Consider the following 72,089-nt stretch of genomic DNA (forward strand, 5'->3'; position numbering starts at 1 on the left):
AAAAAAAAAAGAAAAAAAAGAAAAACATAACAAATGATTTTAACTAACCCCTAACACTATTAAACATCAGCATGTCCTATGGGTATACACTGTCATTTTCCGCCAGAACACATCCCCTCAGCCAGAATGAGTGGCAAAAAAGGCCTGCTGCATGACTGGATTTAATAGGGGAAACTGTGAAAACATGAGTAAAACACAATAAAACAAACAATTAAACTAAAGGTTGGACTCAATAGTGTTCCTGTTACAACTTACTAACAATCTAGTAATCCATGGATATTGACATGCAGCCAGGAATCATGTTTGCAGACATTTATATGTGCCTGATTTTGACACCAGGGAAATACATAGAAGCAAATTTGCCTATGAATGCTTTATATAAATACAATATAGATAGGTCTAAATTCAGGTGATCACTTCATAACATCAATGTTATTATAACTCTCAGGTTCAAAAGAAGATGAAGACAAAGATAAAGATAACAATGTTTAATAGAATAATCCAAATAACCATAAGCCAACAGGGAAGGAGCCGACGAGAAGGAGGAACCTGCTGCAGCTGAAAGGGTGGAGGGACGGAGCGTAATCAGTATGTGGCAGAAGTGGTGTGACGACTGACCATGGGGGAGCCGGTTGGAAGAGAGAACCCAGAAGAGCCACTATACTAAGGGTCTCTGGTGGAGCTGAAGATTGGAGGAGCCAAGACAGAGCCGACAGGTCGACAGGCCGAGATGGACCAAAGGGATCCGAGGCTGGAGGAGGAGACGAAGGATCCTCCTGAATAGGCACTGCTGGTGGTTGCTTGACCTGTGGCTTGATGTCATTGCAGGGATTCCCCAGAGACAGCGCAGGGCTGCAAGCATCTGGCAGCGATGGGACTGGAGGACTGGCTGAGCTCTGTGGTGGTGGCGATGAAACAAGACTTGAGAGGATAACAGTAATCATGACACAGTCCACACGGTTTAGAGCAAAAACTAATTTCCAGTTCTCAAAGTTCTCTTTAGATAATACAGATTTAAATACAGAGTGTGATAGGGTAGGAGTTGACAAGTTCCCATAGAAGTCTATCAGCTGGTTCTCCATCTCAGTTCCCTTGGTCGCTGATGTATCAGGCTCACACCCTTGGTCAGATCCACGCTGGGGCATCACTTCCTGGAGCAATGGCAAGCTCTGTCCACTTATACTCAGGCTCTGGCTTGCTCATCACGGCGGGTGGTGCCGCTCGGTCTGCTCCATCAAATGTGTCTTCTCCACGGTTGATGGTGGTAAAACTTGCTCTGGGTCTGGCTCCTAAGGTTTTGGGAGGTCGATGGGGTGGTTGAATATTGTCTCGATCTGGAACAAGGTCCTCAGGGTCTGATGATGACAAGCCGGAAAAACTCCCTCTGTCATGAACTTTACCTGTTCATCTATTGTTGGTCCAGTATTCTGTAATGCTCAGGTTCAAAGGCAGATGAAGATGAAGATAGCACAATGTTTAATAGAATAATCCAAATAACAAGCCAACATGCGAGACAGAGTGCATACACAAACAATACCAGACACTGAACTGAAAACAAGCAAGAACTTGATTAACTTAACTCTCTGGAGTCGGGAAACGCACTGGCGTTATATATATATATATATATATATATATATATATATATATATATATATATATATATATATATATATATATATATATATATATATATATATATAATAAGCGTATTTGGTGTGCTGTCCAAGGGGATCGAGGGCTCCGAGCATGGACTTTAGCCCAAACCCAAAGTTCTCCCTGTATCCCCAGCTGAGAGTGAGGAGCAGGTTGGCAGAGGGATGCAGAAAACTGTCGAAGTAACTATAACTCTCATCTGTGTATATATACCTCCTCTTAAGCTGATTAGAAAGATTGTTCAAATGTGTTTCTCCTAAACTTTGTTTATAAAACACAATTTGTCATTTGAATTCTGCATTCCCTTGAGATGAAGACATCCAAGAGGAGGACAATTAACTGTATATACTAGTTTAATTAGTGACACTTAGCCTACATTTTAAAACCTTTATGGCAACAATATGGCAACATTTTATTTTGACTATGGCAACATTTTTATAAAAAAATATTTATTTGAATAATGAAACTGTCACGATTCCTGTCAGTTCTTGGACTTCAATTCCCATAATCCTCCCTGCCAGTCACATGCACACATTCCACACCAATCAACAATTGCCACATATAGCTGAAGCACATTATCTGGAGTATTTAAGATTCACTCACACACCACCTCATTGCGAAGTCTTGTTAACCTGTGTTGCAATTCTGAGCGTTACTATATTGTCTGCCAGTTACCGATCCTGTCTGTTTACCGTTTACGATTCTCTGCCGCCTTCCTTTGAAATGTTTATTGTATCCTGACCTGTGAGTGATATCTGCCTGTCCTGACCATTGCCTGGATCCTGACCACGATTCTCCCTGTCCCTTGCTGTTCCTGTTTGTTCCTGTTTGACCCTGCCTGTACGACCACGCTCTTATTTAATAAAGCACTGCAAATGGATCCCTGCCTGAGTCCCGTTCCGTTACAGAAACATTTGTATTTTAAAACCTTTATTTTAATTTGGAAACATGACGCCTCATTCTTCAGTATTTCAGTACAATACAGCCCCAGGTGATCAAAATGAAAGTGCAAGGATTTATCTTAGTACAAAAGTATTGTAATTTCCCTGTTGTGTAAAGTAACTAATAAAAATTGTCATTGATTTTAGAGTGCATTTGTTACAATACTGTCATATGAATAATTATATGGGCCTAAAACATTATTATATTATTAATAATTGTTTGGTATCCTAAAACATTGACTGAGACTCTATATCACAACTAAAAAGATGTTTGAGCCCTCTTTAATGTCCAGGTACAAGTCAATGCACATGCCCCCAGAACCCCCTAGATGAGGAACACCCAACATAGTTTTACAAATTCCAGTGGGAAATAATGTACATTTTATGAACTTTACTCAAGAACACTACAAAAAAGCTCCTTTCATGTCAGTAAAGCTGTTAACAGAAAATTAAAATGTCATTGGACAAAATAGATTTGGGCTAAGCCCTGAAATGTCTGGCTCCGCCCCTGGTAATGACAATAAATATTGAATAAATATTACTACTCTGTACAGAAAATTGACATAAACATATGAGAATCCATCAATATTTCTCCAAATGTGCATGCTTTCAAACATATTAAGAAATTTTAAAAGATTTTAAGAGTCAAAATGTGAAACTTGAGTCTTAGATCTTTTTGATGATGTATAGTTTGTCAACTGCACATTAACATTTAGGCTATATCATATAACAAATATAGTAGCCTATATGAAATGCCATAGAGGTAACATAATTGTTCAGACACTTTGCATCACAGAAATACATTATATTTTAAAGTATATAATAGAATACCATTATTTTAAATTGTAATAATATTTCACAGTATTGCTGTTTTTTCTGTATGTTTGATATACACCATGATCATGAGACATGATCACAGAGGGTTTTTTCACACAGCCTACCTGACTGAAAGGCCTCATTATGCAGGTCATTACAGTTCATTATGCAAATCTTTTGTCTTCTCAGGTGTGAATCACAGCATTATTCATGATGATTCACGCCTCCACGCATACTGTGTTTCTTGACAAAAAGTGTCTTACAAAATTCAAATATCTATATTGTTTTATATGAACAGTAGGCAGGGTCATTTTTACATAATTTTGAAGCAAAAATTTTAGTCTAGTCCACGATACTGCCTGCCTCTGTCGTTCCTGTTTGCCCCTGTCTGACCCAGCCTGTACGACCACTGTGTTTTAAAAAGCATGCAAATGGATCCCAGTCTAAGTGATGATTCATTACAGAAGACTTCGCCAACTCCAGATCCAGCTGCTTTCTCTCACCTGTGTGCCACCATGTCTGCTCAGGCCAGCCAGCTGGCCGCTCACCAGCACCAGCTCAACCGTCTCACAAGCCTCACGGAAGAACTGGTGAAAGCACTCCAGGGCTTGCAGTTCACCGCTCCCGCAGCGTCTCCTCCGCCTGCCGCGGCCGCCATTACGCACACGGTAGGAACGCCACCGCCAACTAATCCCCGCCTCTCACTGCCTGAGAAATTCAACGGCGACCCAGCAAAGTGCAAGGGATTCATTCTCTAGTGTTCCCTCTTCATCAATCAGCAGCCTGCCATGTTCAGTATCGGTAAGATCGCTCTAATTTGTTAGTTTACGGTGAGAGCGCTAGACTGGATTACAGCGGTATGGGGTGATGATGGATCTGCTTTCCCTTCATATGAATACTTCTTACAAAGATTCAGGGAGGTGTTTGATCATCCCAGTGATGGCAAGGGGGCCGGCGACGTCTTTTGGAACTCACTCAAGGACGGAGCACAGCAGCTGAGTATGCTTTGGCTTTCCGTACGCCTGCTGCACAGACCAACTGGGTGAGTGACACGCTCAAAGTTTGTTTCAGAAGAGGACTGTCGCAAGAATTACAAACTGAACTCGCCTGTCGAGATGAGGGGAAAAGTCTGGACCAGTTCATTGAACTCGCCATTCATGTCGATAACCTTATTCGTGCTCGTAAAGCAGGTTCCAAACAGAGCACCCGCGCTCCTCCAGCGACTGACCCTGAGTCCAATGAACACATGCAAATCAACGCTTACCGTCTGTCTGAGGAGGAGAGAGGTCGCCGTCTAGCCCATCGTCTATGTCTGTACTGCTGAGGTTCGGGTCATATGAGGAACAACTGCCCAGTGCGTTCTCGTCCTGAAACCCCACATTCGGTGAGTGATTCTAAACCCCATTACTCTTCAGCTATGTACGTATCTGTGCCCATCAGACTGGTGTTAAATGGCGTCCCTCTGGAGACCTCTGCGTTACTGGATTCCGGGGCTGTGGGAAACTTCATACCCCAAAGCTTTGTTGATCATCAGAAAATCCCATTAATTGAATGTCTCTCTTTTCTCACAGTGGAAGCCATAGATGGACGTCCTCTGGGCTCAGGAAGCATTAACACCATTACAATACCCTTAACCATGCAGATTGGCATTTTTCACACAGAGCGCATTCAATTTCACGTCCTGCCTACGTCCACCTCCTCTATCATTCTGGGGCTGCCGTGGCTCCGCACTCATAACCCACACATCTGCTGGAGAGAGGGTCAAATCATTCACTGGAACAAGCACTGCCTAACCAAGTGTCTGCCTCAATCACCTCCCTTATGTGTCAGAACCATCCAGGCCACTGAACCCACTGTAATCAGCACAGTACCAAGACCTGGCAGTAGCCTTCAGCAAGGTACGGGCATCTCAATTACCACCTCACCGTCCTCATGACTGTGCCATAGATCTAATTCCAGGATCTACACCGCCCAAGTGGCGCATCTTCCCATTATCCCGACCTGAATCGGAGTCTATGAAGAAGCACATCGAGGAGGAACTGGCTAAGGGGTTCATTCGACCATCTACTTCACCTGCATCTGCTGGTTTCTTCTTCGTGGGGAAGAAGGACGGGGGTCTCCGCCCGTGTATCGACTACCGATGATTAAATGAGATCACAGTTAAGATCCGTTACCCACTGCCATTGGTTCCTGCTGCACTGGAACAACTTCGTACAGCCAGGTACTTTACCAAGCTTGATCTCCGCAGTGCATACAACCTTATTCGCATAAGGGAGGGTGACGAGTGGAAAACTGCATTCTCAACGGCTACTGGGCACTACGAATATCTTGTTATGCCCTTCGGGCTGGTCAATAGTCCGTCTGTGTTTCAAGCCTTTATCAACGACGTATTCAGAGACATGTTAAACAAATTTGTAATCGTATACATTGATGATATTCTGATTTACTCAGACAATATGGAGGAACATATCACCCAGGTCAGACAGGTTCTTCAGAGGTAAATCCAGTATCAACTCTACGCCAAGGCGGAGAAATGTGAGTTCCACAAAAGATCCACATCTTTCCTCAGCTACGTCATCAGCCAGGATGATGTTGCCATTGATGAGAAGAAAGTAACATCCATCCTGAACTGGCCACGTCCCAATACACTCAAAGAGCTACAATGATTTCTGGGGTTCGCCAATTTCTACCGCCGGTTCATCCGAAACTTCAGTACCATCGCCTGCCCGCTTACCAGCATGGTGAAGAAGGGGCAGAATCGACTCAAGTGGTCTCCACCTGCTATTAAGGCCTTCCAGGACCTCAAAGAACACTTCACCTCGGCTCCCATTCTCCACCATACAGACCCCTCTCTCCTGTTCGTCGTCGAAGTGGACGCATCTAACACTGGTCTCGGGGCTATACTCTCTCAAAGGCAAGGTAATCCATCTAAACTCTACCCTTGTGCATTTCATTTCAGGAAACTCACATCTGCAGAGCGCAACTACGATGTCGGAGATCGAGAACTACTGGCCATGAAAACTGCCTTCGAGGAGTGGCGCCACACATCCTTTCATTGACCGACCACAAGAGTGGTCTACGAGTCCTGGAGTATCTACGAACTGCCAAAAGACTCAATCCACGTCAAGCCTGCTGGTCCCTGTTCTTCTCTCGATTTCACTTCACTACTCGATTTCACTTCCAACTGACCTGGATCCAAGAACGTCAAAGCAGACGCCCTGTCAAGACAGTTTGAAGGTGAGAACCAAACTCAAAGCTATGATACCGTAATACCTGCCTCTCTTGTTGTTGCACCGATACAGTGGGATATCATGACAGAACTGGAACAGGCAAACGCTGGGAACGAGACACCTCCTGACTGTCCCCCGGAAAGAACCTTTGTGCCCATGGACTTCCGAAACCGTGTTCTGGAGATGGTACACAATTCTCCCTCTTCTGGTCATCCTGGTATTACAACAACCACTCAACTTCTTCAGAATTGATTCTGGTGGCCATCTCTGCCCAAGGATACTATTCACTTCGTCAATGCATGCCAAGTCTGCCAAAGAAATAAACCCTCACATCAACTCCCTGCTGGCTTGCTAAAACCTCTACCACTTCCACAATGCCCCTGGTCCCACATCGCCGTGGACTTCGTCACTGACCTGCCTATCTCGAATGGATACACCACCATACTCACCGTGGTGGACCGGTTTTCCAAGGCGTGCCGCCTCATCTCCCTCGCCAAGCTACCCACGGCCATGCAAACCATCGTACAACTATGCAACTGGGTCTTTCGCATATATGGTCTACCAGAGGATATAGTTCTGTCAAGCACTCCGCATCAATGTCAGCCTCACCTCCGGCTATCATCCACAATCCACCGGTCACACAGAGCGTCTGAACCAAGAACTCACCCGCTTTCTTCGAACCTACTGCAATCAAAACCAAAACGACTGGTCCCGATACCTGCTGTGGGCCGAATACGCCCAGAATTCCCTGCGCAAACCTGCCACCGGAGTTACTCCATTCCAGTGCATTCTTGGATTCCAACCGCCATTATTCCCATGGTCTGGAGAGCCCACCAACGTTACCGCAGTCAACGAATGGATGACCCGTAGTGAGGCGACCTGGGATAGAGCACACACCCACCTTCAACATGCTGTCTGCAGGCAGAAGGATCAAGCAGACCGTCGCCGCCGTCCAGCTCCTCCGTACCAGCCGGGTCAATGGGTCTGGCTATCCACACGGGATCTCCGGTTGAAGCTCCCCTGGCGCAAATTAAGCCCAAGGTACGTTGGCACATACCAAATAACACCTGTTTCTTTTCGTCTCGCTCTGCCTAACCATTTCTGTACTTCTCCTACATTCCAAGTCTCACTGCTCAAGCCTGCCAATGGTCCCAGCGAGGAGGGGGAGGAGAAGTCAGGTGATCAGGCTCCCCCTCCCATTCTAGTGGAAGGTGAGGAGGCTTACCAAGTCCGTGAGCTGCTGGACTCCAGGTGCCGAGGACGTTTACTTCAATATCTGGTTGACTGGGAGGGGTATGGCCCAGAGGAACGAACCTGGGTCAACTCGGATGATATCCTGGACCCCAACTTGGTGGAAGAGTTCCACACCAAGGGGGGGCCTCTGTCACAGAGACGAACTCCGTGGTTCCCTCTTCTGACCGTCGGAGGGAGCCGTCACCAGAATACTAACACACACTACACTTGCACTACATTTCCTTGGATCGATTACATCGCCAGCTGTGACCCATAACCCGGACTATAAAAGGCTGCCAAACATCCCAGTACACCGCAAAGTCTTGTTTTTCCTAGGTGGACATTACTGAGCGTTTATACCCTGTTTGTTTACCTGTTGCTGATCTTGTTTGACTCTGTTTCTCGACCCTCGCTGCCTGCCCTTTGATCCTTGCCTGTTTACGGTTCTGTGAGTGATATCTGCCAGTCCTGACTCTTTGCCTGCCTTCTGACCATGATACTGCCTGCCTCTGTCGTTCCTGTTTGCCCCTGTCTGACCCAGCCTGTACGACCACTCTGTTTTAATAAAGCATGCAAATGGATCCCAGTCTAAGTGATGATTCATCACAATTTCATCCAGTTAAACTGTCCTCCTCCAAAAGCACCTTATTACGACCTATATTTACGTTTTAAAGTATTGCGCCCTCTAGTTGGCATAAAAATAATGACAGTGTCGTGTTAAGTCTGTTGTTATGAAATGACATATGAGCTGTTTTACCAATCAAAATGTATGTTCATTTAAATTCAATGTGTGGACTATTTACACGGTCCCTTACCCACCATTTGTTCTATTTCCATTTAGCAAAACTCATTTTTTTATTAACGACTACACCTACCCCAACCCTAAACCTACCCTTATTGATTTATAGTGCATATACACTTGAAGATTTTATTTGCAAAAACAGTTAACTGCATATTTATTAATTCTCACAAATCATGTTTTTTTATTGTGCATTCCAAGTAATATCAATCAAACTGCAGTTGGGTTGTTTTGATTAAGTAATAATAACAGGTAAATTAAAAAAATAAAGTTAATTGAAAGTATGTTTTTTATATATATATAAAGTTTGTTTTTTAGCAAAAGCAGATAACTCCAACAGTCGTTTTTTGGCAAAAGCAGATAACTCAACATTTTATGTTTCAGAGTTAAACAAAACCCAAGTAATTGCTTTGGAATTGCATTTAAAACACACTCAAACACACGTGTGCACACAAACACACACACACACACACCCATCCACTCACTGTGCGCGCGCACGCAAACACATACACTCACACACGCACGCAAAAGGACAACCAAGGTTTCAGCATGTAAGTCGTGTATGAAGTACAAGGACTTACAGGAGTCGAAATAATAAATCCTCAATCACTTTTAGTCACCTTTGACAAAACTTCCATCAGCTAGCACGTCATTTTGAAGTAAGTAGAAGGCTTGTCACCTGACCTGAATACTGGACAAAACCGTGAATAGTGAATAGTGGACAAAACCAGCTTTTCTGACAAAACGGATTTAGGGTACAGAACGTGCTATATGTGGAGAATAATGCACAGCACTTAGTTCATTTTTTTTTATAAAAGTGGCGTTTATCGTTTTTTGCAAATCAACTCTTCACTTAATGAGCACATGCATTACCTGGGATCAAACCCACGATCACATGAGCACATGATTGCAAAATTTCTTTGGGGAAATCCGTGGTGGAAAAGTATTCGTGGGCTGGAACGTCTTGGTGGGCTGGAGGTGGCTTGTGACCGGCTGGAGCGGGCTCGCGGAGAGCTGGAGCGGGGTCTGGAGTGGGACTCCAGGACATCCTCTTATATTCAATCAATAGTCCTAGTGGCACCAGTGTGGGGCTGATAGGAGCAAGGGCTCAGGCATGGTGGCGGCCATCTTCTTAGGCCATCTGGGCTTCGCGGTGGCCCTACTTTTGGGCGGTTTGGGCTTTGGGTGAGGCAGGACAAAATGGGGAGACCCACTGGGGAGATACGTGGAGGAAACAAGTGGCTGGTGAACTGACCAGGCAGCATGTGTCTCTGAGGGGACTGGACGAGGAAGATACGATTTCTCTTGAACCTCTTAAATTTTGAAATCGGAACCATTTAAAAAGAGAATCAGATTAATAGACTCGACTAAGGAAAAGAAACATGCAGGTTCAATATAACAGATTGTATCCTCATCCAGACCCCTCAGAAAACAGGCGTTAAGTATAGCATCTGGCCAGTTCACCTTGCAAAAAAGCTCAGCAAATTCCTCCATGTACCTCTCCAGCGGGCGACCGTCCTGCCTGAGATTCCAAACCCACCACTGTGGGTTTGTGTCCGCAGATCTTTTGGGGATGGGGGTTTAGGAAAATACCCATTCTCCTTGTAGAAGTCCAGTCGGTTGGGTCTGTTCTTTTGTTACGGTGTAGGTTGTTGCAGAGACGAAGCTTACACGGACTTCCACAAAATAGGGTATTTATTCAACGAAGGAGAAGTAACCAAACATACTAAGCTAACAATAAGAACAGACAAGGAGTGAAGGGAGTGAGTCCATTATGGAGTCCAGGACAAAAGGTAACTGTGACAAAAGGATATAATGCATTAAAATGAAAGTGTCCTGTTGTCAATAGGGGCGCAACTTTAGTAAACGCTTCTATGGGTCGTATTTCAAGGAAGTGACAAACAACCTGGGCATGTTGTTTGGAAGACATGTTGCATCCAGTCCTAAAACTTGTGTAGTTTTTGTCAGTGTTTATTTAATACAGAATATGCAGAATATAAGATGGTAAATATTAAATTGATGAGTTGTCAATACAATATATAACATGAAATATAGGGTATGATTTTACCCCAAAATTCAACATAATGACAAAATGATAACTGCAATACACATTACACATTAGTTTCTGCGAATTGCAGTGATCCATTTGCATCTCTTTTCTTTAGCTTTTGGTCTGTCTGTAAAAATATACCTCAGATTTCTTGTCAAATCTGTTTGTACAGTCAATCGCAAAGCTCTTTCCCGTTTTGAATGTGTTTTGTGTGTTTTTCGCTGCATTCACACTGAAAACCAATGCTGCCACTCAGTCTTTTTGTCACTCAGCGGGCATAGCACAGTCACTCCAGCCAACGGTGATGTCACATGCATACCCTCTATACTGTTTATGCATGATACAGCCCATGAATAACATTTCAAACTGTGCTGTGAAAAGATGAGCTATTTTATAAGCAATCAAACTTTCATTATAAAGAAACCAGAATATCAGAGAATTGGGGGTGAATGTCTTTGACTTGAACCAGCAAGCAACCTCCCAGAAAATCCCCTAGCAACCACTTGCACCTTTGCAACATAGCAATGCTATATGACCACCACTTACATTTCATATCTTTTTTTGCAAATGTATGAATCTAATTTTTGCAAAGTGACTGCATCGAGGTTGGCTCTAATGTTGCAGGCTTAATTTTAACACTCTAAAGCATGTCAGTTTGTTTTATACACAAAGCAATGGTCTGCACTGAGCTTTGGTCTTGAGCTTTCTCAGAATAAATCAATAAATGTAATCTGGAGAGCAATATAAGTGCTAATGTCTACAAACTAAGAGATAAATACACCCACAAATGGCAGAAAAAAACACCCACAAATACTTTAAATGGCAGTAATTGCTTCTATCTATCTATCTATCTATCTATCTATCTATCTATCTATCTATCTATCTATCTATCTATCTATCTATCTATCTATCTATCTATCTATCTATCTATCTATCTATCTATCTATCTATCTATCTATCTATCTATCTAAATAATGAAGAACACACTTACTCAGCAGATTACAGGAAATGAGCCAAGGAAAGGAGTTACAGTAAATATAAACAAAATCTGTCTAACTTGTAAAAATAGGATAGTTTCATCAATGTTTTTCATATGAGCCTCAGCCACGTATTCACTCACACTGACCTGCTGTGATATCTGTAGCCAGAATGTGTGAGAAGTCAAGAGTCTGGCAAATCTGTTTTGACGTCTTGCTCATCTCAAATCCATCTGTTTTGTTGTGTACTATGTGTGTCTGCTGGCATAATGGGTGGACCTGGAGAGCACTCTCTCTCTTTCTCTCTCTCTCTCTCTCTCTCTCTCTCTCTCTCTCTCTCTCTCTCTCTCTCTCTCTCACTCACTCACTCACACACACACTCACACACACACACACACACACACACACACTCACACACACACACACACACACACACACACACGAGCGCATGCGCACATATGCACACAAACACATGCCTAGACAAACAACACTTTCCATAACTTCTCTAAGTAAACTTCAATGTTTGTTTTTATTCAAGGGGTTTTAGTAGATTGTGTGTACTGATGTCTTTACAAGTAGAACATAATACGAAATGGCTGTAATTTTTCTACATCAAAGAGTGAATGCATAGCAGATTGCCAATAACAAGATAAAATGAGGGTTAAGAGAAATGTTTACATTAGCAAATAGATTTTATTTATTTATTTATGGGTTTCACCCACCCTAGCTCATTTCCTCGCACAATTATTCAATCAAAACAAACCCAGATGAGTGGAAACTCACCCAATATTGCAACACTGACTTGGATATAAGAGCATAATTTAACATTGAAAAAGTAATCTTTTTTAAATTTGAATAGGTGGAGAATGGGGAAGGTGAATATATTTTAAATTTTAATTTAATGTGTTCTTGACATTATTTCATCATCCTAAAAAAATTCAACCATCATTCAACCACCACACTTCATGGCATATTAAAGCACTGGGCATGTGGCTCTGTCGCAGATGAGAGATGATCCTACTGATGGTGTCCTGCACCTCTGCCAGGCTTTATTGCCAGTTTCACGCAGACATACACCTCTTGAGTGAGCCACCATCTGGAGTCCACAGAGAGACAATCCAGAATGCAATCTGTAGAGGAAAAGAGAAATAATGGAAAATAAAGAGATACTGAATAAAACTGTACGTCATGCATTAAGATCTCTCAACTGATTATGACAACACTTGCCAAGATACTCAGCAATGCTTCATCGCTCCTTTACTCTGCATGCTCATTTTGCTAAAAAGGAGTTGAGAAGAGAGAAAAGATTTGAATGAAAAATGTGATGTTAAATAAAATGAATGAGGAATACATTTTGACTGTCCACATCTCCAGTCAAGTGCCTTACTGAATCTGGATGATGTTATTACAAAACTCTCTCTTTGTGTGTGTGTGTGTGTGTGTGTACCTGATGTTCCCTGTGTTATGGGGACCAAATGTCCCCACAATGATATAATAGCAGTAAATTTTGACCTATGGTCAAAATTTTTGGTCCACATGAGGAAAACAGCTTATTAATCACACTATATATACTATATGGGCCATTCTACAGAATTGGTTCAAAGTCAGAGTTGGAAATGTCTTGAAAAAAAAAAATAGGTATTTTTCCAAAGATTGTGTATGTATGCAAATTGTATAATATCTAACGTACATATTTCTAGTAATTGTACAGTTTATTTCTCATATTGTATTTTCAGTAAAAGTTTTGGAATATTTTTCCTCTCCCCAAATTTGTCACTACTGAAACACAATGACAAAATTATTTAATAAGAAAGGTTACATTGACCTATTAAGATTTTGTTTACATCTACCTTGTAAATGTATTTTTTGCTATTTTTTTTAAAGGTTTCACAGGTAAATCCATAACAATTACAATTTTAACAATACTTCAAGTGTAATTTATGAGATTTGATGTATTTTGAATCCAATCTTTCTTTGTAAAAAAGGCATACAGGCATTTATCATACTGATTTCAAAGTTAAGGATTCATTAGTTTATATACAATCAACCAAACACTATAATAGCATCTTAGTTGATAATTCAGTACTTTATTTTTGACAAAACATATCCCACATACATTTTCAGTAGTGACAGTTTTGGTAGTGACCACATCACATTACAGAATTTTAGCTCACATACTAAAAAAACTTGCATAATAAAACATACTAAAATTCTAATGATTTTCATAATGTACTAACATTTTGTTTATTTTGCCCAAATAAATGATTATGTGTTCCCTTTTGTCACTACAATATATATATATATATATATATATATATATATATATATATATATATATATATATATATATATATATATATATATATATATATATATATATATATATATATGTATGTATGTATATTTCACTACAAAACAAAACAATTGTTTTGGTTGTGACAATTTTAGATACTTTTGAGCCTAGCTCAAAGATGACAATCATGGTTAGCTAGCACAGTTCTGAATAGTTGTACACAGAAAAAAAAAAAAAAAAAAAAAATTGAATAATAATTTAAAATAATGTTGTTTTGGTTGTGACTGTGACAATTTTAGATACTTTTGAGCCTATAGCTCAAAGATGATAATCAGTACATGGTTACCTAGAACAGTTGTTGTACATACATAAAAACTAAATTTCATGGAATAACACACACACAAAAGTTTTCTTAATTGGTTGTGACATTCCTTAAAGTTAACTTTTTAACATATTTAACTCAAAATGATGGTACCTATCTACTATGAAAGAAAGGCTATGAGAGGGAGGGACACAGGAATATTTCCTGATCATGTAGAAAATGTAGAAGTGTGGTTAATTAATAGGTTAAGTCATAAAATGATCAAAAAGTTCCAAATTAAGTAGTGTTAGATGGACCCTGTGCTGATACTGGTAAAATATTAGCCCTCCAGAAGGCCTCTCAGTGAATCAGATTAGAAACTTACTGTTGTAGCCTATAAATACTGTAGGCCTATATCCTCATTAAGAAAAGGAATTGTAATGAAATAAAATAAAAATAAATAAATAAATGCTGCCATCAGCTATATAGGCTAAGTTGTTAATCTTAATAGCCTATTTCACATATGTAAAAAGATGACACCTGTTTAGAAGGATTCCCAACAGGGAAACATTCTCAGATCATTCTGGCAATGTTCTCAAAGTTTTAAACAAATAGGCTATAATTTATGCCTCGTTTTACTGTGTGCAATTTCACCCTCTAGTTCTCAGCTTATTCAGTCTTGCTGTCAAATATCTGGGGTTATTATATAAGTAGTCAAATGTATGTCGGGAATCCGAATACGGCACAGCAGGTTGACGTAGAAGACTAAAGCGCTCCCTCCGTCTCACTCACTCCCCTCACATAAAAAGCACACGTTTGAGCCTTCTAGCAGATCCGTTCAGAGAGCAGAGCATCTCACACCTGTAGACGAAAGCTGAACAGAAGGAAGCTTTCGTTTTTACTGTCATTCACCCTTGATGGACTTTAGTTATAATTAACGCGTGACGATCCCTGCACAAAAGCTTATGCTATAGTTCTACATTTTTTTCCTGCTCTGAGATCGAGAAGTTCAAATCGTCGGGCGCAACTTTCCAGCCCCTCAGTGAGCGGGCAGCGACACTGAAGCGATGGAGCCGTCCGTCATCCCCGGTGCCGACATGTCAGACCTTTACTCCATTAACCCATTTAATGTTACTTTTCCTGACGATGTTATGGGGTTCGTTCCCGACGGGAGGAACTACACCGAGCCGAACCCTGTAAAGAGCCCCGCGGGAATCATCATCGCCATTTCCATTACTGCTCTTTACTCCGTTATCTGCGTGGTGGGACTTCTGGGAAACATCCTAGTGATGTACGGGGTGGTCAGGTAAGCAAGAAAAATCAAAAGATGTTTCGAATATCTATCTATCTATCTATCTATCTATCTATCTATCTATCTATCTATCTATCTATCTATCTATCTATCTATCTATCTATCTATCTATCTATCTATCTATCTATCTATCTATCTAATCTGTTTGTTTAGATTATCTAAACAATGTGTTTAGATTAGGCTATCATGTTTTGTCTACGAAATAAACCAACTGAACCATATGCCTCAAGGGGAAAAAAAAAATTATAGCCTAAACTTGCAGTAATTAGACATACACTGACCTTTTGTGACATTGACCCATTAGTGACATATGTTGCTACACTATAGATAAGTTGTCAAACATTAAAACAATTACAAAGCACAGAGATATTCATGAAACAGATAATTGCACCACAAAAAAATATATCACACTGTTGTTAGGGTCTGCTTGCATACAATTTTAACATAAAAACCATGTATCAACCTGCCTCGACCTGACATTTAGGAAAAAAGAGAACAGTTTAACCTTTCTTTTAAACCATTTATTAGTTGACTCTTGTCTGGTCATTTGGGTTTATTATGTTCACTTGTGTACATAACAGCTATTATAAAAATATAATAATACAATTTATCATATAAAGACCATCTCACACACACACACACACACACAAAAATAATAATAATTAAAAAAAAAAATAAAAAATAAAAACTGCTAGGGAAAACAAGCAAAACATTGTAAACATGAGATAAAGCCACTGTGACAGCTTGTCCCTGGTCTCTATTTTACGTTGTGTGTTGATTTGGGCATATTACATTAATGTATGAATCAGATATCCTAGGTAAAGAAGCAAATGCACATTGTAAAAATGAATAATTAGAGCCATTTCCTGACCATTTTCAAAAGCACAGTGTGAAAGCACTGGATGCAGGTCATGCATTACGTTACTTATTTGGTTCATGTCTTAGACCAGGGGATTAGCAATCTTAGATATTTGCCATAGGCTTTTTTGTGAACAAATTGTAATGAGTGGGGAGGACGAACTTACCAGGTGTTGATTGGTAGCTCTGTCCCTGATTGTAATCGATATGCATTAATTGGTTGTCTGCAGCTTTCTGCTTATGGGTGATTATGCTATGGTCTTCTTATTTATGAGGTTTCAAGTCCTGAAAGAGAATATGCTCAAAGCTGTGGTACGGTTGAACTCATCAGTAAGAGAGAGCTAGGACAGGAAATGACCTCATTTTGGGATCATCTGATAGAAATAGCATTATGGGGCACAACCACTGTGGATATCTCAAGAGACGGCTCATCTCATATTTTGTGAACCCTTTTCCATTTCATTCCGGAGTGTGGCATTTAGATGTGATACATATCTCTCTGTGAGGTAGCTAATATATGCTCTCTGTGAGTGGAGGCGAAGAGGTGGTGCTCAAATGACATTTCTAACCGCACCCTTTTAAAATAAAATATATCAAACATCGCTGTGGGCCATGATTCACAATTTTAATTGTTTCTCATTCTATTACATAAAGCACAGTTTTTTTTTGTGCAAGGCAGAATATCTTTTTAATGTATCAGCTTTTAGTTGACAACCACAGCGAGAGTCTTCAAGTCGCTGGGTTGTCTGGAAAATGACATTGTGTAAAAAGGAATTGCACCAGCTGTGCGTTTTCAAAATGACATTAATTGGTATTCTCCTGGTACTGGTGCTTCTACAAAGACAGCTTTAATCAACATACTAATTGAGCGCTAATTCTTCTCTGCGTCAAAGTAAAGTAGAGCTTAGCTTTAACACAAGGTGCTTTCACTTTATATAATTGCAAAATTATAAGTTGCACACTGAGAAAGATATATTAGGAGTGCAATGAGAACATAAGCAACAATCATTCATTTGTGTGGTTTATAAAGATTAATTCTGTAACCTACATCTAAATTGTTATTAAGATTAAAGATATTAAGAAAAAACATGTTTTGTGGTATACAAGTCAAATCATTGTTTGATTTCATCAAGACAACTGAATGTGCAAACCTGAATTTAAAAAAAAAAAACCTTTAATTTACACACAGTCAGACAAAAAAAAAAAAAAAATCTCTGGCCTGTTCTGGCTCAACATCATAAATCAGTGCCTCGGGAGGCAGACTTTATTAAAAAAAAATAGAAGTCAGTTTATTGATTACAATTAGGTTAGTCAGTTTATTGATTACAAATTATGGTTCTGGTGGTGCCAGTGACGCTCTTCAGTTAGTGCCCTCCCCAGTTGAGGTTATCCAGACTGGGAATGTCCTCTTTAAAAAGCCCTGTTTTATTTTGCATGATGTTCTCCTCCGCATTTAGTGACCTCTTCTCCTCTTGTCGGCATCACTTTTCATCTACAGCAACATACTTAACACATAACATTTAAAATTGCTCTAATACATGTTTTCTTCTCTACTTTGAGCATAAATAAGTCATCTGGTGATATGTAGAGCAGTCTCATCTTTATCTTTTTGACCTCAAATTTAACTCTGTACAGTAGCTTCTGCACACACATATAACTCTGCAACACTCTTCAGACTAACACTCACAGTACTACTGGGTGAATATAATACGTCATACAAATGTTATAGTTTTTGTATTATAAATAAAATACCTATGTAACAGTTAAATCATTGCCCATATAAGGTTTTTACAGGAAATAATCAATAAAGCATTATAGATAATATATTAGTTAAATACGTCAACCAATGAGTCAGGGTAATTGTATCCTTATGCATATTTTAGGAGTACACAGGGGAATAAACCACACATTAAATCACACACGAGAACTGAACATAACAAGTGAACCGACCAAGGGGGAAAAACAAACAAACAAACAAACAAAAACAGCAATGGATCATCAAGGTAACGACACAAAGTATTAAGAATCAAGTGTATGTAAACTTTTGTATTGGGTCATTTTTATAAATTCAGCTTTTTGTCTTGTGGACTATATGTATACATCTTTTATGTAAAATATCTTATTCAAGACAGTACTAAATAAAAAAAAAATATATATATAATGCATTTTGTAGATCTCTCTTATTTTGTTAAAATAATCAACATTTTGCAGATTCTGCAAGGTGTATGTAAACTTTTGACCATGACTATATATTTATTTTTAGTGGGACTAGATTTGGAGATTTTTTTTAATTATTATTATTATTCCAATTCTGTAAATTCCTCTTCCTCTAATTCCATTTCAACATCTTCTGCGGTGTAGCAAATTCAGTTTACGAGAGCCTTAAATTATTCTCAACCCTGCTTCAAAATGTTCTCAAGATTCTAATGCTTTTTTCTCATACAAGCAGTAGAAAAAAAAAAAAAAAGAAAGAAGAAGAAATAAACAAATAAATCATTTAGCAGTAGTGGTCACCAGCAACTTGGAGTGGTCGAAATGTGCTGAAATTGTGGCTGTAAAAATTCAATCTTCTAAGCATTATTTTATGAGCAAAGCTGAAAGCAGGAAATGATAGATTGTGGGAGTAGGAAGAGAGAAAAATAAAATGTGCTCATTTTGAAATGAACAGAAAAGAAAAATACATCGGAGTACAACCAGGTTATACCCTCATACAGTCTGTCATCAGAAGATGGTGGGCGTAAGTGCTTCAAGGCTGATAATGATGTTGGATCACACAATTGAATTGAAGCTCAAGGCACTTGTCAGTGGTCTGTCTGAGGGTCTTTTCATCACCTGTCATGAGACCTCTGCAAATGAGGAGCACTGCGTCTGATTATTGAGCTGAGGATGGACAAGCAAGCCTGTTTATAATTTTAACACCAACATTATTCTGTCCAGCAAGTGAGTCTGTCTGGTAAAAATATAAGGTTCGAATATAAGGTGGAATGGGTGGCTTTGTGATGGAAATAATCTGTAATTGCCTTGTGTTGTTGTCCCCCCCATAAAGTGGTGGCCATTAACTACATCTACAGCCACAGCATATTTATGCTATGGATTTTTAAAGCCAAATACCATTCTAAGAAGAGGGGAAACATTTACATTATTTTTTTGCTGGAAACCTAATGTTTTTTTTTTTTTTTAAGGAATAGAAATGAAAACCCAACCTTGGCTCACTGAAAAACATGCTTGCGGTGAGGTTTATGCTCACCACAAGCAAGTGCAATTCTGTAACAGGTGAGCTTTCAAGCAAGTTTACTACATCAGAAAAGCTATATAGAACTGGTTATGTGATTCAGACATTAAAAATGTGTTAGTTTGCAAGTCATGCCTGTAATCAAAATGTTCATATCGGCATAGGTACATTGGTTACACTTTACAATAAGGTTCATTAGTTAACATTAGTTAACTACATTAATTAACATGAACTAATAATGAACTGCACTTCTACAGCATTTATTAATCTTTGCACTTCTACAGCATTTATTAATCTTTGTTAATGTTAATTTCAACATTTACTAAAATTAAAACATTATTAAAATCTTGTTAGCATTAGTTAAAGAATTATTTCACTTTCAAATAAAACTTTCCTGATAATTTACTCACCCCCATGTCATGTAAGATGTCCATGTCCTTCTTTCTTCAGTTGAAAAGAAATTAAGGTTTTTGATTAAAACATTCCAGGATTATTCTCCATATAGTGGGCTTCAATGGCCTCCAAATGGTTGAAGGTCAAAATTACAGTTTCAGTGCAGCTTCAAAGGGCTTAAAACGATACCAGACGAGGAATAAGGGTCTTATCTAGCGAAATGACTGGTCATTTTACAGAACGAACGCAGTGCCAGTTAAATTATTTCCGTAAGTAGAATAGGGAAGGCGTAGGACATACAGCGTAAGCTTTTTGAAGAATATGAAAGTGTGGCGGAACCATTTGGAAGGTGATCATTTGTTTATATAAAGCGTATACATTTACATTTTTTCAAAAATGACCAATCGTTTCGCTAAATAAGATCCTTGTTCCTCGTCTGGTATCGTTTAAAGCCCTTTGAAGCTGCACTGAAACTGTAATTTTGACCTTCAACCGTTTGGAAGCCATTGAAGTTCACTATAAGGATAATAATCCTGGAATGTTTTCATTAAAAACCTTAATTTCTAAGAAAGAAAGACATGGACATCTTGGATGACATGGGGTAAGTAAATTATCAGGAAAATGTTATTTGAAAATGAACTAGTCTTTTAATGCGCCATGAACTAACAAACAATGAACAACTGTATTTTCATCAACTATCATTAACGAAGATTAGTAAATGCAATAACAAATGTATTGCTTATGGTTAGTTCATGTTGGTTAATACATTTACTAATGTTTAACTAATGAACCTTATTGTAAAGTGTTACATTTTTGGATTTTTGCATGTAGCAGAGGAACATTTTTCCAAGGCTGTCCAAACCTGTATGCCACTACATTTTTCAGTGGAACACAAAGTTTTTGAAGAATGTACACAATTCTCTTTACTATAATCTTACCTCCACTGAAGCACACAAATTCACTTTAAATATAGACCGATGTGCTGTGCCTGGTTTCAAAAAGGAGGAGCAAGTGCATTTTTAAGAATTTGTTCCTCAAAAAATCAATCACTCAATCATTAAAAAAATGCACATTTGGAACAACCTTGACTGAGATGAGAAAATTAGTAAAATATATCAGAGTAATATATCTCTGTGAGAGCCAGAATATTGTACATCTTTAAGAACAAAGTGTATATTTACACACATTTCATTTTTGTTGTTTGGAAAGGTTGTAGAAATAATCATATGAATGAGGCAAAGATAAATAATGCAAATGCAATCATGTATTTACATACAGTTGAGAGATAGATCATATCTTCATTTCACGTTTTTGTGAGTGTGCATGCTTTTGTCTGACTCACTGCAGCACTCTAGCAGCATGTTTCCCTCTTTAGCGCAGATTGTGTGAGTTCCAGACCAGCCAACCAGGCAGACGGTCCAAACTTATTAAAAAAGATTATATTGCTTGATAATGCTTCTTTTGACATTTTTTGAATGTACAAACGGTGACAATTTAGTGTTATGGTGCTGATTATCAGTGTATAAGCTTGAATTGCATTATTTTCCTCACAGAGCTGTCATATGGCTTCTGAATACATGGAATATAGTGCACAAATAGAATGGGTTACTATTATGAACATTTTATGGTACTTTTGTCACACAGATATATGTAAATGTGTGTGTGTGTGTGTGTGTGTGTGTGTGTGTGTGTGTGTGTGTGTGTGTGTGTGTGCGTGTGCGTGTGTGTGTGTGTGCTGCTCCGATATTCAGGAAACTCCTCTGTTATCATCCCCTGGCAAACACATTAAAAATTAAATAATTACTGTAAGTGATTATTTATTAATGACAGTATTTTGCACTTTAGCCTTGGGCAAAGCGATGAAATCATCCAAAACCAGAATGACATTTGTTATAAAAGTGATTTTTTTGTTCTGTGGTGTATGAGAAAAGTCACTGGAGTGAAGTTTCCTTGTGTTGATTGTGTTGCTCATCTACATCTTCTTGTTTGTCCCCTCTGGTGATAGACCTATTTTTAAACATAACCCCTTCAGACCCTGCACCCATTGGAATGGACATCACATGGTTTTTGGTTTAAACAAATAAGATTTTATGTTTTTATAATATGAGTACTGCCTGGTCACTGCCTGGTCCCTGATCAACCAATCACAAAGTATGACCCATAACTTAATCTGATTGAGCTTCATGCATCACAAAAGATAGGCATGGCTAACCAAATAGACTGGAGAAAAAGGAGATAATCCAATACTTTTTAGAGAGAGTAATTAGTACAGAAATCTAATTACACTGTTGTAATTAGTAACTATTAATTAATTGCTTTTTAAAAGTAACCCAACCCTGTATAGAGGCCATGCATAGGAAGAGTTTTGCATAGCATTGAGATGAAATTTGAAAGATGTGCTCACTGAATGCATTGTAAATCAAAGAAGTGAAACAATGATCCACAGTTTATTATTTCAGACTGTATAAAAAGAAAAATAGTATGATCTTTCTAAAAAAGCATCCTGGTTTAGTCGGAGCTGGGGACTTTCTTGCTATGACACAGTTCTACCTCTAAACCCTTGAAAAAAATTGTGTTAAGCAATGCACATATACAGATTCATATTTAACTAAACACAAACATCTTTCCTATTCTCTCAGGCTTTGTTCTAGTCCTCTGTGATAAGACAGGAGTCTATGTTTCTGCAGTAATTAACTCTATATGCTGACGGATATGTTCACAGGAGAGTCAAACCGAACAAACCTCATGTTGAGCTAATTCTGAACAAAACAAAACAACTTTATGTCATTCATCTTCACAAACTCAGCATGAACACAAACATCAGGAGGCATTTTCATCTGACGCTGCCTGGTTGGGGGTAAAATACAAGCTGAATTATTTGCCAAAGGATGCTAATCCAAAAAGTCCATATTAATCTACATTATTATTTATAAACAAAGCACTGATGTACAATTATAAGCCAGTTTATTTGAGTTACCCAACATGGGCTGAAATAGAGCAACATTTATTGTGCCAGGAAAATGAAAATGAATAAGGTGATTCTACACATATACACAGGACTATGTTAACTCAGATGGTACCTGGATATACTCGATTTTTGGTTAGTGAATAGTGGTGTAGTCAATTTTGTGAAATTTTGGTGAAATTTTGAGGACAAAATAGGTCCATTGTCTATAGCAGGGTTGCCCAATCCTGTTCCTGGAGATCTACCTTCCTGCAAAGTTCAGCTCCAACCCTGATCAAACACAAATGAACCAGCTAATTAAGATCTTTGATGACAGACAGGTGTGGTAGGTTGGATCTGAACTCTGCAGGTAGGTAGATCTGCAAGAACAGGATTGAGCACATGCAGTCTATAGTGTAGAGATGTACAGTATGCAGCACAACTCACACAGAAGTCATTTTCAAACCATGCAGCTTTCTGTTGGTCAACTTGAACACGTTGCAATCTGTGTGGGGAAACTTTTCACCTTGACACAAAATTCCCAATTGCATGGATTCCTATTGAAATGACTATGGTAAATGTGACCACACCTTAAAACACAGCCTTTTTTTTTTTTTTTTTTGAGGTGACACATCGCACGATAAAGTTCTGCAGCTTTTCAGTGAATCCTTCCCAGACTGTGTCCTCAGAACACAGGTCATCCAAATCTCATCATCCCACGGGTCTTTGGAGGAACTGCTCAAGTGAATCTCAGCTGAATATCTGAGATGTCAAGAGATGAATGCTTTCTTGACAGTGGCTTAACATGCTTGACTGCTGGGTTGGCACAGAATGAGGACAATTTCAACTGTTGTTAGGGATTCAAAGTGATGGTTAACAAGAGAAAACAGAATAGAGCACATGCAGTTCAGTTGTATTGAAAAGATACAGTTTTACGTTTTAAAAAATATTGCTACGTAAATATTACGCAAGGTAAAATCTGATATGATGTTGTTTCAGGTATTAAAGAGTCTTAGTGACTATGGAAAAGAACAGGATATCATTATTTGAAGAATAAAGAAAATTAATATGATGAAAATAAAATGTGAGGTGAGCTCAGGGAACCTGGAAAAGGAGGAACTAAATTTAAGGGTATACATTTAATGACAATACCAATTAAACAACAAAGGAACATAAAAACACAAGAAATTAAGGAAACCAAGGAACATGGGAGAAAACCAGAACAGAACTGCTTATCATTTCCGATTCTTATCGATTTCTAGTTTCGATTCCAATATATATATATATATATATATATATATATATATATATATATATATATATATATATATATATATATATATATATAAACACTCAGTAATTAAATAAGAACAAATTAGCAATAGCACAAATACAACTGAAGAAGGAACTTTTGCCTTTAGTTTAACAAAAAATACCACAGCAAAAATAACATCTAGGTTACTAATTCCCTGAAGGAGGAAAGGAGATGTTATGTTGGACTGACGTCGTGGGGTCTTGCCTGGGAGCCCAATCATCTATAAGTGGTAACAAAACGAGCCAATGAACATTGGCCAGTGAGATTTGCATGCCAAGTCACACCTACCCGGACATACGGGTATATATAGGACTGGCGTTACTCACTTCATTCATGCTTTGCTGAGAAGCCAAAACAGAATCCTGGCCATTCAACCATGATTAAAACACTGGGGAAGTATGCAGAGGTGTGCAGGAATGCTACAGAGACCACATCCTGCCCAACACGAGGTAACGTGGAGGTAAACGTATGGATTGACCCGAGGGGCAGTACTACATATGGCAGAAATCTCTGGTAGGTCCTACCTAGCCAGGCAGGAGCACCAATGCAGAGACAGGGCAGACCAGGGCCACCCAGGGAAAGACACAGGTTTACTGTCAGGGAAAACAAGTCTCCTTCAGGTTTCACATTACTCATAATGTGGCACAATTATCAATGCTAATACTTCAATAGAAATGAAGTCATGAATTTTGACAAAATATGATCATAAATGTTAGAATAGTGAAGTCTAAATGTGGATTATAGAACAATATTAGTGAGTAGTATGACAAAATGACTACTTCAATCAGCAGATGGCAGCTAAAGACCAGTCATTGGCTCACTTTCATTTTAAAAGTGTCTGTTTTTTAGTTTAAAGTACATTTTCCATGTTTACTCAATTAAACATGCTTACACACACACACACACACACACACACACACACACACACACACACACACACACACACACACACACACACACACATTTTGGTCCAGATATAGATATTTAAAATAAATTATAGGTGAGAAAATGCTTTTTCCAGGTTTTCCCTATAAAACATCATTTTCAGGTCTCATTGCAATCATAATGTTATATTATTGCAAAAACTAGTACCTAAAATGAACAATGGAAGTGGTAAACCCTGACAGAAATGTGATTTTTAATGTTAATATATTGATTTGTATAAAGTTTAAATGTGATCTCAAATGAAAAAATAAAAACTATTTTAGTGAGGAGAATGAGCCAATGAGTGGCCTACTGCCTGTCCTTATAGACAATCATGGCTCCTTGGACAGTCAGTTGGACTAACGGTTGCGTAGTTATAGCTATTTTCAAGTTTTTTTTTATAGCACCACCAAGTGTCCAATCGCAGCAATTTTTTTTACTGTGACCAAAGATTGAGGTCATACATAGGTGTACCGAGTTTGGTGAAAATATCTTGTTCTGTTCAAGAGTTATAGCCATTTAGTAAAAGTGGCTCTGCCCACTTAGAACATTTTGGCACCCCTTAGCGACTGTGAATCAAAATTTTTACTTTTTTTTATCACTTTTGATATTCAGTCTCCAGAGAACATTTCTGCACTGGTTCTGATCGGGTGAAAAACCTAGGACTAGTTTACAAATTCTTTTTGGACAAAATTCAAAATGGAGGAAAATTGTTCCTGGTGGAAATAAAATTGGAGATATTTTGTTCATCTTGAGCCAAGGATTCCAGTGGCATAAGGCACTTGAGTCTATGACTAACCTTCTAGGAGTTATGAGCAGTTTCACATTTTTGATTGCTGTAGCGCCACCTATTGGCCAATCAGAGTCATACCTTGTCAGTCTCTCCCCAAATTTAGATCTATAATCTTGCCAAGTTTCAAGTCTCTAGGCCTTACGGTTTGGTCTGCAGACTCTGCACGATCAGTTTTACAGCAGAAGAAAAATAAAAATCTAAAAAAAAACAGGTGAGATGCATTATTTCTTGTAAAAAATTGAGTAATAGCCCAACTCCACTTTATGTGTCTGAGACAATGTTGAAGAATAATTGTGAGAAAAGGATAAATAGAATTTACTTAAACATACACATTAATGCAAGCATGCTTAAATTTTAGCAGTCAAATTATTATTATTATTATTATTATTATTATTATATCAACATTTGAAACCCTACAGTGTAATTGGGACATATCAGAATGGCATTAAATTTTTTATGCTGGGTTCTCTAAACAATCATACTTTTTTAACAAGAACTTTTGAGCTGAACTTTAGCATTCACCAAAGACAATTTTTGTCCTTTAGCAGCGGATTTCTACACACATTAGGTATATAAAAAATAAATTAAGATGCATGTCACCATCAACACAAATGAAGTAATGTTTTCTTCCTCTTTCTTTTTTTTTTTTTTTTTCCTCAAGCAAAGCCATCTCATGTCTTTTTCTCAAATATACTCTTCTCCTTCCAGACACCCTCAGTACTGCAATTGCTTTAGATCTCAATGAGCAGTGAGCAGGCTTGTGTTTATAGCTACGGATGAATATATAAAAAAAAAAAAAAAAAAATGGAGAATGCAAGAGCCTATATTGCACTGCCAATTGTTCTGGACAATTGCTCTGGGAATAGGCATGAGATGAAATAGTTTTTTCGCTACAGCTCTCTTTGGACTAAATGTGATTCATAGACATTTACATAGCTGCCAATTACCTGGGAAAAATGAAGATCAAATCGTCTGCCTTGGGGATGACTTACATTTATTTTAAATGAGGTTTTCTTTCTTTCTTTCTTTTTTTCTGAAGCACATTTCAAAGTAATCTTTTGTTCTTGGGCAAAAGGAAGAATTTAATTCAATCTTGATACTGAACTTGTGTGGCCTTGTCAATTAATACACATACACACACACACACACACACATGTGTTTTGCTATCTTATTGAGGACATTTCATAGGCGTAATGGTTTTTATGTTGTACAAACTGTACTTTCTGTCCCCCTACACTACCCCTACCCCTAAACCTACCCATCACAGAAAACATTCTGCATTTATGTTTTTAAAGCTATTTTAAATATGAGGACTCATGAAATGTTTACGTGGTAATACCAGTGTAATACATATGTCATTATACAAATTTTTGTGCTCATAAATCACAAAAACGCACACGCGCACACACACACACACACACACACACACACACACACACACACACACACACACACACACACACACACACACACACACACACACACACACAAGCTCTGCAATTACATCCTTAAATATTATGTATGATAAAAATCTTTTCCTGGGGGCCTTAATCCCCAGCGGTTTTGAAGTTGAGATTCATGTCAACCAGACGTATGACTGGGAGAAATAAATAGAGCTGTAATAAGTGTAGTCCATGAAAATGCTCCTCTCCTTTGGGAAATCACATTGCTCCTGCATTCCACAAAAACACCCCCACCCACAACCTGTGGTCTGTATACTGCAATTCACTTTATGATCTGCGAGATATGAGATCCTCACTTCCATAACTATTATATAATACCAGCTGTGTTCATAATAATAACTATAGCTGTTATGTTATGCCTCATTGATCTGTACCAGGCAAAATGAAGTTTCAACACAAGATAAAACATCTCATTTACTGTGTTTTGAGTTACATGCACTGTTTTTTTCTTTTTTCTTCCTGTTTTATAGAAAAACATAAATTGCATTTTAAAAAACAATATACTGTATCTACACATGTGGTGCTTTCTTTTCCATTGTATAGTTTTATTTATTTTCTTCTATCACTTGATATATGCAACATGCACAGTATGCAGATGGTGATGGTGTGCTGTAAGAGCTTTGACAGTGGTCCAAAAAGCATGAACAATTTACATTTACAGTTAGGCTTTTAGCAGAGCATTCTAATTAATCTTATTAATCAAGACCAATTTATTCTGCTAACTTGAATACATATATACATGTTTGAGCGATTGTTAATAAGTTGCATTTTAGGAGACATTTACATAAATTTGCTCATTTAGAAGATGCTTTTACTTGTTTAAAAGTTAATGTTAAGAATAAGTGCTGTGATGGATAGATGGATTAGATAGAATGACAGTCCTCAGATTTACTTTCTCCTTAGCGGGCTTGGGTTGGGAGTGAGAGGCAACACTCTCCTTCTGTGTCTGCTTGTATGAGGAGGTAGACGCATATGAATGGGGCTGCCCCTTGGCAGCAGCCCAATGGGATTTAGAGCAACGTGGTATGAACCTCTAAAATGCTGCCGTCTGTTTTTTAGCCTCCTGGAATCTCTCGACGGCCGTCGCAACAGCATCACAGAAAAAAACAGGGGGTGACAGCGGGGCATCAAGGAGGAAAGCTTTATCCTTCTCCATGATGCCCGATAGGTTCAACCAGAGATGCCTCTCCATCACCACTAATGCTGCCATGGAGCGGCCGATGGTGCAATCCGTCTCCTTTGTGGCGCGGAGAGAGAGATCTGTGGCCCAACGTAGCTCTTTAATATCGTCGGGCCGCACCCCTCCACCCTCATCTAAATCCTTCAGCAGGTCAGCTTGATACACTTGAAGGATGGCCATGGTATGTAAACAGGCGCCAGCCTGACCTGCTGACACATACGCCTTGCCCACCAGCGAAGATGTAACACGGAATGGCTTGGTTCATGAGCAATGTCGGGGCCTTTAGGGATAACACAGCATCACAGCATGAAAAATACGCTGCCAAGGTCTCTTCAACCTTGGGCATCATCCCATAGACATTCTCTTTGAGCCATATATATGTGCTTTCCTACGAAACAAACAACACCAAATAGGATGTACACAAAGAGAGCGCATGCTGAAGATCAGAAAGCTAAAACAACTGTGTTGCCCGCTTTCTTTATAGCTTACGCATTCTGCCGGCACAAGTCACGGGATGACATTGCACCAATCAGAATTGGACTAGTTGCACATGCCTTCAAGAGATCTTACGCTGAAGGGTAAAGAGTTCCCTCAAAAGGGTACATACAAACTCCACAAAGAAAAGCCTCCAGTCTGGGACTCCAATATATACACAATTATACTTTACATGTTTTTGATGTTTTTTTGTTTTGTTTTTTGTGATTATTGCTTTAGGATTTTTTTTTTTTTTTTTTTTTGCAAGTATACTTCTATATGTAAAGATACAGAAAAAAAAACAAAAAACAAATTGCTGCATTTCTCATTCATTCTTTGTGCAGTAATACAGTCAGTAAAATGAAAAGATCTGATTTTCTCATGCACGTTAGGCTACTGATTTATGTGAAAAATCATTCAAACTTAAAAAATAAAAGTTAATCATAGAAAAAAATTGCATGTTATGTGACTTAACCAAAGCACATCATTGGCTAAACTAAGGTCTTCTCTTACCAACAAAAAAAAAAAAAAAAAAAAATGAGAATGTTCACTTCAAGAGACAGTGGCAAGGAAATTAACACAGAGTATGTTGCCATATGGCCACACCATGCGGTAGAGGGCTATATATATATATATATATATATATATATATACACACACACACACACACACACACACACATACACTGCTTAAAAAACTTAAAGGAACACTTTGAAAACACATCAGATCTCAATGGCGAAATATATCATGCTGGATATCTATACTGATATGGACTAGGTAATGTGTTAGGAACGAAAGGATGCCACATCGTTTGATGGAAATTAAAATTATCAACCTACAGAAGACTGAATTCAAAGACACCCCGAAGAATTCTTCCAGAATCTGGCAGTAAGTTTTGGAAGATCACTTTTAGTCCATATCTGCAAGATGGACATTTCAGGATAAGAGATGAACTAAAAGTGAACTCCCACACCTTACTGCCAGGTTCTGGAAGATAAATTCTTCAAACAGTGGTACAAGAGGATGTTGGTCCTTCAGGAGTCACTCTCAAGCTGTCTGTCTATAAGGCCTATAAAAACCCAGTCTTCATGTATTTTATAGCACTTCAGCTTGTGATTCTTATTAAGAGCGGGTCATTTTTTAGGATTCTTTAGCTAACCTAAGTCTCTGAGATCCTGACACCTTGCACTTCTGGAGACTCCAGGTAGGTTTCAGTACTGGGCAGGGATGGACTGGGAACAAAAATCGGCCCTGGCATTTTGGCCCAGACCGGCCCACCACCACATAAGATCACAAATACCACCCGGCCTCTTCAGTCATTAAATTATATATATGTATACGTTGCAATTAAAGCACAGGGCCTCTTCAGTCATGAAATTATATACATATAATCATGAAATTATATATATATATATATATATATATATATATATATATATATATATATATATATATATATATATATATATAATTTCATGATTATATGTATATAATTTCATGACTGAAGAGGCCCTGTGGCTTTAATTGCAACGTTTTCACAATAATACAACAGATCATCATCATAATATATTAAAAAAAATGATTTTACTTAGCCGGGAAGATGTAAAACAACTAGCTTAAAGGTCAACTGATTCTTGTTAACTAGCTTCTCCTACCTTTTTTAACACTGATGTTATGACTTTCTACACCCGCACACTTAGCCAAACTGCAATCATACGGTGTATAGCCTGCCTACTTCTTTTATTGTTGTAGTGTCATCATCAACAGTTTGTCCACCACTTGTTTTTGGCTCATTTTTATCAAGGCTTACCGCAGGTTCTACCCTCACTCCCTCATCTCTGTCCCTCACTAACACTGTTAATGCCACTGCCGCCGACACCACCACCACTTTCATCAGCCACGGGAGCTGGTGAAGGTCCTGCTACTGCCAAAAAAATGTGTGTCAATTTGACACATTTGGCAGCGTTTTTTTCTCTCACGCAGCTTCTCTGCACCTCCTTTGCGTTTCTTTTCCATGATCACACTGAAACTGCGTGCAGGCAGAAATCCCACATGTGGTGCTGTTCAAAGATATGATTGGGCCAGTCCAGTGTCAATCAAGAAAACAACTAATGGGCCGCTGAGCTACGTGTTTCATGGGCCGCGTCTGTCAGAAGGAAAAAAACCTAGCCTATGTGATATTTTTGACTAAAGTGTTTTGGGCCAGCAGCATAGTGTCATTTGAAAAAAACATTTGGCCGCCGATTTAGGCCTACTTGACCGAGTGATTTTTTTTTATTTATTTTTTTTGCGGTCAGCCCAAAAAGCACGTCGGCCCACTGGGAAACTGCCCGGTATGCCAGATGGCCAGTCCGCCCGTGGTACTGGGAAATGGTGGCGCTGGAGACTAAAGCGTTCCTGATGGTTTCACACTTAATTCTTCACCTTAATTCTTAATTATTTTGCAGTTAACATGTGTCTTTTCTTCTCCAGCTGTTTTTGTATGACCCCGCTGACCCAATGAGCATTTTGGTGTCCATTGGTCATGCTTTAACTTTGCAATTTCTAGTATTGCATTAGTATTGCATCCTTCTCATGAGCATTTAATAATTTTTGACTTATCAGTCTGAGTTAAATCTCTTTTTTGGCTCATTTTGCCTGTTAAAGCAAACCTGCCTAATAATTCTGCACACCTGAATATAAGGCATTTTTCATTTCAGGCCTTCATGAACAATTATATATCACTTATAAATGATTAAATACAATATTAATAGTAGTTATTAAGATTAATGTGGTTTAAAATTGGTAAAATGTGCTTGGAAAAAAATATGATCAGAAAATCAACTTGCCTAATAATTCTGCACACAGTGTAGTACTTTGTATGACCACCATGATTTTTAATGACAGCCCCACATAAGGACACTGACACCACCATGTTTCACTGTAGGCACCATGCATTTCTCTTTGTATTTGTCAACTTTGTGACACCATACAGTCTCATCACTCCAGAGTATAGAGTCCCAGTAGTCTTCATCTTTGTCAGCATGGGCCCTGGCAAACTCTAGGCGGGCTTTTTTTGTGCCTGGGCTTTAATAGAGGCTTCTTTTGTGGATGGCACTCATGCATGCCATTCCTCTGCAGTGTATGCCGTATTGTGTCACGGGAAATAGTCACCCCAGTTTGGCTTTCTACTTCTTTAGATAACTGCAGTAAACTTGCATGCCGATTTTCTTCAACCCTTTTCATCAGAAGACGCTCCTGTCGAGGTGTTAACTTCCGTGGACGACCTGGACATCTCTGTGAGATGGTTGCAGTTCCATCTTTTTAGAATTTTTGTACCACTTTGCTACAGTATTCTGACTGATAAGTAAAGTTTTGCTGATCTTCTTGTAGCTTCACCTTTCTGGTGTAAAGAAATTATTTTATATTCTTGTGACATTTCTCTTCCATGTGGTGCCATTGCTGACAGAATGAAATGGGAAGGAGTTTTAACACCCTTTTATAGTCAACTGTCTGTTGGACACCTGTGTAATGAATAATTAGACTCACCTGTGGTTGAATTCTTGTTAAATTAGACATTTGTAGTCTAAAATTTAGCTTTGCTCCAGAAACTTTCAGTGGGGTGCACTCATTTGCATCACCCTAATTTGAGTAAAACTGAAAATGTTGTTCTCTAAGTTGTATTATTAACCTTACTTTCATGTTATAAGTTAAATAGATGTTATATAAACTTAGTCTTGTCAACATTTTTGTGTTCATTGAGATATTGTTTAAAATGTTACTTTTCAAAGGGCGTGTACTCTTTACCCTGAGCACTGTAGACAGAAAGAATAGGACAACATTAATCAACCCATATGTGTGTTTTAACAAACTGCTCTGTCAATTCTGTCTCTGCAGATACACCAAGCTAAAAACTGCCACCAACATCTACATCTTCAATTTGGCCCTGGCAGATGCACTGGCCACAAGTACACTTCCATTTCAGAGTGCCAAGTATCTAATGAACACCTGGCCCTTTGGTGAGCCTCTATGTAAAGTGGTCATAGCCATTGACTACTATAACATGTTTACCAGTATCTTCACCCTTACTATGATGAGTGTGGACCGTTACATTGCTGTGTGCCACCCTGTGAAAGCACTGGAGTTTCGTACCCCGGTCAAGGCCAAAATCATCAATGTGTGCATCTGGATTCTCTCCTCCGCTGTTGGAGTGCCAATCATGATCATGGCAGTTACCAAAGTGACAAACCAAGGTGAGTATGTATTTATAAAACTCTTGATATAACCACGAAAATCAAAGTTCACTTTCCTTTAGACCTAATTAGAACTGTTTAAATTTATTCCATGGCAGGTGCAACTGTTTGCATGCTGAAGTTCCCTGATCCAGACTGGTACTGGGACACAGTGACAAAGATTTGTGTGTTTATCTTCGCATTTGTGGTACCAGTGCTAGTCATCACAATCTGCTATGGTCTGATGATCCTACGTTTGAGAAGTGTCCGTCTTCTCTCAGGCTCAAAGGAGAAGGACAGAAACATGCGTCGAATCACTCGAATGGTTTTGGTAGTGGTGGCTGCCTTCATTATCTGCTGGACACCCATCCACATCTTCATCATTGTCAAAACACTTGTAGACATCAACCAAAAGAACCCATTTGTGATCGCCAGCTGGCACCTGTGTATCGCACTTGGCTATACCAACAGCAGCCTTAATCCTGTCCTCTACGCTTTCTTGGATGAGAATTTCAAGAGATGTTTTCGAGATTTCTGCCTACCCTTCCGAACCAGAGCTGCCCAGAATAATCTTAACCGAGCAAGAAATGCCACAAGGGAGCCAGTGTCAGTTTGTGCACCTTCGGAGACAGGAAAGAAGCCAGTATGACTAGGCCTGGAAAGGATCCCACGGGGATCCCAGTCCAGAAGAGTTCAGCAGGACCTTCAATCTGAGGTCACCCAAATCTCCACTACTGAATTCTAGGAACAGAAAGGAAGAGTCATTTCCTACACCTCATCTCAAGTTTTGTATATTCAGATTGTAACCAGAGAGACTGAGTTAAGCAACTCTTCTCCCGCACCAGTAAATAAATGCATACACAATGCTGAGCCTCTTCTGAGCCCAAATGTTATTAGACAAGCCATGTCCAAAACAGGGTAATTTACATCAGTATTATCAGACTTTCAGGTTCTGGTGGACCTCCAGGGTCTGAAATCATACTGGTACTGAGAACATAACCCAAATATGAATGAATGACCTGAGTCTGTAAGCAACGGACAAATATATTCTCTACGAGAGAAAATAACTGCTGGCACATCAAGAAATAAAATCTCAAATCCACAGGCTACAAAAGCAAACTGTGGAGATGGGGTCCAATTGAAGGACACCGGCTGAAAAGGAAAAGTATTTTCAACAGTTGATTATATATTTCATTTCTTTTACCTATTGGACTTCCATGGGGAAATAGAAGAAAAAAAAAAAAATATTGGACATAGATGTAAAAACTCTCCTCAAATGTCTGTTAACCCATAGTGATTGAAACTCTGGGGGAATGATGGGAAAAAATGTGTCTTGCCCCAGAATACACTGCTGTCAGATTGGAGTAGAATGGAGAAAGTTTGTGTAATATGACATGCAGGCCAGAGTATATGGTCTGAACCAGATCATAGCGATATGGACAAATACATTATGGAAATAATATTGATGGATTATTGATGGCCATTATTGCTGAAGACCAGCTCGTGATACCAAACTCTACATCAACTTCCCAACTTACTCCTCCACTGTAGACCATAAACACATCTTCAGACAAACTTATTTTCAAAACTTCTCGTTCCTCTTTCATGTACAGTGAAGGTGCATACATGGCAAATTTCTTCAGTTTCTGGGACATTTCCAATAAGGTTTACTTAAAGGAATAGTAAACCCAACTAAAGAAACACTCTAAATTACCATTTAGACTGTTGAAATAAATGATCCATTAAATGTCACATCAAAACTAAGCAAGTTTTGTTCACAAAGCAAGGTTAAATTTACAAGTATTGTTTTTCACTGGAGTTCCCAATATACATTAAGTATATTACTGGCTTATTTTAAATATCAGTGGAACATGATATAGCCCTTGGACTCTACAATCATTTTTAAATGTCTTGATTTTGACCTGTAATGAATGAAATGTGCAATCTGATCAGTGTTATAGCTTATATTCCTTTAGAAGCTGAAAGTGCTTCTTTAATCACTGTGCTTTTACAGTCAAGTCAATAGTGTAGTAAAAGAGAATGTGTATAGATTAGTACATTATATTATTTGGGATATCTTATTGTGGTTCGGCAGTTCAATTTTGTTAAGTTCCATTCAAAATTTCAAGAGATGGTTCCACCATTTGAATTCAACATACCTCATAAATGCTTGGTGAATTTGCATTGCAACACATCCTAGTAATTTAGTCAACTAAACTAAATTTGATCTTAACCAAAAATATCACTAGATGACTCACAACTCAAGAGTAAGTGTTTTTGATGCCTTTCCTCTAGATATTTTCTAGTTGTACTAGCTCATTGAGTCACTTGTTTTACTGTTATGATACTGATAATTGTACTGAGCTGTAATTTTGTTGATGATAAGTGATTTTAGTGAAATTGTTATAGTGTTTGTGTTGCATTTTTAAGAATATGGAGTTTTTTGTTAGAAACTGTACAAGACTGTAAACATCTGTAGAATAATCTGTTTTTAACATGATGTTAAATTTCATACATGGTCTTAAACTGCCAATAGAGCTGTTCAGGCATTAGTTTGTAGGTTTGTAGGTAACATTACCAGAAAAAGACCATCATATTTTGTTTTTTGTTTTACAGTCATATCTCTTAAAGCATGTGTGTGCATTAAAAACACAAGTTGATATGAATGTATGTATCAAAATTCAATGCTAAATTTCTTCTTTTGGGCTACACACTGAACAGCTCTATACACTCACCATAAAACCATAAAGACAGCATAATTGTATTGGAAGAAATGATGATGTATTTGAAATCATGATACTTGACTCAATAGGCTTTTCACACTTAAAATAGTTAAACCCTGGGTCATTCTAAACTCCATTAAATTGAATCTTGAGTTATCTTGTTTCACATTTTTCATAATTTACCCGGGGTTAACAATTAATCCTGGGTATTCATAAAATGGCATTTCACACTTTCACGCATTTCTAAGACATTATAATGTCTGAATGGACTTCTTGGATTATAAAAATAAAAATGAAAACATCTTTTCTTCACTCCAATTTCCATCACCACAACTTTTTTTCCCATACAACATGTGATTCATGACTGCCCAAAAGCACATGAAAATGTGGCTTGGTTGCTGTTTGCTAAGCATTATGTAACATTCTAACACTGCATCTTTTCACACAGTACACATTTGGCATGTCAATGCTGGCTTACAGTGCAAAAATGATGCTAATCCTGCTCAGGAGCAGGGTTTCACAACCCAGGGTGCTAACCCTGCTTCTAAATTACAAGTGTGATGCGTTACTATACCCAGGGTTAAAATCAGGGTTTAGAACAATGATAATCCAGGGTAAAGCGCAGTGTGAAAAGCCCTCATTTCTCTTTACATGATGCCAGTTAACAGAATATTCAGTCTTATTTCTGAGTTTGTTTAATTTTTGATAAAGTGCTTTTAAGTTTTTGTAGAACAATCTGTAGTTATTTTTTTATTATTATTTATTTTAATTCATAATTATTTATTATTGATCAAAAATAGCAAAGAGTCTGCTTCCTATTACCTTTGCTGGTTGTTTATATGTGGCAGAACAGAAGGTATATTATGTTTTTTGTATATCTCTAGACTGGTTGTGCTGCAGTGCTCAGTGTATAATTGTGTCAGTATGCGGGGGATAATTGTAGAATCTCTCATTAGCTTGCACAACTGCTTATACTGTAAATCTTTGAAAATATAATATTCAATCAAATAAAAAGCATATGCTATTATGATTATCTTTTGAATAATAATTGATAATTGGTAACTCCTTCAACAAGGCTTTCTGTTTGAATGATTGACTACAGAAATATATGTATATATTTATAATATAACCCAAATATTGCTTACTTGCTCCTGCTTCAGAGTTATGACTATATCCCAGCTAACAAAAATATGTTCTAAGAATGTTTTATTAATGTTCCCTTTAAGTTATGAATGTTCATATTTCTGAATGTTTTTTGTGATCTTACGCCCAGGTCAAATACCCCACAGGTCAAATTTTGTGCTGTCATTTCCATTTTGTTGTCTTTAAAAATGCTGTAAAAACAGAGACAGGATTGTTTCTTTACACTAGCTGAAGTGCTTCTTTTTTAAATTGAGAGGGCCACTTTCTTGCATCACTTTAAAGTTCCTGCAAGCTTATTAATTAGGCCTTTTCTCCATTTGGTGGAGGACACCCTAATGGAAATTAGGGTCTTTTACACAAAGGATTTAGCTGAATGAATTCAAGAAACACTAGAACATTCTCTTTAAACAACAAGTCTCTTGACAAAACAACCACAGATACAATAGCATCAGCATCATGTGTTGGAAAAAGTAAGCAATGTGCACTCCACAGCAAAGTGTAAGAGGTTATTAATTCTGGGAATAGCAATAAATTACCTAATTCTGTTGAATGACAAGGCCAGTCTAACAGCAGAAATGGCAGTGAAGATAAATGAGCTCAACATCCCACCTAATGAACAGCATCATTAGCAACATGCAGCTATGTTCATAATCCTGAAACACTTCACAAAACATGTGACATTGATCCAAGAGAGGACACATCATTAACAGAATGTAAACGAGACATCCTTATAATGAAATATAGATAATAAAATTCTCCTATTCTTTAAAGTCCATGAACAAAAGAAAGAACAGCTCAAGTAGGACTCAGTAGGATGGAAAGAAGCTGTGAAGGTTTGACAAAGACAGAAGCGAAAAAGGGAATATTTCATCAACATGTGTGTGCATGTGTGTGTGTGTGTATATATATATATATATATATATATATATATATATATATATATATAATCAGAATAAACCCTGGCAAGGTGATCAGGACCCCGACATGAAGCGGATCGGGTCTTGAATCAGCCTGAAGGAGTTTATTCTGAGATAACAACCTGCTGGATGTACATTATCCTGCTTATTACACAGCTACTTGCAATATAAGTAAATAATTAGACATGAAATATTGATCTGAGTCAAAATATTTTATTAGCTCTTTAAACGCAGAGCTAACGTGGAGAGAGCAGTTGCTAACGCAGCAAGTTCAAACTAGACAGACATTTAAGGGATACGGTACAGTCACACCACTTATTAAACGGCATTTCGTCACCTAAATAATTATGGGGATAAGAGATATTGATCTGAGATAAAAAATCATACCTGTTTGTTATCTTATAATCCAATAGGCCTAGTGCAAAATGGCAGCAGCTGTGTTTGTATGAAACAAGAGAGAGTGAGTCCATGATACTGGATGACCTAATTAAATAACTTATATATATAAACTTTGACAAAGAAAAAAACATTCTTCGAAACATAGCATTCCTAGCAAGCATATTCACCTTATTTTCCGCGACAACAAGGGCAGCGCCATTACGTTCGTTTTGTCATCTTAAGATAGCAGTCGCTAGCGGTATAACGTTAGCTGTAACAGTAGATGAGTATTATATGCTCAGTTAGAGGCTGTCATAACAATTAGATTAAGAAGAGAGATCAGTTGCATCAACGAAGTTACGATTACAATGTGAAGCAGTCGGAGTGTTGCAGTGCACTTTACAATTTACACCCATCACCTTAAGACATGGAGCACCTGAGGCAATGGTTGAAGGCGCTAAACTTAAAATGCCCACCCAAGTGCCCTTATGTGTTTTCATACCATTTCATGGACGGGAAGCTGACTGACGAATACTTTACCCCGAGAAATGTCTTGACTACGATGTTCCAGTAAAGAAGTCACGCCGGGTGCTGAACAGGTTGTCATATTCAGGTAAGCTAACTTAGCTAGCCATGTGCATGTTAGCTTAATGTTAGATTTGTGAAGTCCCTTCTATGAATAGAGTTAAGATCAGTAACGAGCAGTTCACAAAATACAACGAATTTTGCATTATTACAATTGCCACCTATATATTTCATATGTAAGATAGTACAATGGTACATATTTATGATAGGATTATGGTACATTATAGTCTAACAATAGCTTACTTTATTCCTGTAAGTTACAGAGATTGCAGATGATAGCAGGCCAGTTAGCTACATCTCTCATATTGATATGACCTAAGCATTAACACTAGAGTTTGAGATTGTGTATATACTGTCTCATTTTTAATGCATCTCTCACACTGTTCTGTTAAACTATGGGTGCAATCTTATATTAATTCTCATGATGAATAATTACTAATGTAAAAATATGTTTATGGTTATATTATTTTCACAGATGCATCAATGAGCGTCAGTGATGCAGTGGACAACTGTGAGGATGATCACAACCACATGCCCCTGAACTGTGATGCAGAAACACACCGGGAGGATCCATCTTTCTCTGACCGCAACTACACTTTAAAATCACATCTCAATCTCAAGCCACCTGCATCTGATATGAGAACACAATGTGTTGAGCTGGCACCACTGTACACAACTCTGCTGAGAAACGACCACCATTCATTTATCGCCAGTCGCCGAACACCTTACCAATACATACTCCAACAACTTCCAGCTACACACTTGGGATCATCTTCTGATGACTCTGATGAAGCTGCGTCGTAATTTATTGAAGGGTGATCTTGCTGAAAGTTTTAGTGTTTCTAAACCTGGTGTTGTGATAAATTCATAACTGCAACTTCACCATTACTGATCTCCTCTATGTCAAGTCAAGTCACCTTTATTTATATGGTGTTTTTTACAATGCAGATTGTGTCAAAGCAGCTTTACAGTGATAATTGGTATATAATTTTGGCTGCACAGTAGCTCTTAAAGAAAATGGTGTCAGTATCCATCTTAAGTAAATTCGGTATTGATTCATTGCGATGTAAGAATCAATAGTTATTAATTTAGTTAATTTATCTATATCAGTACTGGAGTAAACGGTGATGTCATCATCCAGCTAAGTTCAGTTTGCATACAATGTTGTCAATGCAGGCAGAGCAAACACTGTTGAATATCAAAGGAAGGTGAAACTTGTCATTCCAGCATTCACCAAGAGACGCATGCAACTCTCCGAAGAAGACACCACCAACACCAGGCGCATCGCCAATGTACGCGGGTCATATGACTGAAAACCTTCAAAATCCTTTCTTACAACAGGTCCAATTAACCTCACCCCTAAAATTTATCACTTAGAGAATTTGCCTGTTTAACCTTCTAAGCAACATAATTTCTGATGTAAAGGATAAATAAGTGTTGATTTGAAGGTATGTTTGTCTGCTGTGGTTTTGATTTAACTAATCAGTGTAAATAGTGTATGTAGATATTTTTATAAACCTTTACAATATGACCAGATGTTATCTATCTGTAAATTGTTATTTCTATAAACCTTTACAGTATGATCAGTTGTGAAGTTTTTTTTTTTTTTTTTTTTTTTTTTAAATCTTTACAATGTGGCCAGATGTTAGCTGTCAGTATTTTTTTAATAAAACCATATAATGTGAGCTCTTACAATTTAAAGGAATTAAGTCTTCTGATTTAAATGGAATAAGTTTGCAAATTAATTCTATCTTGGTTTATTACATATGAAAATTAAATGGTGAAACATCTCGACATGAAGGTCAGTAAAGGGTGTCTAGCTTCATGATAACAACAAACACTCTTACAATTTATTTTATCACAACTTATTAAATTATACATTTTCTACAATACAAATCACAAAGTTATCTTGTTTAACAAAACTGATTTAAAATAATTCCAGTCTTCTTCACCTACACCCTCTACATGCTGCTCCATCAACTCCTGACAGTCCCATGGTTACCTCTTCATATTTCTACCAGTTACGGCCATTAACAATGACTATATGAGACCATCTGATCGTCGTATAAAGTTTTCTCCGTGCTCCCAATTTAAAACATTTACTGCATTAACGTTATTTGTCATTTCTCTAAAGTTATAGCTCGCTATAAACAATCTTTTAACTACTGATCTAGCTACCGGATGTGCCGCGTCAGTTTAGCGGAAGTCGACAAAATGACAAAATGCGGAAGAGCGGATAATTAAAAATGGGCGTGGCGGAATAAGGTGAATAGAGCTGCAGACTTCAGTAACCCAGATGAGCCTGTGTTATCTGTTTTCAGTGGTTGTTATCAGGGAATAACATACCGCTGCATGGCGCGATTGACCATCAGAATCAAGTATTCCACAGAGCAGTGTAATATATATATATATATATATATATATATATATCCAATCGGAAGATGAGCAAGGTAAGGGAGTATTTTGAAAGCCTACACAAAACTTTTCCGTTTCCTTCAATGTCATGTCAAACTAGTATAACAATTAAGCTTGCTAAGGCTTGTAATAGTCTCCGATTGCTTCTTACTCAGTAGTTTGCCCAGACTTGTTGGGATCAGAACAGAAAATTGATCCATATGGAAGAAGGTGGTCAAGGTAAGAAACGTGCAGGCTGTCAGCTTTCCATCAATTTTTAGCATGAATTGCAGGACTGTAAATACGTGATTGTTTGATCAATACATTTGAATAAAGCTTTGTTTCATGTGTTGTTGACTTGTCATTATTACTTTTATTAATTATTTTACTTGCTATAATTATCAGTAAATTTATATTTTATTAAGCAATGAATTAATGCATGAATTGACTGTAAATGGAGATGTATTCACATCAGCTGTATTTGTCTATTGTGTGTTCATGCATAGCTGTGTAATGACAAAACATTACATTTTGCTTGTTTTACTAAAGAGGTAAAATAAAAAGTAATATAATTAAATTTTGGTCAGCATTTATCAATATTATTGTAAGTGTTGAGGTGGGCTAGCAAGGCAATTCATTCTGGTGTAATCTTAATTTTAAGTACTTTTTACTACTTTGAGTATAAGATCAGTCTTCTCCAAAGACGAGATCTTCAAGCAGCTGTCCGACGTCTGCTCTGTGCAGACATTGGTAACACTGTGGAAAACTGCACTAGGTAGGGTTGTGGAGTTACTGGTGCTGTGAGATGTTAGTGCACCTGTCACTTATATCTTTATTTTTATTGCAGTACCTACATACAAGATCAGGGAAAATACCATAGTTTTATCTTTAACAATGAACAATAATAATGACAAAAAACAAACAAATATGGGTTTGTATACATCATAGTTTGAGAGTATATACACACATAAAGCATGATGACAAGGTTAAATATTTTTAATACATCATAATGCATAAAAGTATTTTATTTTCATTTATTTGTTATTTATAAGCCTGAGGGATGAAACTAGAGCTAATTCAACAAGAAAAAGAGGAAAACAAATGAGATTTATGCAACTTTTGTTTGTGGATGGACATTTTTGCATATAAAATAAAGAAATTAACAACATATTCACGTGAATTTGAGTTTTCGTAACAAAAAATAAACTCGCATTAGTAGTTAAAAATATAAGAACTTTAAATTAACTCAAATATATATTAGTTGTACTACAATTACAAAATTACTGGCAGCTGTTTCTTCAACAAGACCACAAAAAAAGAAAGTTTGATCAATATCAAGATATTTACAGATAGATGAAATAAACCTGTCACTCAAATCTTTTAAGTTGTTTCACTTGTGATAACGTTGTAGGTCACATGATAACGTCAACATGGCAGATTATTTTCGGATCTCATTCATACTCAACGAGATTTGGCTATTAATGCTGCGTTCCAGGCAGGTTTTTGAGCCCCTAAGTCACGACTTTAAATCATGACTTTGTAGCATTCCAGGAAAGTCATGCCAAACTGCGTAAAAGTGTAAACAAACCAACATGGCGGACTGGCGAATTATTTCTATCGCCAAAGGTGCTTACTCCTTAATTATTACAGGAAAACAGAGGAGGAAAATGGTGCATAAGGCAAGAGAACCTGTTATACCATTTATTTTACCGTGCATTTGTATAAACACCGCATTCGTAGGGGCTGCCATTGTTGTTTCGCAGGCAATGTGACGTCAGAACCCGTAACTGGGAGTACATCGATCTAGTACAAGTTCACGGGTGGGAAGTCACGGCTTTGACTGCTGTTCCAGTGCACTTTCACGGGTAGAAGGTTGGAAAAACACGGGTTACGGGTTACATTAGTACCTACTCTTTTAGCACTCGTTAAGTACTTATTGAAATTAACGGTGCGTTCCAAACAGGATATATCGCCCTCCGAAGGGCACTTCGGAGTGAAAATAATCACGGCATATTGAATATTGAAGGGTCGTTCCAAAACGAAGTGCTCAAAACTGGCCACTTCAAAGGGCCCTTCGGAATGAAGGATTTCGAAGGGTACAACTGATGGACACTTCGGGCCCCCATGATCCTTTGCACAGGGAAGTTGTTTGGCATCACAGAATGGGTACAGGAGGTTAGGAGTTCGATTTTACCTATTTACAGCTCCTTTTATCAGTCCATTCAAATGTTTAAAATACATAGATACAATATACAATATGGTGCGATAAACCTAAAACAAATAAATAAATAAACTAACATTAAACAAAGGGCGCAGCTTGCACAGTCTACTCCTCCTTGATTGACTCGTTAAGATGACGCTGAAGAGCGTTCCAAAAGAAGAGTTTTTTTGACCCCTACACCCTTCATCCCATCGAAGCTATCACTCCGGAGGGTAAACCCTTTGAAGGATTAGGGCATAGGGATGAGCCCTTCCGAATGGAACGCAGGATATGTACCTACGCATTCAGTAGGCGGTTTCGGACGCAGCCAGAGTCTACGTACTCATAGTTGTTAATTTAATTTAATCTTAATTTAGCTGTTCTGAAAGCGAAAACTCAGAGTTTCCCATTTCAGGGTAAGTCAACTCAGAGTTGGTTGAACCTCCTTATTGAAACGGGCCCCTGGCAAACTACTCAACAAACCTGTCTGAGATTGATACCAGTTATCTAAAAAGATATGGAAAATAAAACAAACACTTTCTTTGAAAAAGTAAAATCTGAATGTTTATTGCACTTGCCTAGGCAAGGCAAGGCAATTTTATTTGTATAGCACATTTCATACACAATGGAAATTCAAAGTGCTTTACATAAAGAAGAATCAAATACATAATAATAAAAATGGAACGCATAAGAAATAGAAATAGCAGTAAAAACAGAGAATTACGCTATCTGGATGGAAGAGTTAGGAAGTTTTAGGGAGTTTTGTTGTTGTCCGTCATGTTGCCTTTGCAAGTGATCGCAATTCCCCTTAGAAACCCCTTCCACGTACCACAGAGTCAGATAGCCCAACCATCATGGTTTGTCCCCTTATCTAAATTTACCAAATTTTAACCTAATCACAAATGCTTACTTCTTAATTCTCCCAGCTCTTTCAATCAGACAGCAAGATTTAAAATGCATTAAAAGTCAGAAATAAAAAGATGATACATAAAAGATATAAAATGCATTAAAAATGAAATAAAAACATTTTTAAATGCTACCAATACACTATATTGCCAAAAGTATTGAGACACCCCTCCAAATCATTGAATTCTGGTGTTCCAATCACTTTAATAGCCTCAGGTGTATAAAGTCATCCTGAGAGTCAGGGTGTGGTTGAGAGATTTCACCAGACACTTAAGGCTATGTTAAAGAAGTACTGCTGGGAGACAGGTAATGAATGCGGTGGTTTTCAACCAATTAAGGATAACACTGGGAAATTACCACTCCACTTCACATCAACCAATGAAATTTTAGCTTGTTGTGCCACATTGTGATTGTTTTGGTATATTATACATGACTGACAGGCTTAAATTAATTATGTATAATTATGGATTTTTAATCAAATTGACAATTGCAATCGCTGAGAGAGCATATAGTGCTGCATTTCTCAATCGTTTTTTTAAAACAGACTGTTTTGTCACAGTTATGATTATGCAGCTATTGGCATGAACTCATTGTATTTTATTTTTACAGTGAATAGTGGTTATCAAGCAGCCGGTATCAGAATGACAATCTGTCAATCAAGCCCAAAGCAAAACACAAACCCCACTATTAACTTTATGAATATTAAATTAAAAGTTACTTCTTTGTACACATTGTCATATCAGTTATAATTCAAATGCATTTTGTTTTATTGGCCACATAATTGATATAATAATAAGATAAGTACTTTTGCACTTTTGATTCATTTTGAAAAAGGGCAGGTGCTTGAGCCCCCAAATCTACTAACGCATACAGAACTGAACAGTAAAATGACTTAGCTCATTCCTTTGACCTCAAGCCCTCTTAGTGGTGCGGCTTGGTCCATTAAGTGTTTTTGCTCTCAAGGTTCACACAGTCCCTGCTGGTCTATTATGTGACAGCATTAGCTGCTATATTCAGAGATTCAGTACACAAACAATGAATAGCTGATTTGGCATCATGTGCTGAAAATATTTTTTGATCTAGAAGCATTTGTAGTAAAGCAAAAATATTACATTTGGTGTATATAATTCTATGTTGTAAGATGCAATGGTGCTACAGTGAAAAAAAAAAAAAAAAAAAAAAAAAAAATATATATATATATATATATATATATATAGTTCTTTTAATTAAATATTGATATACACAAACAGTGTATTTTGGTTCTACAGTGTTAGATGTATATTCTACAAGCTCCTAAATGCTCTAACAAGAGAGCTTTTTACCCATATGCTGTCCTTTTATTATCAAATTTAATGGTGTCCTAGAACCAGTTTTTACAAGATGTAATATAAGTCTAAGGTGTCCCTGAATGTGTCTGTGAAGTTTCAGCTCAAAGAACCCCATAGATTTATTTTTTTTTATTAATTTTTTTAACTGCCTATTTTGAGGCATCATTAACTATCCACCGATTCAGGCTGTGGCCCCTTTAAATCGTGCGCTCCCTGCTCTCCCGAGCTCTCGACTATAATACAGTGCATTTATAAAGTTCACACAGCTAATATAACCCTCAAATGGATCTTTACGTGAATACAGTGCCTGGTAACTTTAACCACATTTAACAGTACATTAGCAACATGCTAACGAAACATTTAGAAAGACAATTCACAAATATCACTAAAAATATCATGTAATCATGGATCATGTCAGTTATTATCGCTCTATCTGCCATTTTTCGCTATTGCTCTTGTTTGCTTACCTAGTCTGATGATTCAGCTGTGCACAGATCCAGACGTTAATACTGGCTGCCCTTGTCTAATGCCTTGAACATGGGCTGGCATATGCAAATATTGGGGGCGTACATATTAATGAGTGTTATGTTGAGATTTGCCTGTTTTTCGGAGGTCTTTTAAACAAATGAGATTTACACAAGAAGGAAGAAACAATGGTGTTTGAGACTCACTGTATGTCATTTCCATGTACTGAACTCTTGTTATTCAATTATGCCAAGGTAAATTCAATTTTTGATTCTAGGGAACCTTTAACAATGTCCACTGGAGTTCGCAAAGTGACGGAGAAGTACAATGACCTGGTGGGGACATGTGGCCACGAGATATTCATATCTGGGAACGTCATATTAATTTGTGGGAAAGTGATAAGTTGTGGCCTCGAGATCCTATGTTGAGGGAATGACATCGTTTTTCTTGTGGCCACGACTTGTTTATGTTGAGGTAATGGCATCTATTTTTTCATGTTAAATGCATAAAAAACCTGCGTGACCATAGTATATAAAAATATGACATTTTTATTATAAAATCTTTATTCTAATATGCCATCATATACCTCATTTTACAATATTTCTATGATTAATCCTCACGCACTGTTCGAAACCAAAAATCGAAATGGAAACAAGAAACATGAAAGCTGCTCCTCCTGACAACCATAGAGGTGTTTTTTTTCTTTGCCATGTTCACACTCCTGGATCCACAACAGGTCCCTTATCAGAAGATGGCAGTATGCATCATTCATGAGGGTTACGCAGCTGCATAGCACACTAGGGAGAACAGGAGAATGAAAGGGAAGAAATGTTGAGTTTCTGTCTAACAAAAATAAGGATATGCTGTGAGTGAGACCAAAAACAATACATGCCACACTGCCAAACGGGCACAAACACATTCATATCAGACAAAATTAGAAAGTGAGCAAGAGTGGGGATCACATACTCAAAGAGAGTCAGTGGGTAATTTGGCTCAAAAATAACTTATTTTTCACAAGGAAGACAGGCCCATATTCATGAAAAATGAGCGTTCTCATCAGTGAGCTATGATTGATGGATAGTTTTTGTGCTAATGCTGCCAAATTCTCTGAAGAACACCCTCTCATTTACATTAATTTGTATAATAAGATGTTATAAATATTTAGATTAATTCATAAAATTAAAAACACTATTATTTATGCCCTCTGACCCATTGTTACGGTACAGACGGCACGGAGGCAGAAGTAAAAGCAAGTAAGGTTGTTTATTGAATTTCAGCAGTGAGCAGGTGAGTAAATGGTGGATAGAGAGTTCAATGAGATGATAGGGAATTGATACTGTCCTTTGTTGCTTGTAGATGGAAGTCGTGGTTGATGAGATGGAGAATGGCAGACGAGGAACACTCACACACACGGAGGGAGGACCACAGGAGGAAGACTGGAGACGCTGGAGAGACTGGGATCGCTGGTAGCAGGTAAGTAGCAGGTTGGAGTCCTTTAGGTAAGTATACATGAGTCTGTATAACAAACGAGACCGGACAACTACTGTGTGTGTGAGTGTGGGCTATATAGTGCTGGTGATTATGGGGAAGATGACGTGGAGGTGGCGGTGATTAGAACTCCGGTGATTGAGTGCGTGGGTATTGCAGGGAGGTGGAGCCTGACGTGTCTGTGACAGTACCCCCCCCTCCCACGGGCCGCTCCTGAGGGCCGAGGACCCCGACGTCGTGGTGGCCGACCTCGAGGGCGTGGGGCAGGTCTGTCCGGGTGACTGGTGTGGAAGGCTTGTAGCAGGTTGGGATCAAGGATGTCGTTCCGCGGGACCCACGACCGCTCCTCTGGCCCGTAGCCCTCCCAGTCTACGAGGTATTCCAGGAGACCACCACGGTGCCGGGAGTCCAGAATTTCACGAACCTCGTATGCAGCTCCATCCTCCAGAAGAAGTGGAAGGGGGGGCTCGGCGGCTGCCACGTCAGGCTCTGTGGAAGGAGAGAGAGAAGGGTGGTGAGGTTTCAATAGAGACACATGGAAAGTGGGATGAATCTTATATTCTGGAGGGAGCTGAAGACAATATGTGACTGGGTTGATCTGCTGAATGATGGTGAACGGGCCAATGAAGCGGGGACTCAGCTTCTTGCATGGCAGACGCAGTCTGATGTCCCTGGTCGACAGCCAGACCTTCTGCCCAGGTTTGTAGTTGTGAGCGTTGGAGCGACGAAGGTCGGCTGTCATCCTGCGTCTGCGCAGGGCCCTCTGCAGCTGATGGTGGGCTGAGTCCCACACCCTCTCGCTCTCCCGGAACCAGTAGTCGACAGCAGGAACTTTGGAGGGTTCCCCGTCCCAGGGGAACAGTGGGGGTTGGTAGCCGAGTACGCATTGAAAAGGTGTTAATCCGGTGGAAGGCTGACGGAGGGAGTTCTGGGCGTACTCGGCCCAACCCAGGTACTGGTTCCAGGAGTCCTGGTGGCCGTGACAGAAGGTACGCAGGAAGCGGCCGATCTCTTGGATCTTCCGTTCCGTCTGCCCGTTCGTCTGAGGGTGGTATCCCGACGATAGACTTACGGTCACACCCAGGAGCGACAAGAAGGCCTTCCAGACCCGGGAGATGAACTGGGGGCCCCTGTCAGATACAATGTCCTCGGGGATTCCATAGTAACGGAAGATGTGGTTGAACATTAGTTCTGCAGTGGTGAGAGCGGTAGGTAAACCTTGGAGAGGAATCAGTCGGCAGGCCTTGGAGAATCGATCCACTACCACGAGGATGCAGGTGTGACCGTCAGAAGGTGGGAGATCCGTTATGAAGTCAACTCCCAGGTGTGACCATGGTCGTTCAGGAACGGGCAGAGGATTGAGCTTGCCGGCTGGCAGATGACGAGAGCTCTTGGAGATGGCGCACTCCCTGCAGCCCTGCACGTACCTTCTGACATCCCTGGCCAAGTTGGGCCACCAGAAGCGTGCTTTAAGCAACGAGAGGGTCTCATTGACCCCCGGGTGACCAGTGCCAAGTGATGAGTGAGCTGCGTGGATGAGTTGAGTGCGTCGTGCTCTGGTGATGTACTGAAGACCCTGCGGGCAACCCGGCGGAGTGTGGGTGGAGGCATTGGAGGAGGGCAGAGTTTCTTCAGACCACTGGATAGGATTCACGAAGGTGGATTCTGGAAGAACGGTTTCTGGAGTTTCAATTTTCTCATCGGGAGCATGGAGACGGGATAAGGCGTCAGCCTTGAGATTCTTGGAGCCAGGACGATAGGAGATAGTGAAGTCGAATCTTGAAAAGAACATGGCCCAGCAAGCTTGACGGGGGTTTAATCTTTTCGCAGCTTTGAGGTACTCCAAGTTTTTATGGTCGGTCAGAACTTGAAAGGGGTGTTTGGCTCCCTCCAGCCAATGCCTCCATTCCTCCAACGCGAGCTTGACGGCCAGGAGCTCACGGTCACCGATGTCATAGTTGACCTCCGCCGGGTTGAGCTTGCGGGAGAAGAAGTCTGCTTGGTTGCCCCTGCTGCTGTGAGAGAACCGCTCCCACTCCTGTGGTGGATGCGTCCACTTCCACGACGAAAGGCCGGTTGGGATCAGGGTGGACGAGGAGGGGAGCGGTGGTGAAGGCATCCTTGAGGGCTTCAAAGGCTCTTGTGGCATCTTCGGACCAGGACAGAGACTTGGGCTGATGGCGAAGGAGGTTGGTGAGTGGGTAGACAATGGAACTGTAGCCTTTGATGAAACGACAGTAGAAATTGGAGAAGCCTAGGAAGCGTTGGAGTTCTTTTACAGTTGTGGGAGTGGGCCAGGACCGGATGGCATCCACCTTCCCCTCGTCCATCCGGATGCCACTGTGATCAATGTAGTATCCGAGGAAGTGGACGGATGACTGGTGGAAGGAGCATTTTTCCGCCTTGAGGAACAGTTGGAACTGCCGTAAGCGCTTGAGGACCTCCGCAACGTGGTGGCGATGTTCGGCCAGGCTCCGGGAGTAGATAAGGATGTCATCGATATACACCAACACGAATTTATGGAGAAACTCCCGGAGCACCTCATGAATGAAATCCTGGAATACGGAGGGGGCGTTGACTAGTCCATAGGGCATGACCAGATATTCATAATGGCCGGTGGGCGTGACAAAGGCGGTCTTCCACTCGTCACCCTCGCGTATCCGGATGAGGTTGTACGCGCTGGGGAGGTCCAGCTTGGTGAACACAGTGGCACCACGGAGATGTTCCAGGGCCGCTGGGACGAGGGGAAGTGGGTAACGGAATTTGATGGTTATCTTGTTGAGTGAGCGGTAATCAATACAGGGCCGCAAGCCTCCGTCCTTTTTGGCCACGAAGAAGAAGCTGGAAGCAGCAGGGGAAGTAGACGGACGGATGTATCCTTGCTTTAGGGCCTCTTCAATGTAGTCCTCCATGGCCTTCTCCTCCGGCACAGATAGGGGATAGATCCTTCCCCGTGGCACTGGTTCACCCGGTAGCAGATCTATAGCGCAGTCCCATGGCCGGTGTGGAGGTAATTTGGAGGCTCGTTGCGGGCAGAAGACGTCGCTGAAGGGGGCATAACAGGATGGAATGTTGATGGATCGTTTCTCGATGGGGCTCTCGATGGAGGTAGCAGAGACAGAGATTTCTTTAGGACGTGGAGATGGAAGAACAGGAAACCTAGAGAAGCAGCTTGAGAAACAGTGTTCACCCCACTTCAGGATCTCGCCCGTACGCCAGGAGATGGTTGGGCTGTGTTGCTCGAGCCACGGGCGCCCTAGAACCACGTCAGCGGTGGATTCCTCCAGAACCAGCAGGTGGATGTCCTCGACATGAAGGATGCCAACACGGAGTTGCAGTGGTCCAGCAATGCGGCTGATCTTCTTGCGGCCTAGGGGCTTTCCGGTGATGGAGTGGGCTTGATAGATATTAGGCGAAGGCGAGGTTTTGAGCTTGAGTTGACGACAGAGGGTCCCGGAAATGAAGTTCCCGGCTGACCCTGAATCGAGGAGCGCGACAACTGGAACAGATACATTTGCAGCAGTAAGGTTTACAACAGTGGTGAGTGGTTTCATCTTGAGTAAGGAGGGAAGGATGGCACTCACCAGAGGTCTTGGAGGGCGAGTTGGGCATGCGGAGAGTACATGCCCAGGAGAGGCGCAGTAGAGGCACAAATTCAGGGTCAGCCGGCGCTGTCGTTCAGTGGGGGAGAGCCGAGAACTTTATATTTGCATGGGTTCGTTGGCTGGTTCTGGGGAGCTGACGGGTTCGGACCGACGGAGGAGGTGTTGAGGAAGTGGCTGGCCCTGGTGCTCTTCGAGACACGACTGCATACGAGTGCCTACGCAGATGGCGAGTTGGATGAAGCATTCGAGGCCGATGTTGTCCTCGTATGCAGCGAGATGCAATCGCAACTTCGGTTCCAACCCCTGGCGGAAGGAAGTGATGAGGGCTTGTTCATTCAATCCGCTGCTGGAGGCCAGAGTACGGAACTGCAATGCATAATCACTCACAGTGTTAGATCCTTGTTTCAAATTATAGAGTTTCTCACCGACTGATGAATCCGAAAGGGGTTTTCCAAAGACTTCGCGGAAATGAGAGACGAAGGCAGAATATGATTTTATCACGGGGCCTTTCTGAATCCAGAGTGCGTCTGCCCAGCGGAGAGCTTTTCCTTGTAGCTGTGAGATTATGAAGGCAATCTTAGAGGTGTCTGTGGGGTAGAGTTGCGATTGCATCTCCAGGACCAGCTCACACTGCAGGAGGAATCCGCTGCAATCCTCCGCCCATCCTGAGTAGGGCGCCGGCCTGGCCATGGGACTGGCGTGCAGGGTTGGAGTGTGAAACAAAGAAGTGAACGAGGAAGCGGCGACAGGTGCTGGTGACGGTGACGGTGGTTGTGGTGGAATGAGTGCTCGGCGCAGCGCGCTCACGAGCTCCTGGAAAGGGTCTGGTTGGCTCATGCTGATATCCTGTCGTACTTTGCGGGTCAAGTCTTCTGTTACGGTACAGACGGCACGGAGGCAGAAGTAAAAGCAAGTAAGGTTGTTTATTGAATTTCAGCAGTGAGCAGGTGAGTAAATGGTGGATAGAGAGTTCAATGAGATGATAGGGAATTGATACTGTCCTTTGTTGCTTGTAGATGGAAGTCGTGGTTGATGAGATGGAGAATGGCAGACGAGGAACACTCACACACACGGAGGGAGGACCACAGGAGGAAGACTGGAGACGCTGGAGAGACTGGGATCGCTGGTAGCAGGTAAGTAGCAGGTTGGAGTCCTTTAGGTAAGTATACATGAGTCTGTATAACAAACGAGACCGGACAACTACTGTGTGTGTGAGTGTGGGCTATATAGTGCTGGTGATTATGGGGAAGATGACGTGCAGGTGGCGGTGATTAGAACTCCGGTGATTGAGTGCGTGGGTATTGAAGGGAGGTGGAGCCTGACGTGTCTGTGACACCCATAAGTAAATTCAAGGAATTTCCCATCTGAGTATTTTAAGCTTGAAACACCACACCTTCATGTTTTGGCGAGCTCTGAGTCAACACAGCTCCATATCTCACTAAACTACACTTACTGAAACCAGCAGCAGAAAAAGGAGTAATCAGATGTTCTCACAGGAAACGTTGTTGGATTCGAAAGCAGCTGGATACAGTGCAACTGTCAAACAGAATGCAAGAATCTCTTTTTAAGAACAAAGTTAATCAAAGAGATTCTATATTTTAGACATGCCTCCATATTTGATTTGACAATAAGTATAAATGAATTGATCAACAGATTTGAGCTTAAAACTTTTAGCTCTGTCTATCATGCTTGGAAGCAGCAAACTACTGTGATACTTATGTGACTACTGGGAAGTGGTATTTCTTTTCAGTGGTGGCATTGTGACCACGGTATATATATATATATATATATATATATATATATATATATATATATATATATATATATTATATATATAAAATCTGCAACAGGTTTTATTGTACAAATAAATGGCAGAATAAAACCTAAAGCAATTGGCTCATTAATACAATTCTCTATGATTTGACAGGGAATAGACCGGGATGAACTTTACTCTAGGGATGTGAACAGCCTGACAGGATCTTAATGAAACAGTCCTGTCTGTGAGAATGAAGCTGAGTAACCTTTACATCTCTGAAAACCTCTGCAGATCATTGAACCAATTGGAAACGTTTTTTCATTATATTATTTTATTTATCGTCAGAAATCTCTTAAAGGGGACATGACATGGATTTTAAAATGATTTGAATATGTTCCTTGGGGTTCACTTATATTGTTAATAAAGTATTAACAGCATCATTTTTTTTCACATACAAATAATAAAAAAAAAACATCTATTCACAAAAAAAATCTCATTCTGACCTTTATAAAATGATCTGTTTTTAAAAGGTGGCTCCTTGGCTTGTCACTAAAGGCCACAGATATGATTGGCTAATGTCACTGCATGAGAAAAAGTATCAACGCCCCCTTCACTACTGCATGTAAGTGTTTTGAAAACATTATCCATATAAGATGTCATTTACAGACAAAGCATTTTTAAAATATTTTCTTTGCGATTTAGCAGCTGTCAGATCCAATATAGTGTGATACTTCATTTTTCAACAAAAGTTTTTGCAAACTCTCCATTACAACTCTGTGCCTTATGCGACCTGCAACAGGGGGAAAAAAATCATAAGGACAGGACTATTATCAAACATGTGAAGTTTGGAGCAGATCAGACATTGTATGCCGAGTTACAACAACTTCCTGTTTCATGGCGTTAATCGCAAACATTAGCACTTAGCCTAGTGTTGCATGATTTAAAGTGTTTCTAGTATATTTGGTAATTCGTGGCATATTGAAATGTGTTTCTGGGAGTGAATTACAGTGTAAAGCATGTCATTTCCTGTTGGCAGCAGGTGCTGCTATGACTAACTGAATATTGGCATAGATGTCTTTAGGACAGGATTCTTATCACACATATGAAGTTTGGGGCAGATTGGATATTGTATGCCTGACTTACAACAGCTTCCTCTTTCATAGCAAAACATCAGATTTTGTCAGGCTGCCAAGGACACGCCCTTTAGCAAAAACTCAAGACCTTTGCAATTTAACATCACTACGGCCTTAAGATTAGACTGACGACATATGGTGTTTATCTGTTTTAATTTCTATGAGGAGTTAATCACAGTGTAAAACATGACATTTCCTGTTACCCACAGGTGGCGCTATGACCTAATTGTATGCCAAGTTACAACAACTTCCTGATTCATGGTGAAACATTTAAATTTTTCAGGAAGAATAACTGACTGAGCGATTACAATAGGGTCCTCACACCATTGGTGCTCGGGCCCTAATAAACAATCCACGTGTTCCTGATGTGGGTGTCCAAACGTCTGTATAGAGACACAAAGATGTTTAAACATGATGCGTCAAATCTTAAGTCCTTTTACTCTTCCATGATGATGTCCTGTTGTCAGCAACTCAAGCTTCAAAATGTCAGAAACAGAGGTAGAGCCAGGAGAGGGGGAGACCCAGACAGAGGTGAGGAGACTAAGACCCAGGGTGACACCAGTGGACTAGAGGGCCAAGGAGGAACTGCAGGCTCACGGGATCAAAGTGAGGACGTGGGCTGGGCAGACCGAGGTGGAGCCAGTGGAGCCTGAGGGACTGAGTACTGGCATAGTCAATGTCATAAAATATTCCCATCAGTGTCTAGATCAGCGATAGGCTCTGGCTCATAGTCTGTGGTGGGCGTGACATGAGGCTGAATGGGCTCAGGGTCCGGGGTGAGCAGAATTGCAGAGTGACTGATGAATTCCTCCCCCACAGTGAACGAGGAGCCACCTTTCACTAGAACCAGTTCTACAAAATCTTGAAACCTCCCTCAAGGACCATCAACAGGCAGGAGAACAAGTTGTTTAATATGGGGATTTAAACCAGTCCAGTAAAAAGAAATAAATGGACTGTCGGGGTAGAGTGTTTGGTAAGCAAGGTCTAGGAACTTACTTGTGTGGTTCCCGAGGGAGTGATCATCTTGGGTGAGGTGGAGGAGGCAAACAGCAGGCAGGTCCATATTCATTCCTCCTTAATTCCTTGTTCTGTACAGTAGGTTGGATCTTCTGTAAGGTGGTGTGGTAGCCAAAGCACACAAATAAGACTCAGGAGTTGAAAAACATAAACATTATTTATTTAAATAAACAAAACATGCAGGAGATCACTGGAGAATAAATAACAGAAACTTAGGAGATTGCATACCACACATGAACAAACGAGAACAGGAGTAAATGAAACACAGGACTTTAAATACACATGGAAAACAAAGGAAACTAGATGAGATACAGGTGAAACTAATCAGTAACAATGGCAACTAAATAGGGAGTAATCAGGGACTAAACTGAAAGAAAATTCAAGAAACAGAAAAACAAGAACAAATTGATAACTTAACTGAACATAACTCTTACACTTGTCAAAAGTAAGTAAAATTAGATTATTCATGTCATGACCCTTTTAATAGATGTTGATTTACCTGCTAACCATCACTGGGGCATGAGCAGAACAAAACATAAGAATGAGATCATATGAAGTCATTAAAATAGCCAACAATTTGCCCAAAACTAAAATATTCATGAATTGCCAAGAGATTGTGTTGGTCCCGCTGCTGTGTTGCAGTATAAAAGTCAGCAGAGATGGACAGATTACTGGGATTTGACAAAGTCAGATTGTGTATGAGGAAAGCCAGTTTGAGTTAGAGGATAATATTATTTAATATTTCCAAGTGATCTCTCCAAATCGTTATTCACAATCTACACTTGTCTATTGTCTTTCCATTCTGTTCCAAAAGGTGGGAATAATCCAACACCTTGATTATATTTACCTGTTAAGCACGTAACATTAGCTGAACAATAGCTGAATTTATTAAAATGGATGATGAACCACTTGCAGAATCTGTGAAAATGTGAGTAATTTAATAAAATAAGAGGGATCATACAAAATGCATGTTATTTTTTATTTAGTACTGTCCTGAGTAAGATATTTTACATAAAAGATGTTTGCATTTAGTTCACAAGATAAAAAAAAATAATAGCTGAATTTATTAAAATAACCCCATTCATAAGTATGTGAACCACTGATTCTTAATACTGTGTGTGGTTACCTGGATGATCCACAACTGTTTGTTTGTTTTGTGATGGTTATTCATGAGTCCCTTGTTTGTTCTGAGCAGTTAAACTGAGCTCTGTTCTTCAGAAAAATCATCCAGGTCTTGCAGAAATTTCCGTTTTCAAGCATTTTTTTGCATATTTGAACCCTTTCCAGCAGTGACTGAATGATTTTGAGATCCGTCTTTTCACACTGAGGACGGTTGAGGGACTCAAACTCAACTTTAAAAAAAGATTCAAACATTCACTGATGCTCCAGAAGGAAACACGATGCATTGAGAGCCGGGGGGTGAAAACATTTGAATTCAAATATCAAGATAAATTGTACTTAATTTTTTTTTCCGGGAAACATGCAAGTATCTTCTGTTGCTTCCGAAGGGCAGTACTAAATGAAAAACGTACTCGGTTACTAACGTAACCTCGGTTCCCTGAGATACGGAACGAGTACTGCGTATGGGGAAAAGTCTCCCTTTTTCCCCATCACTGAAGCCTTTTTCAATAACGCAGTGTAACTGCATCGTCATTGGTTCACTCATGAGAAGTTGTTGAACCAATGACGGCGCGGCATAGCTGCGCGCCCTATGGCGAGAAAGCGCGCGAATTTTCCCGCCGAAAGGGGCGGGGTTTAGTGCTATATAAGCGGGCGTTTCGCCATAGGAATTCAGGCCATATCGACTGAAGCGACGACCCTGAAGCCGCAGCCTCGTGGCACGGCAAGAAACGCAGTACTCGTTCCGTATCTCAGGGAACCGAGGTTACGTTAGTAACCGAGTACGTTCCCTTTCGATACTTCACTCGTACTGCGTATGGGGAACGAATTCAACCGCGCCGTGCCACGGAAGGGAACGACTGGACATGTTTGGGACACCTAGAAGGGGTCCATGAAACTAATGAGAGGGCCGAAGCCGTCGAACCCTTAGTTACACTACAAGAGGAGTTCACTCCTAAACCGGTTGAGGCGGAGCTCGAAGAGGACGCTGCATCAGACCGATAGGACCCGAGCTTGCAAAGCCGGAACGTCCAACTGGTAAAACCTGACAAAGGTGGATGGCGAGGACCAGCCGGCCGCCTCACAGATGTCTTTGATAGAAACTCCACTGGACCAGGCCCAAGAAGAGGCCATACTCCTAGTGGAGTGAGCTCTAACTCCTATGGGGCATTCCGAGCCCATGGAGGAGTAACAAAGAGCTATGGCGTCGACAATCCAACGCGAGAGACGCTGCTTTGAGACCGGAGACCCTTTGGTGCGGCCGCCAAAGCAAACAAAGAGTTGATCTGATAGCCGAAAAGGCTGTGATCACTCTACATAAGTTCTCAATGCCCTAACAGGGCAGAGTAACTCCAGCTCTTGCTCTTCTGACGAGACAGGGAGCGCAGAGAGGGAGATGACCTGTGCTCTGAACGGGGTCGAGAGCACCTTGGGGACGTAGCCATGCCTGGGTTTCAATACGACTTTAGAGTCGTTGGGTCCAAACTCAAGGCAAGCAGGGCTCACAGAGAGGGCCTGCAGATCGCCGACACGTTTAACCGATGCTAGAGCCAGTAGCAGCGCGGTCTTAAGTGTCAGGGGCTTGAGGTCAGCTGAGCACAGCGGCTCAAAGGGACGCCCTTTGAGAGCCCTAAGGACCATAGATAGGTCCCAGGTGGGAACAGTGAGGGGGCGAGGAGGATTCAATCGCCTAGCACCCCTCAAGAAACGCACCACTAGGCCGTTTCTTCCCACCGACTGGCCAGCGATAGGAGAGTGAAACGCTGCAATGGCTGCTACGTAAACTTTGAGCGTTGAAGGAGCTCGTCCTGCATTCAAACGCTCTTGGAGAAAGGACAGTATCTGAGATACGTCACACTCCACTGGATCTATGTTGCGTGCAGAGCACCAGTCAACAAAGATCGACCATTTCTGGCCGTAGAGACGTCTCGTAGACGGAGCTCTCGCCTGAGAGATAGTGTTCAACACGTCCCCGGGGAGGCTGACCGGCTCCCATCGAGGGACCATAAGTGCAGAGCCCAAAGTTCTGGCTGTGGGTGCCAAATTGTCCTGTTCGCCTGAGAGAGAAGGTCCCGTCTCAGGGGAATGGGCCACGGGGCTCTCGTGGAGAGCCTGAACAGCTCCAAGGACCAAATCTGGCTCCTCCAGAGCGGGGCCACCAGGAGGACTCTGTGCTTGTCTTCCTTAATTCGTCTGAAAACCTGAGGGATCAGAGCGATCGGGGGGAATGCGTAGAGAAGGGAGCTGGGCCAATGGTGGGCCAGCGGATCGTCCTTCCTCGAGAAATAAGTTGGGCAATGAGAGTTGTCTTCTGAGGCGAAGAGGTCGACCTCTGCCTTCCCGAAGAATTCCCATATTGTGAGAACCGTCTGGGGGTGGAGCGTCCACTCGTCTGAGGGGACATTGCTCCGGGACAACATATCTGCTCCCAGATTGGTTTTCCCAGGAATGTGTGTCGCCCTGAGCGACAGAAATCTGGGTAGAGCCCATTCCAGTAGGACGCTTCGCCAGTGCGCATAAGCGGCTGGACGAAAGACCTCCCTGGTGATTTATGTACAACACCACCGTCATGCTGTCCGATTGGACTAGGACGTGGCGACCCGTCAGGTGAGCCTGAAAGAAGTGAAGGGCACGTATCACTGCCAGCATCTCTAGGCAGTTGATATGGAGATGGCTCTCTTCGTGTGACCACGAGCCGAAGGCCGGTCTGCCCTCGCAAAGAGCGCCCCAACCCGAGTTGGATGCGTCCGTCGAGAGCACCGTCCTCCGCGACGCCGCCTGAAGGGGTACACCACGCTTGAACCACTCGGGGTTCAACCAGGGCTTCAGGGCTGATAGACAGGCCTGATTGACCTTGAGACAGAAGCGGCCGTGCCGCCAGGCGTGGGGGGGGACCCGAAACTTCAGCCAGTACTGCAGAGGCCGCATCCGAAGAAGGCCGAGCTGAAGAACTGGGGAGGCGGAAGCCATCAGCCCTAATAGCCTCTGGAAGGACTTCAGAGGAAGGTAGGCTTTGTTTGTGACAGAAGCCGCGAGCTGCTGAATGGCCAGAGCGCGCTCTGGCGAGACTACTGCCGACATGCGGACAGAGTCAAAAACCGCCCCCAGGAACGAGATGCGTTGGCTGGGAAGCAGCGAGCTCTTGGATAGGTTGACCCTGAGTCCCAGGCATTCTAGATGGCTGAGGAGCACGTATCTGTGAAGTTCTAGCTCTGCTCGCGAGTGGGCCAGAATGAGCCAATCATCGAGATAGTTCAGAACACGGATTCCCATCTGTCTGAGCGGGGAAAGAGCCGCATTCATGCACTTGGTAAAAGTGCGAGGAGCCAGGGACAGCCCGAAGGGCAGGACCGTGTATTGGTAAGCCACACCCTCGAAGGCGAATCTCAAGAACCGCCTGTGGTGGGGGGCTATCTGGATGTGAAAGTAAGCATCTTTCAGGTCTAGTGAGCAGAACCAGTCCTCGTGACAAATCTGTGCGAGGATCTGCTTCAGCGTCAGCATCTTGAACTTCCGTCTCATGAGGGAGCGGTTCAAGATCCTGAGATCTAGGATGGGTCTGAGACCGCCGTCTTTCTTGGGGACCAGAAAGTAACGGCTGTAAAAGCCCGACTCGCTCTCTGGAGGAGAAACTATTTCTATAGCCCCTTTCTTGAGCAGCGCCAAGACTTCGGTTCGGAGAACGTGAGCGCTGTCCGAATTCACCGAAGTCTGAAGCACCCCGCCGAAGCGTGGGGGTCTTCGGGCGAACTGGAGCGAGTAGCCCTGACTTATGATCCCTAGGATCCACTCTGACAGCCCGGGGAAGAACGGGGCAGCACGTTGACGAGGGGCCTGGCGTCTTCCCGGCAGGAACCACTCATCTAGACGACTTCGAGACGGCTCTTCCGGCGGAGCCCAATCCAGGTCCAGCTCCTCCACAGCTTTTGAGAGGATGCGGAGAAGTTCGGCGTCCATGCCCAAGCCGTGTTCGATGGGCTCCAGCGGAGGCGGGGGGGCGGGGTCGTCCGACTCGCCAACCCAGCCTTCTGCTTCAGAAGCCGCGAGAGACATGGACTCATCCAGCGGCTCTTCGTCGGATCCACCAAATGAGACGAGGTCACTTGCATGTGCTGAGGGACGCTGCTCAGGGTGGGAGAACCTGACGGGCGACTGCTCTCTGGTGGGAGAGGGCGAGGCACGCGGGGGCTGGGCCGACGTGAGCTCGCTCATCTCCGGGCGCTGGGTCGCTCTACCCCGCTGTCTCTTCCTCGCAGGCTCGCGGCGGGAAGGGGACGGGAGGGCGCGAGCGGCGGGACTGCTTCCGGCAAAGAAAGCAACCCGCGAGCGCAGAGAGGCCAGACTCATGCACTCGCAGTGCGGGCATGAAGTGTCGGTGAGCGCGGCTTCCGCATGGGGCTTACCCAGGCATCCAACGCACTCATCGTGTCCATTGCTGTCCTGCAGAGGGGCTCTGCAGGTTTCACAGAAGTGACGTGGCATTTGTAACAACGGCGGCGCCGTGAAAACGGCGATTGGGGGGCTCTTTTAGAGCGGCGAGGGCCGCGGAAGCTCTTTTAGAGCGGACGAATCCGCTAGGAATCGCTCTTAGAGCGGTAATAAACCGCGAGGAAAACGCTCTCAGAGGGGGCGCCGGATGGCGGCAGGAGACGGCTGAGACGGCGGCCGGAACAGGAAGCAGGCGGCGGGCGTCTTGAAGACGGCGCTCGGGGCAGTAGTCCACGAGGGCGCCGGCGCTGTCGAAGTCCGGCGGCTCAGCTGGGTCCGCTGCGGGGCCTCTTCAACGGCGGCGAGAGCTGCTTCTTCCAAGCGGCGAGCTTCTTCGGCTTCAGCGCGGAGATCAGCGAAGAGATGTGTAGTCGTTGCTGAAGGAGAAAGGACTGAATTCCTATGGCGAAACGCCCGCTTATATAGCACTAAACCCCGCCCCTTTCGGCGGGAAAATTCGCGCGCTTTCTCGCCATAGGGCGCGCAGCTATGCTGCGCCGTCATTGGTTCAACAACTTCTCATGAGTGAACCAATGACGATGCAGTTACACTGCGTTATTGAAAAAGGCTTCAGTGACGGGGAAAAAGGGAGACTTTTCCCCATACGCAGTACGAGTGAAGTATCGAAAGGGAACAATGATATTTAAACAAAATAAGAAAAATTGTGACATCTTCATCCTGTTCAAATGTTTTCACCCCCCGACTCTTAATGCATTTTGTTTCCTTCTGGAGCATCAGTGAATATTTGAACCTTTTTTAATAGTTGACTTTGAGGCACTGAGGCACCTCAGTTGTCCTCAGTGTGAAAAGATGGATCTCAAAATCATACAGTCTCTGTTGGAAAGGGTTCAAGTATGCAAAAATGCTTGAAAACTGAAGAATCTGCAGGACCTGGAGGATTTTTCTGAAGAACAGAGCTCAGTTTAACTGCTCAGAACAAACAAGAGACTCATGAACAACCATCACAAAAACAAAAAAAACAGTTGTCCAGGTAACCACACACAGTATTGAGAACCAATGGTTCACAAACTTTTGAATGGGGTTATTTTAATAAATTCAGCTACTGTTTTGTCTTGTGAACTAAATGTAAACATCTTTTATGTAAAATATCTTACTCAGGACAGTACTAAATAAAAAATAACATGCATTTTGTATGATCCCTCTTATTTTATTAAAATTATTCACATTTTCACAGATTCTGCAAGTGGTTCACATACTTTTTCTTGCCACTGTATATGTATAAGTATTGTTTTACTGGATGCACATTTTTAATATTTCAATTGAATGCAATCATTGATAATATTATTTGAAACTTTAAAAAATGCCAAAACAATTACAAGAATACAAAGATTATTCAGTTTTAAAACAATTGTTCAGTTGTAAATTCCTTAAAAAATAGTGTAGAATTAGAGTCATTGATTACATATTAAAATGATTCAGCAGGGTTGTAAGAAAAGGACATAGTGGGGGGAAAAAAGCATGCAAAAGACTAATTTGCATTTTTCAGAGGTACCATCACCCAGCTCTTCATTATTTTACACATTCTTTGTGGAACACAATTTATACATTCCTTTCGCTATTTTCTTCATCTTCTATTACACAACTAACAAGATCCATGTAAATGATTTGCTTCCCATTTTGAATACCTATCCATTGGTAATTGGTGCTGTGGGCATCATCCACATTCAGCCATGAATGAGGAGACCTGGCCAAGGCATCTCAGAGAGGTCACTTTTTATGCAGGGACTTCATAGTGCAACATTTCATCTTTTCTTTATGTGAACACTCATGTCTGACACCATCTCATTAATCTCCACAGGCTTCTCGTGTGGGAGGTTTTTGATTGACAGCTGCCATCAGCTGTAAAAAAAAAAAACTAAGACTTAATTGAGAATGATGCAAAGAGTGTGAGGACAGCTTTGTTTTCCAAGAACTGACAACTCTTAGAATGCGTAGAAACCTTCAAACTAAAATCCTTTTATGGAAATGACCCAGTATGACCCAAGACACAGTCTTCTGATAATGTGATTTTAAAATGGCATGATTGCATTTGTGCATGTTATTTTTTGACAGACATCAATGTTGTTATATTCAAATGATGTGGATTTGAAAACAGATTGATCGTATGGTAATTATTACTTATTTAATAGCCGGCAAGTATTCAGTGAAGTGATTGATGGCTGTGACACGGAGTACAAAGAATTCAGGGATGACCTCCTTGGCCATGACAGGGCAGAAAAATGGTTCAGAGATGACCTCCTTGGCCGTGACAGGGCAGAAAATGGTTCAGAGACAGTCTCCTTGGCCATGACTGGAGGAGCTGCAGCAGACGCCACCGACTCAAGGGGAACTGCTGACATGTGTGCCGCCCAAACACAAGATGGCTGTAGACATAACAGGCAGTATAGATGACAGTGGAAGGACTTCTGGGCTTGGGACCACCGGACTTAGGACCACTGGATTTGTAACTACTAGACTTAGGACCACAAGGCTTGGAACCACCAGGCTTGGGAGCATAGAGACCACTAGACTTGGGAGTGCTGAGACCAGGAAGACCATGGGTGATGAGATCTATGAAAGCTCAAGCTCTGCAGCTGTCGGAGCTTTAGCCATAATGCCCTACCCCCCAAAAAATAATTGTTTAGGGGGGTAAGGCAAAGTGGTACCAATGGGATCCTCCTCAACCTCTCCCACAATGAAGGAGGCATGTTCCACACACTCGCAAAGTCCAGAGCAGTAAAAAGTAATGAGAGTATTGTAGGCAAAGTCTAGAAACTCTCAAGTGTGGTCCTCAAGAGGACAATTACCCTGGCAGAGCAGGATGAGGTGCATACCTGCTAGATCCATAATGGTCAGTTGTTATGTAACGCGGGGAGTGAGGGAAGGCAGGTGGAAAACTACAAGTTCAGATAACAAAAACACAAGGAACACAAAACTGGGAATGTGTTACAACATCATTCAATTTTACTTTATTTTTTAAGATATAGATACTATTATTCAGCTAGGATATATTAAACTGATAAAAAAAGACATTTTAATGTTACAAAAGAATAAAAAAAAACAACAAACAGAAAGATAAAATCATTTCATACTTTCCACACTTCATTAGGCAGCACAACCATTTTCAACTACTACTACTACCCCTAATTACCCCTAATAAAAAATGCTTTTTGAGTACCAAATCAACACATTAGAATGATTTCTGAAGGGTCATGTGACACATGACAATAGATGTGTTACAATAGAATAGTAGCCATTAACTGTTAAATATGTTTTTCCTCAAAATTGTCAGTGGTCAATGAGGGACAGTGATATCAAGCTTCCGAATGCAAGAAAAACTAAGTACAAATGCTAATATAAAATGTTGAAAAATGTTTCTAAACTAACCATCGCTGGCTTGTTGATAATGCATAACTCATAATAATATCAGACTCTAACCAGTAGAAATGTAAAAAGAGTACTTTGACTTATACTGAATTAATATCTCATTGGCTATCTATACTTTACTCTAGTACATGATACATATTTGTCCACCACTGCATGGGATGGTGTTTGCATATGACATCCATGGCAAAAATATGTGATGCACAGCAATTAGCAAATATGAACAAAGTGTTGGCTACAGCATTTCTAACATGTGCAGCAGATAATTGGGATTCATACATGAAGTTCTTTCCTCGACTCACACTTTGCCTTCTTGGTGTCCCTCATTATAACACAACTCTCTGAGTCTTCTTGCAGCATACGCAAAAGGCTATACTTCTGTTCAGTCTGACTCAATGCAGACCCGCTAATGAACTAGTGTTGATAGCTGTCTCCTCAAGGGTTATCCAAGAGAAAACTTCTTAAAAGGGATATTGTTACACTTTACAAAACTTTGAGGAGAGAGAAGTAAAGCTTTGATCAGACACTGCTTAGTTTGCAATGTTAATTTTCCCTTTGACATGGACTGATTATTCTCCATGTCAGTCTGTTACAGAATATTCATATTGTGTTCAAGGTTTTAAACACATGACACACAAAATTATGGGAATTGTTCCTTTTTGCAAACATACTTACATTAGTTAATTTGCCTGCAAATTACCAGCAGAAAATATATTACGGCTATTTATACAATTAGGGTTTAGCTTACAAATCATAATTGTATAATAATCAGTGGGTAAACAAAACCACTACAAATATCTTATATCTTACACAAATCTCACAAAATCACAAAGCTAAATTTTGTAAAAATTACAAACAATATCCAAACATCATGAAAACAAGACAATTTATAGTAGATAAAAAATAAAATATGAACACTTGTTTTTAGAGAATCTACATAATGTTAATTTTTCTTATCCAATTAACATTTTTATATATATATATATATATATATATATATATATATATATATATATATATATATATAGATATATAGATATATATACTGTTAATTGGATAAGAAAAATTAACATTATGTAGATTCTATATATGAAGACTTCAGATGCAAAAGCCTCTAAGTGCCATCTGAAATTTTCTTATAAAAATGAGCATTTTTCATCAAGCTTGTATGTTTATGTTCAGTTATTTCACTTTAATGGCAATGAAAAGGACCTATTAATTGCCATTAAAGTGAAATTACTGAACCTAAACATACTAGCTTGATAAAAATGCTCATTTTAGAAGAAAATTTCAGATGGCAATAGAGGCTTTTGCATCTGCACACTTCATATTTTCATATAATTTATATTATATATATATATATCATATTTCATATAATTGTTTAAATAAACTGAACAGCATCAAAAAATCTTTTTTTTTTTTTTTTTTTTTTTTTGAGTGTACTTTTGAATGTGGTACTTTTTCATTATAACAGTCCAAACAATTAGACCCCTGTTGGACAAGCTGGAGTCAGTAATCCCCCTCAAAAGGAGATTTCAGTAGCTTAATATTGTACTGGGAGCAACTAATTCTGTTTTATGTTGTATGGTATAATGATTCCCGCTGAATCCAGCACATTGCTACAGTTGATGATAAATAGCTGTGGTGGATCAAATTTAATTAGTTTAAATCAGAAGATTAATATTCAGAGCCTCCCTGATAATAAACCCTGCCAAAGAGAAACATATGTGTTCATAAAGCTCAAGCAGGCAGTACCTTTGATAACAGATAGACTATGTTCACATGCTCCAGTAAATATCACATTAGCTGCACAGATCTTGATTGTTGCTAACCGTCTCGGCAAAGCAATTAAAAATGTTGCCATTGGTAACGGCTGCATCTAAGAGACCTGTGGGCGGGCAGAGGATGTTGATGGCATGAGCGATAGATCCCTGAGATGGTGCTAAGGTCTGTGCTCTTGATGGAGCGGTTTACTGTGCTGCCGCATGTTGAGGCTGGAAGGGGTTTCTAATTAATCTACTTGTTTCAGTGCCACTGGACAGCAAGTATTCGCTGTATAAACAGATGAAAGCCAAAACCCAGTAGCATTGTAATGATTAACAGTTTACCGGAGCATTCAGTTAATGCTTAAGAAGATATTAAAATCTATAGATATCTTTTTAATATCTCAGCTGTTTCTCCTAGACAGCATTTTAAGACAAAATGGAGACTTTTGTTTGTCTCCTGCTTCTAAAAGATTTCATCTGAGAAAACAACTCCAGTACTCCAGTGACACACCTGTCTTTCTGTTTCAGGAGATATTTCAACAATGTCTGAAACTCTGCCCAGATTTGCCAAGAGTGCACGATTCAAGATGTCTTAAACATGAGACTTTATATTAAAGGTGCAGTAAGTGATTTCTTAGAAACGTTGATATTTGAAATCAACATAAACAAACACACCCCTTATTTCTTCGCCCCCAAAATGCACAAACACGCAATGTAAGAGTGGACTTTTTTTGCTGAACTGAAGCAAAACAATGCTTTGTGATAAAGTGAAGATTACGAATGAACGAAAAGGAAGAACAAAAAAAAAATAACATACAGTACTGTCAAATAGGTCTCACTTACAACGACTTTGTTGCTAAGAACTTATTTTATTGAACAGTTCGTAACAGACAGTCTCTCTCTCTCTCTCTCTGCCTCTAATCTTAAGTCACGCCCCCTCTTACTCTGAGCTATTTTTATTCACTGATTAGGTTGTCAATCAACACGTGTAACTACTTCATCTCTATGACAAGTACACAAGAGTATATAGATGCAAGAGTTCATTGTTAGTTGTCAGCAACACACTAGCTCCAGACAAACAACAACAGTCAAAATTGTCCTGTTATTAGCTAACATTACAACAACAGCATATATTGGTTCTGTAAAACATGGCAAAACCAATGTTACTCATGTATGGAGCAGAAACAACGCAACCTCTGTTTTCAGGCCTTCCTGCTTAGGTCTCTCCAGCACTGGAAAGATAATCTAATATTAGTGTGGGTCCTAAAGCTCTTGTTTGCTCATATCCCTACTTTTTTCAGTGATATTACTCTGACCTTTTCTCTTTTGTAATGTCTCCCGGCGATCTCTCTTCTACGGAGCCCCGCTCATGACATGCTGGGGAATAAGTAGGCTAAATCGTGTGCAAGATTTACTAATTCATTCCCTCAATTTGCTAAATCGTGTGCACGATTTATAAATTGAGGGAACAAATTAGTCAATCGTGCACAAGTTTTAGTAAATCGAGAGAACGAAACAGTAAATCATGCGCACAATTTACTTTTTTTCTTGCATGTCATGTGCGGGGCTCCATACTCAGTCTTTCTTCAAAACTCGCTCTCACTCACTCACTCACTCACTCACTCACTCACTCACACTTTCTCTTCCCCCATCATGAGTGTATATGTTACCGGCAATGTGTGAAATCCAGCATTGTATAGAATGCCTAGGGAATATATAGAATGCCTGAAGTTTGTAGGCAAAGTATGACATGGTTTATATTTCACACATTTCCGTTACAGGAAAAGTATGCAACATAATCACAAAAAACAGACATTTCATACTTTGCCTACAGACTTCACGCATTCTATATATTCCCTAGGCATTCTATACAAAACTTGCTTTTCACACATTGCTGGTTAACATATGCATGCCCTAACAGCTGGTTGATGATAAGTGTGTTGTGGTGCTCGGTCTATTCGACATTCAATTCTTTGTTTAACTTCACAATGAACTGTGTTGTGCCGAATTCTGACCCCCGCTAGATTATTACCCCCCTGAGTCCCCAGTATATGTATAGGTTTGTGATTATTTGGGGGTGGTTTAAGATTAGGCAACCATGTAGCGCCCTCAACAAGGGAGGTAATAATTTGGCAGGGAGTTAAAATTCAGCACAACACCAGCGCGTACGTGTGTGTCAAATAGATGGAGCAGATTACAATGGGAGCCCTTTGTATATATTCTGCCCTTCTAAAGACTAACTCCTAAGGTTTTGGTCTGTGACCGCCATAAAAATACCTCAGGACCTCCAGCAGCAGTGGGTAAAACAAAAAGAGAAACCTTAAAACTGATGCAAACTACATAAATCCATTTCATACTAACCTATGAACCTATGAGACCTTGGCATTGTTGTATATTATCAGCAGATGATTTTCTAATTCACATTAGATGTAATTAAATATTATTTAATTTATTTGTTTGATGCATAAATAAGGTTTACGAAACAACAGTTTCTCTTTCCATAAGATAACATAACTCTTCCATAGCCACACCCAACTTAAATCACTATTATTTTATGCATCTTATGCACATTATTCCTTTTTTATTCATGGTATTCATTAAGTAGTTGTGTTAGTTGTTCTTGTTTATCATTTTGTTGATAAAACATTATTGTGATGGTAATACAGAAGAGGCTCTACAAGTTAGCAATCTCATTAATCTTTCAGATATATCAGCTGACCAACTCCCTCCAGTTTACATTAATCCTAAATGATTGAACAGCCCCCTGTTGGGAGTGTTCTCATACTGCCAAGGTAAAAGACCTTGACTGGTGCCTAAAACAAAGAGAAGGGGAAGGTGGTCATCTGATGTACTCATAACCACACTTTAAGTGATGTGTGATCAAAAAATCACAACGTCAGCGGTGACATGAGTATCAATCAATACATTACTTAGTGTCCTTCGATGGGCGAAAGTAAAATCACTACACTCGCCTCAGTGGACTGATCGTTAAATTGCCACTGGCAGCAATACTGACAGACTTTTTTATTTAAAGACAGACATAAATAAACAATGCATGTTTCAGGGTATATCAGGGTATATCTTCTGTGGAAGTCTCAGGACCGAAAAATGTTCATTCAATCATTGAATTTGGTCCGAAGGCAATAATAGGATGACTTACCTGCCTGTCAACGTTTATATTTCCATTACCTCTGCACACCCTGCTCGCGCAGACATCACCGGTCACACTGATTTATGCGATTCTATCTATGGCAACACTATCAATGCCGAAATAAATCTGCAGCAGTCAGGTTGTACAAGTCAGAGACCTTTAATTTGTTTATGTTCATTATTATTGTAATGTTATGTGCTTTGAGATATGAAGTAATTTTATGCCATCTCGTGAAGCTTTGCAGACTCAGCTCAGGCTGTGCGCGTTCATGTGTTTTGGAGAAGGCGTGGATTTGGAGAGTGCTCTGAAGGGAGGGATGGATCTTATGCTTTCAAAGCTAGCTTGCTATTGTTAACCTCTCCGAAAATTGCCTACTCTACTTTTAAGAATAAAGTTAAGAATATTTTGTATTGTATTGCAATGTGAAAAAAAACCTGAAAACGCGCCGGCGCGTTTTCAGACCTCAGGGAGTTAAGACTATTCCAAAGACAAAACTTAAAGAATTCAAAATACAACATAGATGACATATCAAATGTTTAAACTGAGAAAAAATATCATTTTAAGGGAAAAATAAGTTGATTTTAAATTTCATGGCATCAACACATCTCAAAAAAGTTGGGACAAGGCCATGTTTACCACTGTGTGGCATCCCCTCTTCTTTTTATAACAGTCTGCAAACGTCAGGGGGCTGAGGAGACAAGTTGCTCAAGTTTAGGAATAGGAATGTTGTCCCATTCTTGTCTAATACAGGCTTCTAGTTGCTCAACTGTCTTAGGTCTTCTTTGTCGCATCTTCCGCTTTATGATGCGCCAAATGTTTTCTATGGGTGAAAGATCTGGACTGCAGGCTGGCCATTTCAGTACCCGGATGGGCATCCCAGTTTTCCAAAAAGAACTTTAAATTTTGATTCGTCTGACAACTTTTCCACTTTTTGTTAATAATATAAGTGTGATATAAGTGTGATTATAGCCCCTAAAGGGACATGGTGGTAGAAAAAAAATTGGGAAGGGAGGACATTTTTTGTTTCAAATCTTTTGCGTTCCCTCGCAAAAATATTTGCGTTCCCTCCCAAAACTTTTGCATTCCCACGCAAAGATATTTGCGTTCAAAGTTATAATCATTCCCTTGCTGTGTGCTCGAACAAACACTTCCTTTTTATTGTCCCGCTGGCTGGCAGTAGTGTTTCAGTTAGTAGCATACGTTAATAATGCACACAAATAATGCGCAGCTCTTAGAGTTTGAACTTGTTGGACTCAGATATAAAGAAATGCAGTCAAGTGCTTATGTCAAGCACTTCAGTTGGCAATATATTCACAGATTCGAGCTTTCCGGATTAATAACTCATGAGCTAAATGTTAAAACACAAATGCAGCTACTTCCAATCATAGTAACCTAGACATCGAGCTACAACAACCCAATTTTCCTCAAATGTGCTTTATAATAAATTGGTCTATAGGAGCAGGACCGTCTGAAAAGTGCAAAACCCAAAACCCTTTTGCTCATTTTATATTATGAAAAATACTCAATAACTTCACTGTAACACACTGTACTGTCACCAAATTCAGTTCATATATCACTGCTCTCCTTCTGGTTGTACTGTACTAAAAAAAACTGAGATAGGCTCACTATGACCCTAGAAGGTCATTTAAGGATAAATGAATAAAGAAAATTCTCACAAAATTTCTTAACTTTTTTCAAAAGAACCTGTGAATATGGTCCCAGGGTGTTATTTTTTAATCTCCTGAGCCATAAAAGAGCAACCTTCAAGCAATGCTTTCCTTTGGGAAGACAATTAAACCATTAAGCATCTATGTGAAAACGCATATTTCCTGTAGATATTGGAAAAAAAATATATAGATATTTGTACAAGTATTAGTCATGGTACAATGGCTGTTAAAGCTCATTTGAATTGCAATGTTGACTCTGACTAGTAGATGTAACAGTCAAGTTGTCCAGTCACAAAGTATTAAAAATATACACAATGTCCACTATTATTTCAAATGTCACTGCCTTTTTTGATGCTTCCGATGCACTCTATGTATGTACTAAACGTGAGTGCATTACAGTCACGGTGCACCTCTATCACAGTTCACAGAGTACACAGAATTCACAGGGTTTACAGCGTACAGTCATTTGTGCTTTGCAGTAATAAGTAGTGTAAGCTAACAGATGGAACCTAAAAAGGGTCACTATTAACTTCCCATGTGAAGCCTCTCTGAAGAACAACACAGGACATTTTTAGTCCAAGGCACATCATTCAGTCACCCAGCATCCATTTGTGACCAGCAGCAACCTTATCCTTATTCCTGAAGCAACCATTCCCCATGAAGCTCCTGTTTCCATTTTCCATTCACTTGTTTTCCCTTCTTTGTTTTTCATTATGAACCCAGTTTATGCAGGAAGGCAAAGACTTAATAGATAGTGGGCTACTTCAAAGCACTCCACCTGAAAGGCCATCATTCACCGGCACTGAATTAGCATTAGCGAGAGAGCTTGTGTGATTATGCGACGCGCTCCTCCCCATGAAAACAGAGGAGGTAATGGAGCTCTTCAGTGCTGCACAAATCATTTTGCCAGAATGGAGTTGGACGCAAGAAAACATACTTAGTGTGTGATGGATTCATCGATAGAAAATTTAATGCGGAAATAACTAATAGTGATGTCAACTTAGCCAGAAACATTTGCAAATGTGCTTGCATTCTGGGCAAGAAGAGATGCTGGTATTAAATGCATTGATCCACATGTTTTATT

At 40.2% G+C, this 72,089-nt stretch overlaps 1 protein-coding gene across 1 annotated transcript; it reads left to right on the forward strand.

Moving 5' to 3' along the window:
* Positions 1-15,075: 15,075 nt before the first annotated feature.
* oprd1a (opioid receptor, delta 1a) lies at positions 15,076-37,138 on the forward strand. Its single transcript, XM_048202002.1, has 3 exons — positions 15,076-15,599; positions 33,058-33,413; positions 33,512-37,138. Exons 1-3 carry the CDS (start codon positions 15,361-15,363, stop codon positions 34,039-34,041), a joined length of 1,125 nt encoding a protein of 374 aa, XP_048057959.1. The 5' UTR covers positions 15,076-15,360; the 3' UTR covers positions 34,042-37,138.
* Positions 37,139-72,089: the final 34,951 nt, after the last annotated feature.

This window comes from Megalobrama amblycephala, linkage group LG9, assembly GCF_018812025.1.
Source record: "Megalobrama amblycephala isolate DHTTF-2021 linkage group LG9, ASM1881202v1, whole genome shotgun sequence".
NCBI lineage: Eukaryota > Metazoa > Chordata > Actinopteri > Cypriniformes > Xenocyprididae > Megalobrama > Megalobrama amblycephala.

Coding starts and splice junctions, on each gene's coding strand:
- oprd1a (XM_048202002.1), top strand. CDS start 15,361: ATGGAGCCGTCCGTCATCCCCGGTGCCGACATGTCAGACCTTTACTCC. Junction 15,600..33,057: donor GTGATGTACGGGGTGGTCAG/GTAAGCAAGAAA, acceptor CTGTCTCTGCAG/ATACACCAAGCTAAAAACTG. Junction 33,414..33,511: donor TACCAAAGTGACAAACCAAG/GTGAGTATGTAT, acceptor ATTCCATGGCAG/GTGCAACTGTTTGCATGCTG.